We start from the raw sequence: 72,089 nt of genomic DNA on the forward strand, positions 1-72,089 counted from the left end.
ATAATTGCGTACTGGATTCCAGTGTGAAGAAGTATCTGTGCTCTGCTGCTGTGTCGGAGGTCTGGGAATTTGACGGGGTATAAAAGAAAAAAAAACGGTAGCCAGTAGGTAGTTATAGTTAGGATGCAGTTTCCATAGGAAGATCGTTTTTAGGTCGAGCCTAGACAGCGCATGAGCTGTCGCAAGACCTGAAGTAAACAGTATTCGGAGTGTAATCCTGCCTGCCGCTTGGCATTGGCTCACTCCTACGTTGCTCAGCTTTCCTGGGTCATTATTGGCTTGCGCTCCCAGACGTCACTTCTTTTTATGGCAGGCAGCACCGACCAAGTACAGTTTCATTTCGCTGCAGGGTCGTATGTTTTCATTTAGGGACTACTTCATTTTTTTAAGCAACATGGCGCCTGGTTCACCCATAGCGGTCCGCGCCTTTCTTTTGTTTACTTTTTTTAAACAGTGTATGGTTTTTTTTTCTGACAACGCTGCACAACGGTAATGGCGCCTGTGCATCTTTCTAAAATGTGTGGCTTGTGATGGCGCCTGTGTGTTTTTTTTTTAAGGTTAAGTTAACAACAAAAAAAATTATTTTTGCAGCGCGGGACGCTTTAAGAAAAGCATCCGCGCACCTTGCTTTTGTTCAGCTTTTAATACACGCACACTAGGATCCCGCTCTGTTTGCATCACGATCTTTTGTCGCTGTGTTTGCCTCTTGTAGCTCTATATTTGCAGGTTTGTTTATCTCAGCAACCTGTAACTTATGAATGGATTCCTTGTTGGCCTGAAGCTCAACAGGGCAACCTTCGCTGCCAAAGTGCTAGTGAGAGTGAACTATCTCCCTCACACTGAGGTTGCATAGTGACGTTTCTTGACTTAGGCAGCTCCATCTGTGACCCGGTTCCAGGCCAGGGTTTTTCTCTCTCTCCCCTGTCTCTCACCAGCAGTGTGCCATCTCTCCTCATGTGTAGGTGTTCAGGGAAGGAAGGGGTTTTCAGTGGGTCTACATCCTTTTTTTGAATTTATTTTTTATTTTTACCGATTATCATAAAACAAAAGCACATGTACGATTCAATACAGCTATCGTTGGTATGTACATCATAGATATCGCGTTATCCTGTATAGTTCACATTGTAATGGATACAGTTACATCGTAGTGTTAGCAATGGATATAATATACAATACAATATATGGCAAATGTTCGTCAACCGATTTGTCCCGTCTCTAAATGCCCCTCTCGTGTTTGTCAAAGCATCCTAAGTCTGGTCTGTCATCTGAAATCATTCAAAACCTCACGCAATAGAAAGTGCTGTTGTGATAAGAATAAGACGGAGCGAAAACCAGCCGTGTCATATAAATCCTCCTCTTGCTTATCAAGGTGTATTCCATATAATCTATCCTATACCCGTGGGTACTTTCCCCGAGCTAAATTGTGAGGCAGAGGAGTTGCGCAAATTATCAATATATGCCTTATATGGGCCCTAGATATCCTTGGGACGGGCAGTGCAGGGCAACAGGCTAGAGTAGATCTCGCTATGTATACTACAATGTGCTGAGATATTCAACCAGCCTTGCAAAGTGGGAGAAACTTTGCTGCCCCAGTGTAACGCTATCTCCCGTTTTGCTAAGAGAAGGCCAAGTGAAGCAAGCTTTCTGACTGTTTTGGGAAAATTAATCTTGTAACCCATCAGCGCCACTTCCGGTATAAGAGCAAGTGCGAGCCCAAGAAAGTCCCCTAGTGTTTTGTGCACCTGTACCCAATATGAGTTTATGTGTGGGCATGTCAAAGTTAAATGAGCAAAATCTGTGTGCTGGGTGCCACATATCCGGCATGTGTGTGGCCTATTGGGGTCAATTTTATGCAATTTGGTCGGTGTCATGTAGATTCCTCGGAGAAATTTAAAGTGTAATAATTTATGGCGACTATTTAGCGAGATGTCCTTCGTGACTTTGCAGCAGGCGGTCCACTGGTCGTCTAAAATCGTATGCCCTAAATCGGCATCCCACTCCGCTCAGAGTTTATCATCCACGATAGGGACCTGTGCTATGAATAGCTTATAAAGTTTGGAAATTATGTGTGTTCCACTCTTATTCTCAATCAGGAGTGACAGTGGTTTGAAGGAGACGGGCCCCAGCGGGAAGCCAATGATCGTGGCTCTTAATGCAGAATATAGTCTCTTGAGAACGAATTTGTCCATGAACATGGCCTCTTGGAATCGAGCATCTTCAGTAGCCGAGAAGACGTGTCCGCCCGGGTACAAATCCCCCACCGTGCTAATGTCAAATTTAGTTAGCGTGTGTTGCACCAGTTTCTCTCCTGTTATGGGAAGCCAACGGGCATTCGGCAGCGGAAGGGCAGAGGAATGTAAAACTGCAGTGCCAGTGTAGCGGATGAGCCTGTTCCAAGCCTAGCTGGTGGTCAAAACCGTTTGTATGTCTACTGGACTCCTGGGTTCGCCCCTGGGTAACACAGCAGCTAATATCTCAGGGAGGACGAAGTCGGCCTCTGGGCGCAGAAATGGGATCCTTGCATCTGGGTGGTACCAGGCAAAGGCATAACTGCACTTCGCCACTAGATAGTATAAATAAAAGTCCGGTACTCCAAATCCTCCTCTATCATAGGGTAAGGTGAGTATCTTCCATCGTACACGTGGGCTCCCGCCTCCTCATACCAGTCGGATAAGGTGAGATTGCAGTGTTCTGAAGAAACTGTGTGTGAGGGGTATGGGGATATTATTAAAAAGATATAAAAATTTGGGTAGGACCATCATTTTAATTATGGCGATTCTGCCTGCCATGGACATAGGGAGTCGTAACCATGTCTCCACCTGAGCCTCTAGTTGCGCAACCGCTGAACTGTAATTAAGGCGCATAATCTGGTCCGGATCCAAGTGCACATGAATACCCAGGTATTTGACAGAATCCGAGCACCATTCCAATGGGAACTCACATTCCCAAGGGATCGTACTACTAGTCAAGTGAAAAATAATCGATTTGTGACAATTAATACCCACCCCGGAGTGTTGCCCAAAGCAAAGGATTTCCCGGATAAGGGGGGCTAGGTTCAGTTGTGGTTCTCTGACATAAAGAATTGTATTGTCAGCGTATAATGAAGCCAAGAGATGGGCCGTCCGAAATTGTAGTCCTCAATGGAGATGACGTTCCTGAAAATGACGTATTAGTGGGTCCATGGCAAGAATGAACAGAAGAGGCGACAGAGGACATCCCTGACGCGTACCACGAGTGAGTGTGCAAGGGGCAGAAATAGTGCCGTTTATGCGAAGCCTCGCCGTAGGACGACTATAAAGTAAGCCTACAGTAGATATGAAACCCGCTGGCATAACCATATGACGCATTATGGATAAAAAGAAGGGCCATTCGATTGTGTCGAAGGCTTTTTCGGTGTCTAGCAGAATAGCCGCGCCCGGCGTTTCAGGATTTATCCTATGCAATACTGCGAACAAGGTCCTCAAATTTAATGCGGTCGAACGATGTGGGACGAAGCCTGATTGCGCTGGGGAGATAATGAACTCCATTAACTGCGACAGCCTGTTGGCTACAATTGTAGCTAATATTTTATAGTCTATGTTTAAGAGCGAGAGGGGCCTATATGATCAGCAAAGGGAGGGGTCTTTACCGGGCTTCGGTAAAAGAATAATAACTGCTTCACTTAACGTAGGAGGCAGGATTTGCTTTTTCAGGGCTTCAGCATACACCTCGATCAATTTCGGTGCAAGAAGGTCAGAAAAGGTCTTATAGAACTCTCCAGTAAATCCATCTAGTCCTGGGGCGGAGGAGCCACGCAGCACTTTAATCGCCCCACGCACCTCAGTCACTGTGATTGGCTCTGCCATGAATTCCTGCATGTTCTTTTCTAGGTAGACTAAGGCAATTTCCGAGAGATAATCCTCCTATGCGGACACGTCAGCGCTGTGTTTGGATGTGTATAGCGTAGTCTAGTATGATAAGAATTCATCTCTGATACCTGTGGGAGTCGTGCGTAGTGTCCCGTCATTGTTACGAATCTCTGTGATGTATGCTTTGCTGTAGGGAGGCCTAAGGGTCTGAGCCAGTGTACGGCCTGGGCGATCACCCTCACCGTATCTATGAGCTGTTTGATATTTACCTAAATACAGGATCTCACGATCCGCTGTGTCTCTGTATTCTGAAAGGAGGGTTAGTCTCCTACCACGCAAAGTATCCGGATCAGGAAGTCGTGCCTCGTTGTCCAGCGTTGTTAGGTCATTCTATAGTCGTGCAAGAGTTGAGCGTAGTGCCTTGAGTACCCCTGCATGCCTAGAGATATATACCCCGCGAATGTAAGCTTTGAACCCCTCCCACAGCATGATCCAGGAGTCCACCGACCCAGTGTTAATAGTGAAGTAATTCTCTATCGCTTCCCTGACCTCATGAAAAAACAAGTTGTCTAGGAGAGCGCGACCGGGAAAGCGCCACTGCCTCTCAAACCCCTCGGGCGTCGGACTCGAAGACACAGTTGGAATGGGGAGTGATCTGAATATGTTCTGGGACGCGTGTGCATCGCATGATACCCAGAGGAAACCCCCGGGGAAACCAGACAGAAATCGATCCTGGTCCATGTGTTATGTTGCCCTGAATAATGTGTGTAAGTAGTAGCGGTACGATAGCGCCTGCGCCAAATATCTGTCAATGAAAACTGGTCGCAAAGCTCTCTAACTGCGCGCCGCGCTTTAGGTTTTGTATCGGGAGAGGTGGATGTACTATGCAGGTCTGCGTTCAAAATGAGATTGAAATCCCCCCCAATTATAATCAGAGTCGGGTCTAATTTAGAAAGCTGGGTATGAATTGCATGAAAAAATTCCGGGAAGTCAGTATTTGGGGCGTAGACACACATCAAAGTAACCGCGTGACCCATCAGTGTCCCAACTACAATAGTATAACGACCTTCCCTATCGCAGATGACCTGTTGGCAACTAAAATGGACTCTCTTATGTATCAGTATGGCCGTACCTCTAGCATAATCACTAAAATTAGAGTAATACCGATGAGCCCCCCAACTAGAGGCGAAGCGTGCCGCATCTGAAACTGGTAAGTGTGTTTCTTGTAAGAAAGCAACGTCTATGTTATGTCTGTCTAAGTAACGAACTACCTGCCGCCGTTTACAAATCAGAGGGACCTGTATTTAAACCTGGCTGTACATTCTGTGAACATTAAAAAATCTGATGCGGATGAACGGCAGCTAGAAAACAATAAACCAATACCAAGGCCAATCCTTACGATAACCAATAAGAAAAACATTTGACCCTGCCCTAACCCCCCACCCACCACCCAGCCTTACCACAAAAATGGCAAGGCCTACCCCATCCTGTAAGCAAAAAACACAGTACCAATCAACTTTACAGTGTAAGAGCTCAACCTTGTATAGGTACATCAAAATCAACCAACTCAAACCCATGGTTTCCACCTAGGGGGATGGCAACGCCACATCAGCCGACCAACTGTGGAATATATTTGAAATCAAAGCATAATGCGTCCCCATGTAGTTCAGGAATCAAAACGGAGGCAAATACATAACAATTTCACCCAGTACCGGAGTCAGAAAACAGTTCCAAACTGGCAACGGAGCCGCTGTGTGGGGGAGACGGGACATCTCTATCATCCTGTGACTGGTTATTGTCAATTTTATATGTGCGAATTCTTGGACCTCAGTAGGATTGTCAAAAAACCGTACCTGGCCCCCTGCCTCAACCCTAAGCCGTGCAGGATATAACATGCCGTATTTGAGGCCAAGGTTCCGGAGGGTAGCCTTCACCCCGGTGAACTTGCGTCTGGCCTCACTGTGAAGTCTGGGTATAGTGCAATCTTTAAGCCCTGCCAGGTAGTGTCGCCACGTTCCCTGGCCAAGCGCAGAGCTGTGTCCCTATCACGGATGTTCATAATACGGGCAATCAGCGGACGCGGAGGGAGGCCCGGATTAGGTCGAGGCCCCAGGGTGCGGTGGGCCCTCTCTACCACAAAGCCTGGTGTGAAAGCATCCCTCCCAAACATATCCGTCAGCAAAGTCTCAACAAAGAGGTCCAGACGGCCCATAGCTGTAGACTCCGGGTCCCCAAGTATACGCACATTATTGCGGTGACTGCGCACTTCAAGGTCCTCATATTTTATGGCCACTTCCATCAAAATGCGTTCCACCCGGTCTAATCGTTTAGTAGCCTATGCAGTTCCATCTTCGATGTTAGAGATCCGTGCTTCCGCCACGTCGAGACGTCTATCGTGGGCTTGGATCTTGGCACCCATTGATTCGAGCGTTTTGTCAAAGGAGTCGAAACGATTGTCTAGGGATCTAAAACCAGCTCTCATCTCCTGTAGCCAAGCGGCCGGAGGGGCCGAGGTGGGTGCGTCAGGGACAGAACTCTCGGCCTGCTCAGCCATGTCTGGGCCTGTCTCCGTTGTCTTCATGGCTGCCCTCTCAAACTGCAGTGTCCTTTGCTTCCGGTCCTTGCAACCCATGCCCCTGTCATATGGTAAGGGACCTCCTGGCTGCCGCTATCCTCTCAGAGATGACGCTGATCTTGTAAGGGGTGGTGAGTCAAAGAGTTTTCCACTAGGCCGTCCAACAGATGCTTAGTTCCCAAAGCTCCACCCAGGATAAAGCGGTGCCAATTATGTCCGAAACCCCCCTGCTGCACAAACCAGGACCCTGATTTTGTTCAGAGAGATGTCCTCACTGGGCTTGCTGACTGGGGTGCACTATTTCCGTGTTAACTGACCAGGCCGGGCAACAAAGGAGAGGCGGCAAAGGCAATCAACCCTACTCATTGATTAGCATTTCGCCCAGAACTTGCCATCTAACAAGCCAGGGCATGCCAGCAGGCGGGGTGAATCTCATCGAGCCAGGATACACTCAGGCTTCTATTTGCGCCAAATCTGCCTCACTTACGATGCCGTCAGAGGCCGGGGTTACTCTTTCAACCAGTGCCACAGTGCCTGCATCAAATTAGACCCAAGAGTCCGGGGCCCGCACGGGAGACACTCCGGGCACTGGGGGCAACAGGCAGCCTCAAGCTTACCCCCTCCCAGCAACTCATGCGCTGCCTCCAGCATGGCCGCAACAAAGACCTGTACGCCGGCGGGGGCTACGGGGATCGGGAGACAGCGCGGCTGCAGATCCGCATCGGAGCCAGGCAGGCCCCGCCTCAGCCCTGGTGCCCGTTATTAAAGAAGAGTGCAGGAGGGAGGGGGGAAAGCTGAGGAATACCTATCCGGAACCCGGGCACTCACCGGCATTGAGTGTCCCCGCTCAGGATGTAAGGCCGCTCCAGCGATGACTGTGGCTGGGCTCTGTCGCGATCCACCTACAGGCTGCCATTTTCTTTTCCTCCGTACCACCAGTTAAACGCCGTCTAGGGGCCGATTCATGTGCTCCGCGCCGCTGTAAATCCTCACGATGTGTTCTGTGCAGGTTAAGAGGTACATCGGTGCATTTGCCTCCCACACAACCATACTGGATACGGGGGAAGACGCCGTCATCGTCAGTCGGCTAGCGGAGCTTCAATGACGCGCGGCCATTTCGGTCCGCGGCTTGGTCACGCCCCCGTGGGTCTACATCCTTGGAAGCTAACATAGGCCGATTCAGGAGGGGTGCATTGTTTTGCCAACTTCAGTGCTGTACATACTTGTAGTTTTATGGTTAAATGCAGATGGTTGCCTTGTTCAAAAGGCTATTTTCAGTGGCAGGAACCCAAAGCTAGTTATGGTCACTAGCCGATGGTTAATGATGTGGGCGAGGTTAGAGGTCAGGTCCAAGGGGTCTGAAAAGCCCTGACGTAGATCTGCTTTGAGAATGCATGCTAGGCCTTTCAGCAGTGACTGTATATTGACATGCCAACTGTCATTTTATGACTTGTGTGTAACTTTATGAGTAGCACTTAGAGGAATGTTTATTAAACTCATTTGTTAATCCAATCTGATAGCGTTAGCTGTCTGACAGGCTCTCATAATAAAAAACATTCACAAATCTACGTTATACATATCCATACATAGAGCGACTTTGGCTCAGCCCTTTCCAGCCATTGATCTATTTGGGTGTCAATAATATTCATTTTCCGCCCATGACAGCATGAGGCATGAGGCAATGGGTCAGCCCACTCCAGCCCCTGGCTCGACTGCCCTCTGAGTGTTTGGTCTGTTCATTTATACACATGCAGATGAAAGTGAGCATGCTTAAGTGCTAGGGCTTGCGCACCAGGCAATTTATTTTTGCATATTCTCTTTTCACAGGTTTCCATTTAATTTGAACCTTCTATCGTTTATTTTCGTAGTTTTTTTTGGGGGGGGGGGCGTGCCCTGCAGCTAACTAGATAATTCTACTGATCTGCCATTTATTGCTCATTTCATTCGTAGTACCAGGGCTTAAGTGGGCCCGGTCCTGCTGGTTCTCAGCACCGGCAGTTCTAACAAGCATTTGCAATGCAATAGGTCTCGCATTTACGCAAGTTTAAGCTATTGACATTGTAAATGACAGTGCGTTTTATTTATGCTTCAAAAACCAAAACATAAATAAAAGGCATTGTCATTTACAATGCCAATATCTCAAACTCGCTTAAATGCAAGACCTATTGCATTGCAAATGCTTGTTTGATTTGCCTGTAACTTTGGCGTCGTTTGGCGAATCTTCGTGAAATTTTCAAAACTATTGGTGCAGTCACATCAGTTGCTGCCTTGAAAATTTCTGGGTGATTCGTCAAGGGGGGGCCGAGAAAAAAGGGGGGTCCCAAAACGCTTTTTCTCCATGTTAATTTCCATAGGGAACTTCAGACACGGCTACAGCCCGATCTGCTGAACGGAATTACACCAAATTTGGCAGAAAGGTAGCCCTTGGTCCAGAAAGCAATTTTTTTGTTAAATGGTGTAAATCCATTCAGTAGTTGCTGAGAAATGTAAAGATTTCTCAGATATAATACTGAGGCCGCAGTGGATCTACGACCCCTTCCGATCTTGTGCCTGAGATCTGATTGGCTGCCAACACTTCAATCCAGGAAGTGTTGGCAGCCATCTTGTGACTCGGTTGAACCGAGTCACATGCAAAAACGTTATAAAAATGAAAAGGGGGCAGGGTAGAAACACCCTTACTCCCTAGGACTCTTGGGGGGGGAGGGCCCACAGGAATTCTCAAGGGCAAAAAAAGCTTTTTTTAAAACAAACTTTAGGTGGGAAATGCTATGGATCCGCAAATTCCACAGAATTCTTCTTTTTTTAAACGAAGCGTGGGTTCCCAAGCTTAATTTAATTATGCCCCTGGGTGGGTCAGGTGCCGGGGGAAATTAAAAATAATGATAGGGGGTCTGCACGACCCCCGCAGTCTGGAGGACCGCCACCTCCACAGGGCTAAACACAAAGGAACTGCAGGGGCAGCCCCAGGGACCGCCACCTCCCCGGGGCTTTAATAAATGACAGTGCATGGGGGGCTCCAGCCACTCCATGCAGCCTCAGGGACCACCACCTCCCTGGGGCTTAATTAATGTTGAAGGGGGCAGAGTGCCCCCCCCCCCTTTGTGGAGCCATAGATGGCCATGGGCACAGCCACCACCCAGGGCCAGCTCCAGCAATTTCCCGGGGTGCCTACCCCCAGGACATTGCAGTTTGCTATGGCTTCCCGCCAAGTCATAGACAACACTACTCTGCTTCATGGAGGCGAGAGAATTGAAAATACTTTTGCTTCCATGAAGCGTAGCAGAATTGCTTTTGAACAGAGGGATCTGCAGCTCCACAAAACACACAATAAAGAAAGGCAACAGATATAGGCAGTCAAATGACCAAAGAAATGTTCTTGAGTCTTCAAATGATGTAAAAGTTCTTTTTCATTGGCTTCAACCAAGTAAACGTAGAGCCAACGCAGGACTTCACCAGGGCACTGGTAACACCACCAGGCGGTTCTTGGGCTGTAGATTTAATCCAGAGTGGAATAACCACTTCAGAGACTGTAGTCTTAGGTCAATCAGTAATCAACCTTCAATAGGTCGGTTCAGGCTTGTGTAATAGCTAACCCTGGGTGGGTAACTCCGCTCCACCAGCGGAGTTTGCTGAGATTTGCCTACTCCGCGCTCTGTGGCGAACGCGGAGATAGGCAAAACTCTGCCTCTGTGGTGGAGCAGAGTTAGCCGCTCCCTCCCCCCTTCCAAATACATTAAAAATAATAAAAAGAAGGCACTTACCAGTGTTTCTGCCGCCTCCCCTGCCTGGCCGCTCTCCTTCCTGCTCCTCTTGCGTCCTTTCTCATTTAAAAAAAGACTACATTGTACGTCTTGCGTGTGCACATGCACTCGCGCAAGACATACAACGTAGTGTTTTCTTCAATGAAGAAGGACACGAGGCGGTGAGGAGCAGGAAGGAGAGCGGCTGGGCAGGGGAGGTGGCAGAAACACAGGCAAATGCCTTCTTTTTATTATTTTTAAAGCATTTGAGAGGGGGGAGCGGGGAGGGAGTGGAGCTATGCATAGCTCCACAGAGTTTTTTCAAACTCCGTGGAGCTGCGTGTAGAGGCACTATGCCAGCTCCGCCCACGTTTAGTAATAGCAGGGGTGAAGTGTCCAAGAGTGTGATCCATTGAGAACATCCCAAAAAAGCTTGTGTGGATGTCAAAAACTCCCTCGAGTATGGGAGATGTAAATTTTTACAAGTCTGAGCTGTGTTCAGCTCTCATAGCCTCGTACTGAAAACCTCAAAGAACGGACTGAAGCATCGTTAGTCAACTTTCCTCTGCCAAAAAGCATTACCAGCTCCCACAGGTGGCGGCGAGCTGGCAGTGACCATGGGGGCTTTAAGGCTCACCCGCGGTCCCCAACAAGGTGGCTATGGGCCAGGGGATGGGATCCCCAGGGCAATATCGGCCCAGGGAGGGGGGTGTGCAGGCCCCCCTCCCCATTTTCTTTTTTTTAAAAGAGGAAGGCCTGGCCACGGGTGATGGAGTGCCTGGGGCCGACATATGCCTGAGGTGGTGGCAGCGTAGCCCCCCATACCTTTAAAAATAAAAAATAAAATAAAGGCCAGGCCAAGGGGAATGGGGTCTCCAGGGCCAAAACTGGCCCAAGGAAGAGGGGGCGACCCTTTATTTCTCAAAAATAAAAACAAGGGTACAGGGGTATGGGGTCTCAGGGGCCGTAATCAGACTGGGGATGGAGGCCGTGCGGCCCCCCTTCCCCATTTCAGCCAAAAATAAAGACTGGCCCAGGAGGATGGATCCCTGGGGCTGAAAAGGGAGGAAAAGGGGGGTTACACAGCTCCCCTTCCCTAAAAAAAAACATTTAATTAAAAAACTCCAGCAAGTCGTTGGAAGCCACGCCACCTTCACCACCACTCTGCAAACGAGTCTCCTGGCACAATGGTGGTTGGGGAATGGAATCCCCTTGAATGCTGAGGGTCTTTGGGGCCCAACAAGATCTCTTGTTTCCTCCAGTAAGTCCCAGAGAGGGGGATTGCTGAGAGGACTTGAAGGCCACAACCCCTTTCTTCACCACTGTGCAAACACGTATCCTGGCACGCTTCTGGTTGGGGAATGAATTCCATTTTACTCCTGATGGCCTCAGGACTAAAGTGGACTACTTCCCCCAATCAGTAGTGCATCAGGAGTAGGCCTGGGCGGTAAATTCTGTTCCGCTCGTGGAATTTGCGGAATTTGGGTAATTTCGCGTTCCGCGAAGAACGCGGAATTGCCCAAAATTCTGCGTTCTGCGGTTTTTGCTTGTTCGCGTTCTCAAAATGCGTGTTTGCGAGATATTTCCCCCTGAGCATGCAAACAGCGTTCGCGAACATGAAAAAAGCATTGCGAACTAGCAAATCCTCGTGTTCGCGGAATTTCTGCATGCTCTACTGTGCGATTACTAGTTAAAAAGCCATAAAAATTAACTGAAAAAAACAAAGGTTACAGGGACATTATAGGGAATTAGCTTTTAAACAACCTTAGAAATTCACTGAAAATAACAAAGGTTACAGGGACGTTAAAGTTAGGATCATGTTTTACTCATACAAAACCAGAGAAATTCAGCAGTTATAGTTAGCTGAGCTAACTATAGCTCACACCCCTGCAATGCACTGATTATGACCTCACATATTACATCACATGGTCAGTGACATCACTGATGACATCTCAAATGACATCACTGATGATATCAGCCACAGAATCTATGACGCACCCACTCACACCCCAATATAACCTTTTATATACCCACTCCAACTTCTACACTAGAATTCTCAAAACCATTGACACACCCAAACCAGTACTTTCACACCCACTCACTGATTCATAGATCTACACACACATCCACTCTGTTACCTATACAGTCACTCATACACCAACTCACTCACTAATACAGCCACTGATACATCTACTTATGTACCCATACGGCCACCCACACACAGTCAGTCACTGATAGAGCTACTGACACACCTACTCACTCACCTATAGAGTCAATCACACAGCCATTTACTCACCTATGCAGTTATACACACAATCACTCAATTATTCATACAGATACTAACACATACTCACTCGCCTATACAGTCACTGACACGAGCACACACTCACCAATATGGCCACTCTTGCAATCACTCAGTCACACATACAGTCACTCATATACTCCAACACTCAACTATACTGCCTTTTACATATGCCGTTACTCACCCATATACCACTGACACATCCATTCACTCACCGACACAGTCATACACACACTCACTCACCCATAAGCCCCTTACACACACACTCACTAACCCATAGAGCCACTGACTCACCCATGCACTCATCCATACCGGCAGTTACACACCCCCTCACCCACCCACACAGACATTGCGGCACCCATAGACATACTCAGACAACCAATCACTCACCCATACAGAAACTCACATACCCACTCACACACCTACACAACCACTTAGACACCAACTGACAGACAGAAACAGACATTCACACAAGTCACTCACCCATACATTCACTGAGACACTTAATTATTCACTGAAACAGTTACTCACGCACCCACTGAATCATTCAATCAGGCACTATTACACCCAATGATTCATCAATACACCTTGGTATGTATATTTAAAAAATAAATGTTTTAAAAAACACTCACAGTCAGTGGATGATGTCTTCAGTGATGTCATTTGAGATGTCATCAGTGATGTCACCGATGATGTCATGAGTGATGTGAAATGTGAGGTCATAAGCAGTGCATTGCGGGGGCCCAAGTTATAGTTAGCTCAGCTAACTATAACCATTGAATTTCTCTGGTTTTGTACGAGTAAAACATGAGCCTAACATTTGTTTTTTTCAGTGAATTTCTAAGGTTTTTATAAGTTAATTCCTAACTATATCGTCCCTGTAACCTTAGTTGTTTTCAGTGAATATATATATATATATATATATATATGTATATATATATAAATGCTTCAGTTTCGTTTGCCAATAAAATACCCGTGAAATCATTACCTCATTGGTGTGGCTGTTTCCTCGGATCTACGGTGAAGGAGGAGAGCATGTGGAATATACATATATATATATCCACCACCAAGCTTACTGTATCCCGTAAGCACGAGCCACACCGATCTCAGTTGAAGAATATATATATATATGCTCCAAACTTGCTAGGGATTACCCACCACCTCCAAACCAGAGGGCCCGTTGGCGTTGCAGACCTCCATGGGTGGAATAAATAATCCACACTTCCAAAACAGGAAAGCCATATATATATATATATATTACCTGCTGGCGGTCGCCAGTAGGTAGTTATAGTTAGGACCACGTTTCCATAGGAAATCCGCAACATTCTATTTTGAATAACTTTGGCGCCGGTCGACGAATCCTCGCAAATTTTTCAAAATAGGTGGGGCGCTACGCTCCGCTCCTTCCCTGAAAGTCTCGGGGGGATTCGTCAAGCGGGGGCTGAGATAAAAGGGGGGTCCCAAAACGCGTTTTTCCCATGCATTTTTCCATAGGACCTTTAGACAGGACTACAGCCCGAACGGCTGAACAGAATTACTTGAAATTTGGCAGAGAGGTAGTCCTCAGGTCAAGGAAGTGCCTTTTGTAGGTTTGGTGTAAATCTGTTCAGTAGATTCTGAGAAAATAGCCTTTAAATCAATATATATATCTGAGCCAGCTTACGGTGCGCTTACGGTACGCTTACCGTACGCGTACGGTGGCGTGCGCGAGCGCGATTCTGATTGGCTCTTAGATCTTAGTAAACATTCGAATCGGTCGAAACCAGGAAGCGGCGGCCGCCATTTCGTGTGTTTCACTCAGAAAAAAAAGAGTGATAACAAGAAAAGGGGGCAAGGAGGAGAGTTACAGACCCCCTAACATTTGTAAGGGGGTCAAAGAAGGACAGAAAAGTACAAAGAAAACATTTATTGAGTTTAAAAAAAATCACGGGGTACGCGTATGGTAAGCGTACGGTAAAAAAAAAAAAAAAAAAAGAAATGAAAATCAGATTTAAGTGTTTAGATATTAGGGGGCTCTAAAAAGAGTCGTTGTGTTTATGAAGTGATTTTTTTGTGGTACCTACAAGTAAGTACCGATGCAGAGTCTAAGGTTCAAGAGGAAGACTCTGTTCCCTTCATCATTGAAGTGCACACCATCTCCTCTATAAATGTCTTGCATGTCATAACGCAAGTTGTTGTGGTAAATGGAACCCATACCATAGTCACGGAGGAAAGCAGAAACAGATTTGTTGACGTGCTTTCTTGCTTTGTCAATCTGCGGACAGAAATGATTGGACCAGTTCCATTTTTGCCTTTGGCATGTGTTAGAAACCACAAAGGCAGTTTTAGGGAAAAGTGAAAACAGTTGTGCAAAGGTCTCCTTCATAAGCATTTCCAGACCTACCCCAGTCAAAGTGCCTAGGTCATTGCCACCACAGTGCACTATTATGAGGTCAGGGTGTTGGATGTGCATGAAGGATTTCACCAATGGCATTAATTGGTGCCACTTTAACCCTCTCTGACCAATCCATTTAATGTCTACATTTGGCAAAGCAAGGTCTCTCACCATATCTGTTTTCTCTGCATACTTTTCACTCCAGAAGACATAGCTGTGCCCTACAATCCACACTGTGAACATCTTCAAAGGAGAACTGGATGCACTCAGGAGGTGTCTTTCAGTAGAATGGCAATATGAAAAGAAAGACAGTTTGGAAATGGAGGCATACATATTTTTTTCAAAAAAAAAAGAACTGATTGGCTGTTTCATACCATTCTAGAATAAAAACTAGGCTGTATGTGTAAATTAATAGAAGCATGTTTTGTATTGGTACAGAAAAATGTGTTACCAAAGAACAGTACTATGGATTTGCTGTTAGGTTTGAAAAGTCAAGCACTCTTGCTCTGTGGAATTGAAACATTGTTTGGCGAACTTCTGACCTGACTCCACACAGCAGTGTTCCATGAGCTGTTGCTATGGTAGCAGGCAGAAGTCAAGTTGGGGGAAGGGTACTAGGCAGAAGTCAAGTTGGGGGAAGGGTACTTTTGGAAAAGGGTTGGTTTTCAACCAATAGAAATGTGTGATTACATTTGAAAAAAAGGGGCAAGCACTGAGATTTGAAACTAACATGTATATGTGTGGAAAAAGAGAGGGAAAGTTTGCCATTATCTGGTTCTGCTGAGAGGAGAGAGGTGTAGAGAACAGAGATCCTGGCTCTGATAATCTGCTGTTTGGGTGCCACATTTCTTTCACAACTAACTAATCTTAAAGGTGAGTTTAGAGTCTGAGAGGGGATGTATATGGTAAATTAAGAAATGAATAATAGAAATGCAATTCTTTTTGTTGAAGTTGTGTTTATTATTTTCTGTTTTGGGAGAAATTTAAATGTGAGGAACATGTAAAATAATATGGACTATGTTTTCACAATAAATTAAGGTGTACTGGTATAATAAAAGAATAGTTTAAGGGTTTGAGGTTGGACTCAGTAATGCAAATACATTCAGCATCACTAAGGCTGGTTGCCCTTGCTGGAGTGTAGGCAGACACCCAGGTTACAAATGATGCTGGTCTGAAAAAGCAGTTTGGACATGTGCTTTGTAAAAAATCTGAAAAGTGGATTCATAATGTGTCAGTCTGTATAAGTGTTTATTACTTGCCAAAAAAAAGAGCAGTAAGTGTGCTTTCAAATTGGCAAAGAAATTTCGTTTTGTGACTAATGTGAAAACATGACTCTGTGTCCAAATAAGAATTACAGGCAGAGATTTATTGCGTATTGCTCTGGTGATTTCACAGTTGCATTAGATGGAAAGGGGGAGCCATTTTTTGGTGCAGAAGCAGACTCTTAGCACACAGCCAGCTAATTACCATGTGGAATCATGCACAGTATTCACAAGCGAGTGGGGTTTGAGGTTTCAGTCAGTAATGCAAATACATTCAGCATCACTAAGGCTGGTTGCCCTTGCTGGAGTGTAGGCAGACACCCAGGTTACAAATGATGCTGGTCTGAAAAAGTAGTTTGGACATGTGCTTTGTAAAAAATCTGAAAAGTGGATTCATAATGTGTCAGTCTGTAAAAGTGTTTATTACTTGCCAAAAAAAAGAGCAGTAAGTGTGCTTTCAAATTGGCAAAGAAATTTCGTTTTGTGACTAATGTGAAAACATGACTCTGTGTGCAAATAGGAATTACAGGCAGAGATTTATTGCGTATTGCTCTGGTGATTTCACAGTTGCATTAGATGGAAAGGGGGAGCCTTTTTTTGGTGCAGAAGCTGACTCTTAGCACACAGGTAGCTGCTTACCATGTGGAATCATGCACAGTATTCACAAGCGAGTGGGGTTTGAGGTTTCAGTCAGTAATGCAAATACATTCAGCATCACTAAGGCTGGTTGCCCTTGCTGGAGTGTAGGCAGACACCCAGGTTACAAATGATGCTGGTCTGAAAAAGCAGTTTGGACATGTGCTTTGTAAAAAATCCGAAAAGTGGATTCATAATGTGTCAGTCTGTAAAAGTGTTTATTACTTGCCAAAAAAAAGAGCAGTAAGTGTGCTTTCAAATTGGCAAAGAAATTTCGTTTTGTGACTAATGTGAAAACATGACTCTGTGTGCAAATAGGAATTACAGGCAGAGATTTATTGCGTATTGCTCTGGTGATTTCACAGTTGCATTAGAAGGAAAGGGGGAGCCTTTTTTTGGTGCAGAAGCTGACTCTTAGCACACAGGTAGCTGCTTACCATGTGGAATCATGCACAGTATTCACAAGCGAGTGGGGTTTGAGGTTTCAGTCAGTAATGCAAATACATTCAGCATCACTAAGGCTGGTTGCCCTTGCTGGAGTGTAGGCAGACACCCAGGTTACAAATGATGCTGGTCTGAAAAAGCAGTTTGGACATGTGCTTTGTAAAAAATCTGAAAAGTGGATTCATAATGTGTCAGTCTGTAAAAGTGTTTATTACTTGCCAAAAAAAAGAGCAGTAAGTGTGCTTTCAAATTGGCAAAGAAATTTCGTTTAGTGACTAATGTGAAAACATGACTCTGTGTCCAAATAGGAATTACAGGCAGAGATTTATTGCGTATTGCTCTGGTGATTTCACAGTTGCATTAGATGGAAAGGGGGAGCCATTTTTTGGTGCAGAAGCAGACTCTTAGCACACAGCCAGCTACTTACCATGTGGAATCATGCACAGTATTCACAAGCGAGCGGGGTTTGAGGTTTCAGTCAGTAATGCAAATACATTCAGCATCACTAAGGCTGGTTGCCCTTGCTGGAGTGTAGGCAGACACCCAGGTTACAAATGGTGCTGGTCTGAAAAAGCAGTTTGGACATGTGCTTTTTAAAAAATCTGAAAAGTGGATTCATAATGTGTCAGTCTGTAAAAGTGTTTATCACTTGCCAAAAAAAAGAGCAGTAAGTGTGCTTTCAAATTGGCAAAGAAATTTCGTTTTGTGACTAATGTGAAAACATGACTCTGTGTGCAAATAGGAATTACAGGCAGAGATTTATTGCGTATTGCTCTGGTGATTTCACAGTTGCATTAGATGGAAAGGGGGAGCCTTTTTTTGGTGCAGAAGCTGACTCTTAGCACACAGGTAGCTGCTTACCATGTGGAATCATGCACAGTATTCACAAGCGAGTGGGGTTTGAGGTTTCAGTCAGTAATGCAAATACATTCAGCATCACTAAGGCTGGTTGCCCTTGCTGGAGTGTAGGCAGACACCCAGGTTACAAATGATGCTGGTCTGAAAAAGCAGTTTGGACATGTGCTTTGTAAAAAATCTGAAAAGTGGATTCATAATGTGTCAGTCTGTAAAAGTGTTTATTACTTGCCAAAAAAAAGAGCAGTAAGTGTGCTTTCAAATTGGCAAAGAAATTTCGTTTTGTGACTAATGTGAAAACATGACTCTGTGTGCAAATAGGAATTACAGGCAGAGATTTATTGCGTATTGCTCTGGTGATTTCACAGTTGCATTAGATGGAAAGGGGGAGCCATTTTTTGGTGCAGAAGCAGACTCTTAGCACACAGGTAGCTGCTTACCATGTGGAATCATGCACAGTATTCACAAGCGAGTGGGGTTTGAGGTTTCAGTCAGTAATGCAAATACATACAGCATCACTAAGGCTGGTTGCCCTTGCTGGAGTGTAGGCAGTCACCCAGGTTACAAATGGTGATGGTCTGAAAAAGCAGTTTGGACATGTGCTTTGTAAAAAATCTGAAAAGTGGATTCATAATGTGTCAGTCTGTAAAAGTGTTTATCACTTGCCAAAAAAAAGAGCAGTAAGTGTGCTTTCAAATTGGCAAAGAAATTTCGTTTTGTGACTAATGTGAAAACAAATGTAGTAATATATTTAAATAAAATAAAGGAATTTTTTTTTAGTTTTTTTCAGGTATTGCTGAAGAGCAGTGAACAAAATTTAAGATGCCTACAAAATCCAGAGTAAAAAAAGAGCAGAAAAAAAACCTATATTTGAAGACAACTGGAGGACCTAAGTTAGTTGGAGATGCTCATGTTGGGAAAAAGAAAAAATCTTCTGGTAAGCAAACAAAAGATTTTCTAAGGAACATATTCAAAAAAAAGGAAAAATGTACAAAATGTCTGTACTGGAAAGAATGATTTCAATCGAAAAGGACAGGAAAAAATTGAGAATTTAGTTAATGCAAATATACCTTCTGCAACTAAAAAGATAAACTTAAACAGAAAAACAGCGTTTAAAGAGATACGTAGAAAAATGTTTCAGAGGAGAGTTATGTCCAATTTGATAAAGGATGTGAAGAAATATAAGCAAAAGGCAAAGTTTTATAAGAGAAAAAAAGAAATTGAAGCCATTGCAGCAAAGGCATTAGAATTAAAAAGGAAACTATTCATTTTAATTTTGAATAGGATGCGTACATTAGACAAAATGGTTAATGTACTGAAATCACATAGCAAAAGGAAAAGAGTAGTGAACAGAACAAACTTTTGTAAAGTGTTTTTAGGAAAATGGATGCATAGTTCAAGTAGTGAACCTTTTTTTAATGAAGAGAGTTATTTTCAAAGTAATAGTTTGCTGCATGCAGTTGACACCAGAGGTCGTGCTTATGAAGTGAAAAATGGTTGCATAATGGAGAAGGAGATAATGGTTCCAAGAGATGAGGTACAAGTGATGGCGGATGAGGCTATGGGGAGACGTCCTAAAGCCCCAGTGTACACTTGGAATTGTAGTAGTATTTGCACTGTGCGTCAGGAATCTATTGATAAATTTCGTGAGTTTCTAAGAGAATATAGCAAAAAAAGTGTGAAACAGAAGATTAAGGTGCTTCAAAGTCTAGATCCATGCAGAGTGAGAGAGAATACTGGTTTGCAGGGTCATTCTCTGGCTTGTCTATCTAGAAAAGTGTGTAATAGTGTTTTCCATCATTTTAGGATGCTGGCTGTTCATCATACTGAAATGAGAAAGTTTGTGAGACGGTTGTATTTTGCTAAAAGTCCAGCAATAAAGTTAGATGAATTGAATAGGGCTCTGTTCCGTGGAACGGTATCAGATGTAGAGAAGGTTGTTGATGAAATTCAGTTTTGTTACTTTGGTCCTGAACAAAACAGTGCAGAGAAGGACACAGTAAATGAGGAAGAAGTGGAAGAAAATGTAGAACCCTCTGTAAGTAAGACATTTAATGATCACATAACAAAATTTGCAATAATCTCTAATGAAAGACCAAATATTACTTGTATTTGTTGCCGCAGAACTCATTATAGAAAACAAACCAGGTATGTTGATCTCTACAGAAAGAGTGAAAATGAAGATAATTATAAGTGGAAGGATTTTGCCACCTATATATTTCTTGAAAATTGTTTTGAATTGGGTGAAGTTCAGCGTATTTGTAAATACTGTTACAACAAGTTAGAGGAAAATAGAATGCCGACCAGAGCTGTACATAATAATTTAGAATTGGATGCTATTCCTGCTGAACTTTCTGAATTAAATACATATGAGTCTATACTCATTCAATGTGTTCATCCGTTCCAGACCATAGTACGTATGGAGCCCAAAACTGGTAAATTACCTCCTTCAGATTTACTGAGAGGTTTAAAAGGTAGAGTGGTGTATTTGCCCTTGGATTTGAAAAAAAATATGGAAACTATTGATGCGGATACTTTGGAAACTGAACCATTAATTATTCTGGTTAATGGTGTACCTACAAAGAATAAGAAGATTTGGCAGGAGCTGGTAGATGTACGGAAAGTACAAAGAGCAAATTTGTATTTGAAAAGGAATAACAAATGGTATGAATCAATTTATATAGAAGAAGAAGAAGAAGAAGATTTACAAGAAGACACAGAAACACCAACTGGACAAATTGAAAAAGTGGACAAGTCAAAGGAAGAAGACATTTATGAACATTTTAGCATACATCCTCTTCATTCAAAAGAAGTTATGGGAGACAATATTGATCTATTTCAGATGAAGAAAGCAAAAGGAACTCCTGTGAGTGTATGGGAGGAGAGCTTGGAAGCTCGATGTTTTCCCCAGCTGTTTCCTAAAGGAAAAGGAGGACGATACGATGAACGTCCGGAACAGATTCCAGCTTCTGAGTATCGGACTACAAGACTATATGCTGAAGATCCCAGATTTCGACAAAGTATTCCTTATTTGTTCCATCTTTTATTTGAAAGCGACTTGTCTGCACTGTCTTATGCAGTAAATCACATTTTAAAAAGTGGAGTATATTTACAAAATGTGTCTGCTAAGGATTTTATGGAGAAAGTGCAGCACCGAGATGATCATTTGGAAACACAACTGATCAATCTGATGGCTTGTCAGCGTGGGACAAATGAATATTGGTACCGACGCCATGGTGAATTAAAATGAATGTTACGGAATTTAGGAACTCCAACATGGTTCCTTACCCTAAGCTGTGCCGAGTACGCTTGGGATGATTTACTGGATTTTCTACGAAAGGCAAATTCAAACATTAAAAACATCGAATACAAGACAGCAGGAGAACTGTGCTCATTGGATCCGGTTAATGTTTGCAGATATTTCAATCATAGATTTGAGGCTATGATGTCCTTCATCTGCAATAAAAAAAATCCACCTCTAGGAGAAGTAGTGGATTTCTTTTGGAGAAAAGAGTACCAGGCAAGAGGTGCTCCTCATATTCATATGCTGTTGTGGATCAAGGATGCCCCAAAGTTTGGAACAGATACTGATGAAGCAGTGTTATCTTACATTGAAGAATATGCAACATGTGCTATACCAAAAAGCACAGAAGAGAAAAAGTTAAAGGAGCAAGTTTTACGTTTCCAAAGTCATCGGTGTGGAAAATACTGTCGACGGAAATACAAGAGCAAAGATAAATACTACACTAAATGTCGATTTGGATTTCCTAGACCTGTTCTTTCAAATGGAAGAGTTAACAGTTTTATGTCATCTGTGAGACATACTATCACAAGAAAATCACCTAAGAATACCTACAACCTTAAAAGAAAAGAAGAATCAAAAAATATAAATGACTACAACCCAGTGATTTTATCCATGTGGAACGCTAACATGGATATACAGTATGTAGCTGACAATTCCATTGCTGTTGCTCGATATGTAACGTCTTACATTACGAAATCAGAAAAAACAGAATTGAAGGAAATGTGGGAAGAGATTTCTCACGAGAAAACTGTCAGTAAGAAGCTGTACAGTTTCAGTTTGAAGATGTTATCGCATCGAGAAATTGGATCCTACGAATGTTCAGATAGGTTATCTTCTGCAAGTCTCTACTCGAAATCAAGAAGAATAATTTGGGCAAGTTTAGGCCTTGCAGCAATGAGAAATCGGGTACTGAAATCTGTTGGAGAAATTGAATATTTGGCCGAGAATGACCCAGAAAGTACAGATATTTTGAAATCAAACATGTTGGATACATATTACCCAAAGAGAAGTCATCATCTGGAGAACATGTGTCTCTATGAAGTGCTGCAGAACTACATTTATTCACGGAAAGCCGCAGAAGACATCAACAATGGAAAATATAAAGTCATTGGTGAGGAAGGATGTTTGGTGAAGCAAACAAAAGAAAGTTTGATAAATCACCGGAAGCTGAGTTGCGACACTACTGACAAAAAGGAATTTTACTACTTGGCTCTTTTACAGCTGTTTAAACCATGGCGTACAGAGGATGAACTACTGGGAGAATTTCAAAGCTATGAAGATTCATTTAAAGCTTGCAAAGACAGCATACAATGCAGAACATTCACAACTTATCTGCAAATGTTAAATGAAGAAATTGAACAGGAAACTACAATTGCAGCAGAAATAGCTAGAGACAGTTCTCAGGACAGCCAAAGTTCAGGAACACTCAGTCAAGATCCCCTAGGACAACCAATCGTTGAAAATGAAGCATCAATAGCCATGAATGAAGTGGAAACAGCTATGAATCAAGCTCAAGAAGAATTTATAGACTTACAAAATTTGGAAAGACAACTGAATCAAGAGCAGCAACAAATTTATGAAGAGATCAGAAACAAAATTGATCACGGATTTCTACATGAAAAAAAAGAGTGCTCATGCACATCATTTCATCCAATCAGGATGTATGTAAGCGGACAAGCTGGAACTGGAAAAAGTTTCCTAATAAAAGTCATCAGAAGCTACCTACAGCAAAAAACGGATTCTACTTTGTCTTGTGTGGTTACTGCTCCAACTGGGTTAGCAGCATATAACATAAAAGGAATCACTTTACATCGTTTGCTAATGTTACCAGTGGAGCATGAGAACAAAATACAATACAACAAGCTAACTGGAGAAGCATGCTTGGAAGTTTCAAGAGTATTGAAGAAGATGCAAGTTCTCATTATTGATGAGGTGAGCATGGTATCGAACTTAATGCTAGCCTTTGTGCATTTAAGAATGCAGCAAATTCTGAAGTCAGACTATGACGTGTTATTTGGAGGAAAACACGTCATAGTTTTTGGAGATCTTTTGCAACTTACTCCAGTTAAAGGACAACCAGTGTTTAATACTGTGACACATGAAGACATGAAGAAGTCATTGGGAAGCATCGGTAATACAAATATTTGGTCCTTCTTTGAGTACAAGGAACTTACAACTAATATGAGGCAAGCAAACGATGAAGAATATGGAAGTATTCTGAAAGATATCAGGATTGGACTACTCACAGAAGCTGGCAAAAAAGCATTACAGACTCGGCTGCTACATAATTTATTTCCAAAGGAAGAAATAGTTGCAGAGAAGATATACAAGAACATTGCAGAAAACAAAAGTGTCATCTGCTTAATGCCAACTCTACGTGAATGCTCAATATTCAATGAGGAGCTTTTGAAATTGGAAAAGGAAGATATCAGGAAATTGGAAGCAGTGGACACAATTGAGGATGGAAGAATTACTGTCACATTAACAGGCACACTGAAAAATAAATTGGATTCACTAGAGAAGAAGATTTCCAAAACAGCTGGATTAGAAAAAAATCTATATGTTTGCATGAACTGTAGAGTATTTTTAAGGAGAAATTTGGATGTTGAAAAAGGTTTAGTTAATGGAGCTATGGGAAGAGTTGTGGGTTTTATTAATTATCAGAAAAAAGATGGAATTGAATGTTTAAAAATAAAATTTGATCAGATAGAAGAAGTTAAAGATATTTGTCGTTGTACAGTTCGTTTCATGCTTGTGAAAGACTTATATGTACGTAGGAAGCCGTTTCCGTTTTCTCTAGCATATGCTGTAACTATTCACAAGTCTCAAGGATTGACTGTAGATTGTGCATTTGTGAACATTGGTTCAACTGTGTTCAAAGAAGGTATGGCATATGTTACTTTGTCACGAGTGAAAACATTATCAGGTTTATTCATGATAGACTTTGATGATTCAAAAGTTAGTGCTGATACAAACTGTGTAAAGGAGTATAATAGATTAAGAAGAAGCTATGCTCCTCATTTAGGTCAGTATCCTGTGTTGGAGAAACGTGTAGTTTCTCGTAAAAGGAGAAATGAGAATATCTGTAATGAAGATGTAGAGAGGAGGAAAAAAAAGAGGAGTGATGTAATTGCAAGCAAAAAGAATAAGGAAAATGAAGAACAGGTTGTAGGATGTTATTTTGAAAATAGCTCTAGTGTCAACTGCTACGCTAATGTAGTGCTGAATATTGCATTTTATCTGGAAAGTTTGCAAGAGCAGATAATAGTAAATCAGGGAAAAAGATTCTGGACTGTGCTGAGTCTCCTTTTTGAAAAGCTGAGTAATGATAAAACTCAAATAGAAAGTGCTACTGAAATTAGAAAAGTTTTAGATGTATGTTCAGGACGAACACAGTTTTCTCAAAATGTACAGCAAGACGCACAGGAATTCTTGATTTATTTTCTTCAGGTACTGGAAGAAGAAGGGGTTAACATTGAAAATGTATTTGGTCTCTCTTATAAATGGGAACATAGTTGTGAAAACTGTTATAATATATGTGGCTCTAATGTTGATTCTGAAAGGTTTATTTATTTAACATTGCCAGAGAGTAAAACAGTCACTTTTGCTAAATTAGTTAAAGATGCTAATCATAGCATGCAATGCAGTGAGTGTAAATCTGACATGTTTTCAACATTAATTTTAAAGGAATACAGACAGTATGTAATTTTAATGATGCAACGATGTAGAGCTGATGGTTCAAAATTGGATACTTTAATAAAGAAGTTTACAGGACAGCAATTATCAATTTCAGGAAAAACTTTTGTAACAGTTGCAATAATTTTCCATGATGGACCCACTGTAACTTCTGGTCATTACACAGTTTATCTTAAATGTGAAAAAGGCTGGACACTGTGTAATGATTCCCAATTGATTTTTAAGCAACGTTTGCCTTTTGATTTAGCAAATTCCTATCTAATCTTCCTGAAACCTAAATTTTAGAGAGATTTGACAACATCTGGAGAAAACAATTTTACCATTTTATTGGATTACCATTTGGAATTTACAAATAAAAAGATTTAACAAATTATCATTTGGCCTAATGGAAAGGTAACCAATTGTAATGTGGAATTTTTCCATTTTTTAAGGAAACTTTGGAAAACCAAAAATTTAGAAAAAATCGGTAACATCTGCACAATTTAAATTTTGGAATGTTATTGGATTGCCATTGGAAATTTTTTCAAAAAAGATTTTTAAAATTACTATTTGGCCATGCGGAAAAGTAAACAATTCTATTGTGGTCTTATTTAATTATTAATTAATCTTTCGGAAACCAAAATGTTACAGAGAAACGGTGACATCTGTACAATTTAAACTTTTGTTTTTTATTGGATTACCATTGGAAATTAAACAAAAAAAGAATTTTAAAATTACTATTTGGCCAAAAGGAAATGGAACCAGATGTATTGTGGAGTTATTTGACATATATTATTGTGATTATACTTCTGAAACAAAAATATCAGACGGTATTTTAAAGAAATAAGTATAGATATTAGATGATATTTTTTTAGAATATTATGCATTTCTTTAAAGTTATGTTTATGAAAAAAGAGATTCTGGGCTTTTTTAAAAACAATCTTTGAGATTGTTAATTTTTTTTTGCCTGCTGTTAAATGATGAATGCAATTGCTTTCACAATTTATAGTGAAATGCAATATTTTCTGAAAACAGCAAAAAAAAGGCAAAAATATTTTTTGAAAAATATGTAAATATGTGTACTGTATTATTAAATGTTTTATCAAATATTAATACTTTTTTCTTTTTTTTCAGATTGAGATAGAAAATTTTCGAAAACTATAACCATTTTAAAAGCAATTAAAAATAAATTAAATGAATAAATCTTTTTTTGAGTGGGTATGGTAAGTCAATAATGTCATGGTCCCTTTTTTCCACTTCTCTACAATCACATTTGCAGTTTTTAATTGTAGTCTCTCAAGGACCTTGTAATGTGATAATTGATTTTTAGTGTTTTTAAAAAAAAAAAAAAAAAATTACGCGTACCGTACGCGTACGGTAACAAAAAAATAAAAAAAAGTTTTTAAAAAAATATATAAAAAATAGATGAAAGGTAAGGTTGGCTCTTAAAAGAGCCGTTGTGTTCATGCAGGGACAGAGGAAAGAAAGATTGGGAATATTAGATGGTACGACAAGTGTGCTGATCTATTTTACTGTTCACTAGGGAAACACTGGTCTCCCTATAAGTAATTAGATCGTGACAATGGGCGCACCGTACTTCAACCCTCGCAAACCGAGGGTTAATTTCCAGAGGACCAGAAAAAGGAGATGCTCCCCCCACAGATGAAGGGCTCACCTGACCTGCAGAAGAAGGACTCGGCTCTGCAGATGATGGTCCAGGCTGAGCTGCTGTGGATGTGCTTGGTTGATTTACTGAAGGGTTACCTTCAGTAAGTCGAGCATGTGTCCTTCTGTGTACATCCTTAAGGTGTCTCATCATGGTGTGATTCCCAAAGGAATACTTCCTGTCAGGATTACCTCTTGAAAGTACACGCTTACACAGCTTGCAAGTCACTAAGGGTGCATTTACCTTTTGCTGGCCTTCTGGAAAAGTAAAATACTCCCATACGTAAGAGGTCTTTTGTTTCCTCGCTCTCTGCCTCAAGGTAGTGCTGCTAGCCTCACTCTCAGAAGAGCTCTGCTGTTCTGCCATCGTATCACAAAGACAACCCAGCTCCTTCTCCTAAGGGATCACAAGCAGAAATGAGGGGAATGGGTGTGGTGTAGGAGAGTTCTCGAACTGAAAGTAGTTTCAACCAATCAAAAGTTGTGTTTCATGATCACATGACCTACCGTACGCTTACGGTACGCTTACGGCAAAAGTACGCATGCGCGTAAAAAAGACACGCGCTTGCGCGCATGCGCATAACAGTCACTCCCCGACACTTCCGCGTAACGTGCGCGTGTAGCGTACACGCGTACGCGCCCCACGTGGAGTACGCGCGGCTACGCAAATTGCGTAACTATACGCAAACAGCGTAGATAAATTACGGACATTGCGTAAACCGTACGCTTACCGTAAGCTTACGGTACGCGTACTAAAAAAAAAATTTAAAAAAAAGGAAAAAATGTATTGCTAATAAATTTTACCTGTTTATTTTATAAAATATATTAAAAAAAACATATTATAGAATTTTAAAAATTTAACCATAGTCTTTAAAAAAGGATAGAAAATTAAAATAAAAATATGTAAAAAAAAATAGAAGAAAAAAAAAAAAATTAGCATTTAAAAAACCTTGCAAATTCACTGAAAAAACCATGGGTTTCACACACGTTATAGTTAGGAATTAGCATTTAAAAAACCTTTGAAATTCACTGAAAAAACCATGGGTTTCACACACGTTATAGTTAGGAATTAGCATTTAAAAAACCTTAGAAATTCAATGAAAAAACCAAAGGTTTCACACATGTTATAGTTAGCTGGACATTTCACTCGTAAAAAACCAATGAAATTCCCCCGTTATAGTTAGTTCAGCTAACTATAACTCGCGCGCCCGCAATGCACTACTGATGACGTCACATATTACATCACTCATGACATGGTCAGTGACATCACTCATGACATCACTGATGACATCTCAAATGACATCACTGATGACATTATCCTTGTGACAGAGTGGTAGACCTCCTCTCACCCTAATATAACCTTTGATACAAACATTCAAAAATAGACACTAAAATTTTCAAAACAATGGACATACCAATAACAGTTACAACAACCTATTCAGTAATTCTAAGATCCACATACACATCCACTCATCCACCAACAATCCTATACAGTCACTCATACATGTACTCACACATCATATGTACTCATACACCTAAACATCCTGGAACACAATCCCACTCATCCATAGAGTTACTCACACACATAGTCACTCATGCTAATAAAGAATCAAACATCCATTTACTTGCATATACAGTTATACACACACCAGCACACTTACTTTTACAGAAACTTACACATACTTAGTCTTTTTAACAATCACTTATAGAAACACATACTTATTCATACAGGAACTCTTCCAATCTCTCACTCTCACATATACTCACTTATAAACAACAATAGTCACATATACTAGTTTAAAACATATGTAGTTACTTATGAAGACACTATTGAGACAGTCATTCACTCACTAACACACCCATGCACACACTCATCCACCCATACAGTCCTGCACACATGCTGTCTTCAACACATACAAACAGTGAGTCACTCATTCATGCATCTATGCACTACGTAATACCCCCCACCGCACCATGAAGACACTCAGACACTCATATTGATACTCAAAAAAACAACTATTAACCTATATAGACACTCATGTAGCTACTCACCAACCCATGCAGCCACTTATATACAAAGTGAGAGACTGATACAGGTATTTACACATTTAAACATTACTCACTAAGCCATGTATTCAAAAAGATACACTTAATCAATCAGTTATACAATCAATTTTTCAGAAACAAATCATCAATTTAGACACTTATATACTCATTTATTCTTCCATCGACCTTGAGATATACATATATAAAACATATTTAATTTTCAGAAAAACACACATTCACTGGATGATGTCATCAGTGATGTCATTTGAGTTGTCATCAGTGATGTCATGAGTGATGTCACTGACCATGTCATGAGTGATGTAATATGTGACGTCATCAGTAGTGCATTGCGGGCGCGCGAGTTATAGTTAGCTGAACTAACTATAACGGGGGAATTTCATTGGTTTTTTACGAGTGAAATGTCCAGCTAACTATAACATGTGTGAAACCTTTGGTTTTTCATTGAATATATATATATATATATATATATATATATATATATATATATATATATATATATATATATGTTACACATGGTGTTCACTCCTCACAGTTATATGTGGATCACGGAAACAAGTGTTTCTTTCTCAGGCATTGCCGCAAGATCTAACCTGAAAACTACCATATGTGCAAGTGCAAAGTGAAACAAGGTAAATGTTTTCGTGCATTTGCCAAAATACACTTTTAAAATGCAGAAAGATTACCTCTTTCACAAAAATCTAATTAAAACAATGCACAATTGTTTCCTCCAATTCACCATATCCAAATTCGCAAGTTTATGAAATCGTGTAACATGAGCACTTAATTAACAGCAAAGAAGAGGGAGGAATCTTTGCTTCTGTTTGGTGAAATATTCAATCAGCCGTGAGACTTTCTCCCTTGTTGGTGTAGACCATCATTTATAATTGCTGCTTTGAGCCGATCCTTGGAGACTACAATCACTGGACCCACTGTTGCATAGTTATTCTCAGCTGGCACCTTGAGCTAAGGGCTTGCTGCTCAGATAGACCACCTTACAACAGTACACACTGTAACAGAACACTGAACGTGCACCCAGCTCATCCCAAATATGAAACTACCTTGCTATTAAGTCATCCAACAACACTTTCTACCGTCAGCTGCTTATCAGGCGTATATATTTGCCAGGCAGTAATCACCCAAAACAACTGATCAAACATGCAAGCAAATCATTACTGCCGTTGTCCTCACACACAAATAAAGCTAAAAAATCACCAACATTGCCATACTTAACCATTGACCACAAACTTCCACAATAGCGAATCAGGCAGTGCTCTGTGTTGTATCCTGCCAACTACACATCCAGGGCCGGACTGGCCATAGCGGGCACCGGGCATTTACCCGGTGGACCGGAGGAGTGGGGGCCAGTTTTGTGCCAGTGGGGGCCAGTGTTACAGCAGTGCTGCAATATCTGCCCCCTATAACAAAAGCAGGAGCGGTACTTCTTGCTAGCCCCCCACCCCGCTCCCAGGGCCGGTCGAGCAGCAAACTGCCAGGGCTGGTTGCTGTTCCTAGTCCGGCCCTGTACACATCAAATAAACCATATGCAATGATCCTCTAATCATGCCTTCTGGTATACACATGTATATGTATGTGTATATAAGTATATATATGTATATATATATATATATATATATATACACCCATACAAATGTATGTGTACATATATATATAGAGAGAGAGAGTCTGTCTCAGCCTTCCATGCTGCCAAGTGAGGAAAACTGTGTGCCATTAAAATGTGTGATTGTAACATATGAATCCTCACGTAGGTTGGTTATTCTCCTGGTGAAATATGCAGAGAGTGATCGTGAAAGAATCCAGAAATAGATTGATCTGCTCAATATGGAGATTAACAAAATAGAGGTGACGGACATCATTACCAAGTATAGAGAGGATATGATTGGCAGACTTGCACGAGAGGAAGAGATAATAAAGAAAAGGAAAACTTATAAATTTCAGAGGGATAAGCTTGGTTACGAACATGGTCAGGTATTCACGTTCGCTAAGAGGTACGACAACGTGAAAGCAAGAAACAAAAGGGTAGCACTACCAGTATCAGCCCCTAGTGGTGCAACAAATGACCCGGCTCCCTCAACCTCAATCTCTGACTTAAGTTCGGCTGTTGACAGCGAGTCCGATAATGAACTCACGAGGGCTCAGAGGTCGGGGTTTCAGAAATTCTCTTTGGGGCAGGAGTTGGACTGTCTACGCCAAGACAGAAGACAAACCCTACGCCCTCGTGCTCAAAATGCCAAAGACATTCCGGACGAAACTTCAAAAGAGGGGAAAGACGAAAGAAGTGCAAGCAACGCAGGGAAAAAGCACTACAACAGGAAAGCAAAGAAACAATGGGTGCGCAAGTAATTATTGACAAGGAGGACCAAACTATCGTCAATCTCTCCAACGTATCTCTAACTAACAACGAGCTATCTATATTGTCCTTGGTGTTGTCTTTTAGTCCTAGGAGTGACTTCAACTATGCAGAATGCCGTATTGACATGTTTAAATTCGTACGCAAATTGAAACTGCGTAAGTTTCATTTATTACAACCTGCAAAAAACAGACCAGTTGGGGCTTCTGACAACAACACACAGGCCTTAACAGTGGGTGATAGTGATCTGATGCGGGACTTATACGATCTGCAACAAGAGTCTGGCGATTGTATATCATCATTCAGCCAAGAAACAATGCGACGGGATGTTGGGGCTCTAACAACATTCAAACCCAAATCAACATTTTGCCCCATCATGATCAAGGACAATATCGACCTATTCCATGATAAGGTCACACAGGAACTGAAATGTCTGTATAAAAAGCAGGGGTCCATCAAAAAGAAGTACACTGCACAAGACAACCAATACCATTGTCTAATAAAAAAACTTAAGGACAACAAGGACATAATCATCCGACAATCAGACAAGGGTGGTAACATCGTTCTTTGGCCACGCAGTATGTACATGGCAGAGGCACTTAACCAACTCAACGTAACTGATTGTTACAGAAGGAGTGATATGATCACGGTCAAAGCCTTTTGGAAAGTATTCTATTCAAATCTACTGGCATGGAAAAGCAAGGGACTACTAACATTGGATGAATTCCGGTTTCTTAAAAATGACAACCCTGTCATGCCAGTCTTGTACTTTATACCAAAGGTTCACAAAAACGCCCTTATACCACCCGGGAGGCCAATCATATCAGCCCGCAATAGTATCTTAGAGAATGCAAGTAAATATGTGGATTTTTTTCTACAAGATTTTATGAGACAGTTACCCTCATTTATCTTAGATACGGGTGATCTCCTGTGCAAGTTGGAGGATGTTGTATGGCATGATGATTATCTGCTCATCTCTTTGGATGTCTCTTCGCTATATACTAGCATCAACCATAGAGACGGACTTAAAGCTGTAGAGTTTTACTTGAACAAACGCCCCATTTGTTTTACTGAACACAACAAAATGCTGATGTCAATTATTTCCATGTGCCTAGAAAACAACTACTTTTTATTTCAAAAAATTGTCTACCAGCAGATTAGAGGCGTTGCGATGGGGGCCTGTTTCTCCCCGAGCTATGCTTGTTTGCATATGGTACTTTGGGAGGAGCGGGTCCTCATGGCATCGTTCCAAGAGGTTGTTCGCAACCACATAATCCGTTGGTACAGGTACATTGACGATCTCTTGATCATTTGGAAGGGCCCGGAGATTGGGGCTCTCCAATTTATTGATGACATCAACAGCAATGATTTGAATCTTGAATTTTCAGGTCAAATAAGTTGCAATAGTATTTGTTTCCTTGATGTTGAGCTATTTGTCCTTGATAACCACCTACACTCTAGACTCCATAGGAAAATGACTGCTGGAAACTCCCTCCTACATGCAACTAGTCATCACCCTGCACACCTGATTCACAGTATCCCCTTTGGGGAGATGCTGCGTATCAGAAGAATATGTACCACTGATTTGGATTGTTTCAAGGCACAATCAGAATGCCGAGAACGGTTCTTGAATCGGGGATATACCACGAAAATGATAGATACAGCTATATCTAAAGCCAATAATCAGGGCAGGACTAAGGCACTAACCAAAAAACCATCCAGGGATCAGATTATTGACCCTAATACCTCAGAATCTCCTAGATTAATTCTGACATATAGTCAACAACAGCATACTATAAGAAGAATTTTAACTAGAAATTGGGCGTTGGTCAAAAGTGATCCAATTTTGGGGGACACCTTGTGTCGATCACCCAATTTGACCTTTAGAAAGGCACGCTCTATGAGGGACCAATTGGTCAGTAGCAGCCCTGAATTGGTAGACAACACATCGTGGTTATCCACTAGTAAAGGTTTCATTAAGTGTGCTAGTTGCAAGGCATGTAAACACGGGATTAACAAAACTGAGTACACCACACCATGGAGTGACAGGATGACTAGAATTGATAAAAAACTCACTTGCAAAACAGAATTTGTTATTTATGTACTGGAATGCCCATGTGGCTTACGCTACGTGGGCAGTACAAAACTGCAAGCACATAAAAGAATTCTGCAGCATATTCGAGCCATCAACCATGGTGACTCTAGTTATCCAGTAGCACGTCATTTTGATGAAACACATTCTAGGAGATCTAGTGAACTCAAATATTTTTTGATTGACTCAGTCCCTCCTTTAAGGAGAGGTGGTAATCGTGACTCTTTGTTAAGAAAACTTGAAACACGATACATAATCCAATTAGACAGTAAGATTCCAAATGGATTGAATTTTAGTGAGGATTTTTTTACTCACCTATGATATACTGATTTTTATTAACATTCAATCCTGCTGTCTATTGACCACTGAATCACTAGCGCTCCCTCTTTTCTCTGTTCCTTTTAACCTATGATAATTTAAGATTTCCTTTTTCTTTACACATACAATTTTATGATTCATGTTATTTATAGCACAATTTTGCACTTTTAGGTTACCCTACACCATTTAAAGATGACACCAGGTAGATTCTAGTTTTAATGTGCTACTAGTGTTTCGCTATGTGCAATTATCCATTGTGGAAACCAATAATACAACAAAGTAGCTTGTCTTCAATCATGTGTCAATAAGGTTATATATAGATGGTTTCTTTAAAACCACTACTATATGTATTAGGATTTTTTTTATATATAAAAAATATGAGTGTTTATTTAAACCCTGTTTTTTAATCCTGTCTTTTAACCATATGTGAATTTTTTATGAATATATTTATATATTTATTTATTTATTCATATCTCATTTGACCATGTATTGCGTTTTGGTATTCAGACCATAACACTTGCACTTTTTTGCACTTAGCAGTATTTTGCACATGTAGTACTATGTTTTTTCAAAATAACAAACTTGTATTTATACAGTTATTAAGGGAATTAAGATGCATCAGTCAAAGATGTTTTCTATGTCTATTACTATGACGCGGCAGAATACGCCGTCCCTTTTAGTGTATTGTCTCTTTAAAAGGTGTAATGACAATCATGTGGTGTATCATGTGATCAAGGCTCTTGTGGAGCTGAAACGCGTAATGGCGGCGGTGCTGGGCACGAAATAAATCTTCATTCACATGTGGTAAATAAAATACCGGACTGAATTTCATACGGAATCTTAAAATAAAGTAAATAGCTCAAAATAACAAGAGGCAGAATCCGTGGTATAAGAGGTTTTCTAATGGGCTTTATTCCATTCAAAATGGCCGACTCGAGTCGCGGCCTTCAGGTTCCGTCACCACGAGGGTTCAGGAAGTGAAGTACAATAATTTATTAACAGACATGTATTTTTATAATAAGTACATTACAATGAAACGAATGTAGAAGGCGTAACATTTGATAAGAAAAGTGACAAAACAGTGACATAATCGAAACTAGGCGTAATAAGGAATAAAAGAAACATGATTGGTTAGAATTATCAGACATAGGTGGATCTATAAGATAATACTTGGCATAGATGCGCGCGCAGCAGTATGACGTGTAATTGACGTGCATACTAGGGGGTGAAGGGGACTTGACATTAACTCTACATATGGAGACGAAAAGTCTGAGGGGTCAAGTCAACCTAATCCCAAATCATATCTAACATCCTATGTTTAAAGAACTATGTTATCCACAAGGAAGGACTCTCGGACAGAATCTATTCTATACTAACTGTGTGTGCGTGTACAAGCGTCTAAGTGTCTATATGAGATGCGAGGGGCAGAAAACTTTCCATGGCAGCAGGGCTATGAATCACTTGCAGGAGGACGGAAAGGCTGAGTCCTCTGCTTGTGAGCTAAAGGAAATGTTTACCTAAATCACTGGACAGGAATGCATCGGCTGGAGAGCAAAATAGATAATTCGAAGGTGAAATACAGCTTCTTGGCAGACAGGCGAAAACTGGCCGAGGCAGGCACCGTTAGCTGCACAGGGAGTAGGACAAAGTTCATGGATACAGATGCGAGCTCAAGCTGAAGCTGTCAGAGACAGAGAGCAGGGAAAGGCTTTGAGGACAGAATCGGGCCTACTCGCCTGAACTGTAAAAATGGAGTAACTTAGCCATATAAAGTCGGTGGCCTGTCATACCTAGGAATCGAATATCCAGCCCATAGATGGCGGATCTGACAGAGAACATGTTGACGGTAGACACACATATGTTTGCGTCTTAGAAACTGGAACTGGAGGGAACATACATGTACTTGTAACATGCATATAGAACCGTTGGGGTCCAAGATAGGGGACATAACTGATCAGGAAAATCCACATTTCCACATTCCCTCCTTGTCCCCTTCTTGCCCTTCACGAGACATCAATCTTCATCATTCCATTGATTTGCTCATGGAGCATCATTTCTTCTTCCTTCCGGCATTTTGAACGGGACCTGTGATGTGGAATGCATGATGTGGCACACAGACCACAAATCGCTGGTCCACCTTGCAGGCATAAACAACAACTGAAGAGCATAAGAAGGCCAATACCTAGGAAGGATAGAACTCTCCATCCCCAGGCTGATATCACACTCCAAAACCACCCGGACCACGTCCAAGTGCCTGGATTTTCGTGTATCTGGCTTACAATCTTATGAAGGCGTGTTATAGCTTTATATACAGATGGCGAATTTTCTGGTATGAATATGCAGCAGCTGGATCCGATGACCCTGCAAGCTCCGCCCCTATCGGCCAGGATGACGTCAAGGACAAGACGATTCTGGAGAACAACAATTCTCATCACTGATTGTTCCTCTGTCAGATTGCCTAGGGCGGCTATAGTCTCGTTTACTACAGCTTCAAGAGTCTTGGTGAGTCTGCGTATCAGCTTACTATTTGATATTGTACCTATATAGGGAAAGATACCTTTATTGAAATCTACATACTTGTCCCATGCTGTCTCAGTATAATCGACAACTGGAAGATCTCTCCGCTCTCTTTTGGGTACTAAATAAACATGTCGATAATAATCAGGAGGAGCTAGGAAAACAGGTGGCAAAAGGAATGCTATGTAACAGGTACCATCCCAATCTAGAGGCAGACGCATATATGCCGTCTGACCACATATGAAGTAAGAATGGCGAGAAGCTCTAAATGAAGATTTCCCTTGATCACTATATTCTACTGTAGTAACGCATTGGCTATGGCCCATATGTATGGAACCAACTTTTCTTACACATAATTCACCCTTAACTGGAAATACTGACATAGTGGGCAGAATTAGTTCAACTTCGGATTTGACATTCAGAATCATAAGATTAGGCGTAAAATTACCTAATTTATACACTTCATTTTCTAAATCAGTTCCTGTTCTACTGGGGTGACCCTCCTTATTAGGGTGACAGACTTTGAATAAAACTAGATTCAGATTTCCCCATATCCAATGTTGTTGATAAACTGCTGTGTCTGGGTCTATGGAATTTAATAAACTAAACCATGCTCCACAGGAGCCATTGTGTGTGAATGGATGTGGAAAGAAAGACAGAACTCCTTTGTTATTCTGATAGGGAGGAAGTCGGCCACACACCCAACAATTGGTCGCATTACTAGTCTGATGGGAATGATGTAACATACTAATGAAGGTGTTATTGCGCAGCGCAAGTCTATAGGATAATTCATGTGGCGGTAGGTCACTAAAAGAATGTTCTGCAGCAACATTATAAACATGTCTAGAGATAGGATGATATATGTGCAAAATCACACTCGTAATAATTACTAAAATACTCAATAAAAACAAAATTAATAATGTCCTCATACAGTAGCTACGCAGTGATTTACAATACGCCTGTCGTTTCAACATTTCTCGGGTATTTTCTCTACTCAGGTCCAAGGGATACATGTCGGAGACAATTCAACCGCTTCACCTTGGAGAGGACTTAAACAATCAAATTGCTCGACTGTTTGGGCCTAAGCTTTAATTTATAGCACTGAGAGTCATTCTGTTCAACAAAAGGAAGTTTTGAATCAGTCTGTGAGGGAGTGCAGGGCACAGTGTCTATATCTGAAGGTAGTCCATGAAATTTTTTGACGTGACTTGAATGAATCCACCCTTTGCGTCCCTCGATCTTCACGGCTGTTCTTGTGGTCAACAGGACCAACTTGGGTGCTTTCCACCTGGGCTCCAGTTGACTTTTCCTGTCGAAATTTCTCACAAAGACAAGATTACCCGGAACAACGTCATGGGGTTTCGCCTCAGTGTTGTCGGGAAAGGCTGCAGCTACCTGTGAACGAGAAGATTGTAGTGCAGACATCAAGGAAGCCAGGTAATCTGTCAGCATATTACAGTCAACGTCAGTTATTTTGCGTGGTATAGGCGTCCCCCACATATTCGGTGGTCTACCAAAGATCACCTCATACGGGGATAGCCCTGTTCTAGAGTGTGCTACCATTCTCATGTAAAAGAGTGCAACTGGTAATGCTACTATCCAGTCGACACCTTTCTCTCTACATATTTTGGACAGTCTGATTTTCAGTGTCTGGTTATGTCTTTCTACGAGACCTGCTGCCTCGGGGTGTCGGACACAATGGAATTTCCACTGATATCCCAACAAGAGTGAGACATGTTTCATTAATTCGGATGAGAAAGGCTGGCCGTTATCTGAATATACAACACGTGGTAAACCGTACCGTGGGAAGAATTCTCGAACTAGCTGCTTGGCAGTAGTCGGGGCAGTGTAATCTGATACGGGATACGCCTCTGTCCAACGGGAAAGAGCGCAGACAACTACGAGAACATATTTGAATCCTCGACAACGTTCCATCTGAATATAATCCATCTGGAGGACTTCAAAAGGATGGTCAGGAGGCTGAAATCCACCCTGCTCTACGGGAACACTCTTTCCTGGATTAAACTGACAACATATCATACAGGTACGAACTTTTTGTTTAGCTGCTGCTCGTAAATGTTTGTTGAACCAAATGTGCTGAATGCTGTCTAGCATAGCCTTCTCTCCCAAATGTGCTGGACTGTGAACTGTAGCTATAATGGCTTGAACCATGGAATCAGGGAGAAACCATACAGATTTCTCCTTCGTCATCCATCCTTGATCTGTCTGGATCCCTCCTAGTTCAGTCCACTTCTTTATTTCTTCTGCTGTGGCATGTGTCTGTATGTCAATTACGTCAAGTGCGGGATCCTTAATTGTCATACACTGTGTTGGGGTCTGAACTATTGGCTTTGTCATGTCTAATGTGCGATTCTGAGCAGTCTGTTTAGCTGTTCGGTCAGCTAAATCATTTCCTTGAGAAATGGTATCAGTAACCTTCGTGTGTGCTTTACATTTCATAATCGATATAGCAGTGGGTAGATGTATTGCGTCTAACAAGGCATGAATGAGGGGTCCGTGCTGAATGTGGGCACCATGGGACGTTAAATAACCTCTCTCTCGCCATAGCACGCCGAAGTCGTGTACAACTCCGAATGCATAACGTGAGTCAGTGTATACATTAACTTTCTTATTTGTGGCTTGAATACAGGCTTGCGTTAGAGCAATAAGTTCTGCTGCTTGGGCTGACAGAATATCTATACAATGTGTCTCAATAATTTCAGTGTCTGTTGTGACTGCATACGCGGCCACTAAATCTCCTGTACTTGTTCTCATGCATGATCCGTCTACATACAACGTCAGGTCTGGATCTAACAATGGAACGTCTGTCAAGTCTTGTCTAGGTTTCGTCTTTATTTCAATGATTTCAACACAATCATGAGCTAGTGGGTCTGTTCCAATTACAGGTAATAGTGTAGCAGGATTCAATGTATTACACCGTCGGATCTCTATGTGTGGTTGAAACAATGTCAGTTCATAACCGGTAAGTCTTGCTATGGTCAAGTGTTGTGTTTGTGTTCGGTTCACAAGAACCTCTACTGCATGTGGTACTTGTACTGTCAATGGGTGTCCTAATACTATGGCATCGCTTTGTCTGATTGCTAAAGCTGTCGCTGCCACTGATTTCAGGCATGCAGGCAAAGCCTGAGCTACGGGATCTAATGTACTGGAAAAATAAGCACATGGCTTGCGTGATCCTGCTTGATCCTGAGTGAGTACTGACAAGGCAGTACCTTCGCGTTCTGTAACAAAGAGTGTAAAATGTTTGTTATAACATGGTGTTGCTAAAACAGGTGCTTGACATAAAGCTTCCTTTAGGCTTTCAAAAGCTTGTGTATGTTCCTGAGTCCAAGGGAGAACAGTCGATGTGGCTGCCTCCTGTGTGGTTAACTGAATGAGTGGTTTTGCTAGAAATGCGTACTGAGGGATCCACTGCCTACAATATGAAGTGAGGCCTATGAAAGCCCGCACCTCCTTTTGTGTCTGGGGTATTGACATGTTAGCAATTAACTGGATGCGATCTGGTGTAAGCTGCCTTCCCTCCTTGGACAGCGAGTGACCAAGATAAATAACTCGCTGAACACAGAATTGCAGCTTAGAAGGGGACACCTTGTGCCCCTTGTCGGCTAGGAAATGTAAAACTGTCAGAGAAGCTTTTTCACATTCTGGCTCGCTTCTCGCGGTGACCAGCAGATCATCGACATATTGAAGCAGTGCAGTATTGACTGGCATGTGGATACTGTCAAGTTCTCGTTTCAGTGCTTGGCTGTAGATGCTGGGGCTTTCTGTAAATCCTTGGGGAGCGCGTGAGAATTTAAAGCTGCGCCCATTTAAACTGAATCCGAACAAGTATTGGCTTTCCGGATCTATTGGGACGCTGAAAAAGGCATTCTTGAGATCAATTACAGTAAAAAATGTTGCTTCGGAATCAATTGCTGTCAACAATGATGATATATCAGGGACCACAGGGAATTGTGGTACAATACACTTGTTTAGTTCACGCAAATCAATAACCAATCGGTACACTGGTGGGGTAGTAGGATCAGTTCGTTTAAGAATCGGAATTATCGGTGAATTACATACATTGGAGTCTGTTTCTACAACTACTCCCTGGGCAATTAGCTCATCAATGATTTTCAGCAAAGCCACTACAGCATCATGCGGTAACTTGTATTGTCGCATTCGTGGTAGTACCACTCCTGCTTTCAATGTAACTCGATAGGGTGTAATGTTCATGCAGCCAACATCCGTAGGGCCTTGTGCCCATAGATGTACTGGTAAAGTCTGTAGTCGGGGATCCATGTCTCTAGACACATAGTGACCTTTAAAATCACGCAAAAACAACCTTACTCCTTCCGGAGAACAACATATTATGGCTCCTAGTGCTTTCAGAGTTTTAATTCCTAACAGATTTTCTGGGCATGATTTAGTAAGCAATAAATCTGTAGTTCGTGTCAAAGGTCCTATCGTAAGTGGTAGAGGCTGTGATACTTCATTAACAATAGGTTTTCCTGAAAAACCAAGGGAAACATTTTGAGAGCCTGAGAGGGGTGCCCCTGGAACTTCACTACGTTTTATGGTTGTTCGACTTGCCCCTGTATCGAGTAAGAATTTTCTATCTTGACCTAATAATTCACTATGTATATAAGGTCCTTCTTGATCTACAGGAATCTCGATAAGCGGTAAGTCAACTTCCCTCTCTAGGCTGGTTCATGCGTAACGCTGATACTCAGGGTATTCATACTGTGCAGTCTGATACATTTGTCGTGTTGTGGTTTGTGTGGCAGTAGCAGGCAACGGTGGTGCAGCTGGCACAAACTGTATGGGTTGCTGTGAGGCTGGCATAGACTGTTGCTGAACTGGCACGGACTGTCCATGCTGCATAGCTCCTTGTTCATTCTGATCTTGTCTAACTAATCGTGGTCTCTCTTTTGCAATACCTGTAGCTATATTTCGTTTCAGGACTTGACAATCATGTACATAATGGCCTAGTTGTTTACAGTAATTGCAGGTTCCTTTTACAGGAACTGCAGAATCACCAGAATGTGTCACACCCTTTTTGTGACCATCTGCTGGTACTGTCTGAGAAACTAGCATTTTCATTTTTGTATCCTTCATGCGTCTATGCTCGTGTTCTTGTTCATCCCTAATTCTATTGTGATGATACTGTAACATTTGTAGCATTTGCGACGGAGTGTTACTTTGCCAGGTACTCTCGAATTTCAATATTCTATTCTTCACTGGGGGCAATGCATTTTCCACTAATTTTGTCACAAATAGATGTGGATATGAGTCACTACTTGCTTTTATACCACTATTTATACCAAAACATTTTTCAAATCGAGCATAATAATCGCTTGTGTCTTCATCTTGCTTTTGTTTACAGGCTGTGATTGCACCCCAATCTTCCTTTTTTGTAGTTAATAAACGTGGCAGTACCTGTACTAGTAAACCTGGTAATAGTTTAACTTTATCCCCGAGCCCCGAACCTGCAGTTCGGCTCCTTTCTTCCTCTGCTAATGCTGTCCAGTCTATCTTTTGGTCTCCCACTTCCCACTCTTTTTCTTTCAGTTTTTCATAAATGCCAGCAGGCAAAAGCACCTTTAATATCGTCATAATATCAGGAAAGGTGTACTCTCCCATCAGTAACATGTCTTTAATTTCTCGGTGGAAACCCGCTGGGTCTTTGTCATGACTAGGTACTACTTTTTTCATTTCTAATAATTCCATTTTTGAAATGGGTGTGTAAACAAATACACGGTGAAACTCATTGTCTTCGCCTTTTATCGGGTGCACTTCCCGTAAAGGATTTTGTCTATCCATGTAGTACGGTGCTCTTTCTCTGGGGGGCAAGGAGAGAGAATCTGGATTTACAAAAAGGACGTACTGCTTACGTGACACTAATATCTCTTTAATTAGCTTGTTACTAGAACCTCTCCATCTGTACGTAAGTAGTTCCGTTAATATATCAGGTAAAGTACCAGGGTCAGCATGTTGGCTCTTATATAATATGAGGAGTTGCTGAATCATATAGATTCCAGCTAAACGTTGTTCATCTGTACTGAGGTTGAGAAACGTGTGTGCTACGGTCTCATCACCGTATTTTTCAGGACTAACAATCCAGTGAACGGCTGATCTGGCTAATTCTTGCTCATCTATGGAATCGAGGAGGTGATAACCCCTTCGTTCTCGTAGTATTTTATCTGCGGCTTGAAACAAATGTTCAGGAGACTTCAGATTCATTACAGGCGTCGGATACGTTCTGCTATTATTTGGACATACAGAGTGTATTGGATCAGAAAAACATCTAGTATTTTCACAAGATCTTCCTCTGCCTACATAGGCTATGGTCTCTGACTGTCTTGCAGAGTTCCCTGATTCGGACACTTCATCTTGCTCAAACTCGTCTGTTCCCAATCTTTCTTCATGAATACGCTCTATTTCTTTACGGATTTTTCGGCACATGGCTATTATACAATTTTGCTTATCGTGTCTCCCTTCCGATATATTCTGACTCCATCTTGTAAGAATAAGCATTGCATTCGGGTCTACCCCCGGACGATCTTGATTTCTGATTACACAGTTTATGAGGAAACGTAACAGTTCCCCCTGTATTTCTACTTTCTGGAATTCCATAGCTCTGTTAATACATCCTGGATCTCGTCCTGTTTGAACAAAATGATATATGTTATCCAGATGCGTAGTCATTCCTGGTAACTTTGCTAAATACTCTGCGGCTCGCCTGATACGTAATGATGCCAGGACCATTTCGTCCTCTTTACCGACCACGGGGTCATATCTACAATTTACAAGGGGTTCCTTAAGCGTACGTTCATTTACGAATTTTGGTGTACGTGAATGTGTTGACTCTTGAAAGACAAGTTTATTTATTCTAGGTGGTGTAAAAGTACTGCTAGCACCTCCCGTGGCCCCATCTGGGGCGTCGGGTGTGAAAGGGTTCGTCGAACGTGACACAGCAACTATGGGTGTTGACACCTCTGTAGAGTCGACTGCGGAGACAGATGCGGAAACAGATGTGCTTGCCGACGCTTGTGTCGGAACTTGCTGTTGCACGGGGACAGATACCTGATCCTGACGTTGAACCCCTCCGCCAGACGGTCTATGTGGTGTGGCGTTAGCATACTCGGGAGCTGCGTCATCTAGATATGAGGAAAGAAAAACATCTTCTGCGGTTCTGGGAAGCCCCTTTGGATGTACCTTGATTGGAAATAACGGGGGTGGCAAGTCTTTTGGTATCTCTGGAGCAGCCTTAGGTAATCCTTCGGCTAGTAGGGGATACATACCATTCATAAGAGCATTTCTTTGTCTATTCACTTGTTCTGATTTCGCTCGGATACCTTCCTCAATTAATAGATTTTCTTGAACTTTATTTGAACTTTCTTTACTCCTCTCTTCTTGTCTACGTGCTTTTTCTGTTCGTCTATGAGATTCTTTACGCCATAACTCAACAGCGTCTTTCTGTGACTGTCTGACCTTTCTTTTCCATAACTCTTCCTCCACTTTCATGATGCACTCTGCATCCCAGGTTCCCGCTATGGGCCACCTTTGACTTTCCGGTAATCCTTTGGTATAATCTACCCATAGATCAAGAAACAATATGGCATCTAAGCCATGCTTATGGTACATGAAATGTCCTGGAGTGTCTCTAGGAGGAATAGGAACTGCTTCTTCAAGCACCCCTTTTCTGGTAGTAATCTGTCTTAACTTCGAGAAGAACGGCATATTGACAACTGATCTGATACTTACTCTTGAACTTGCTTAATACGAGAAACACAATAATGAACAGTGAACAATGAACAGTCATTCATACCACAATATGCAAGACATTTTCTGAATACTTTAAACGTTAAACATTAAACATTATAACAATGATCGACAATGATGACAGTCTTCCTAACTAATCACCACGCTGAATTCTTGACAATAACTGAATACTTCGGAATACTTGATATACTGCTAAACAGTACATATACACTGCTAAACAGTGCAGACCGGATTTGTGTACCCAAATCCGTCTTGACCGGCACAACCTATGTGCGCGTCAACACGCCTCCCCGGCGATGGTACTCACCGAGTAGCTCCTTGAAACGGAAGGCCTCAGAGAATGGACAGGACTCGATAACTGCGGACATCGGACCCTCTGGACGTCGGGATTTCGGAAAACCTGGTGGGCCTCTGTATACCTCGGATCTTGCTCTCTCAGCTAGGCTCTGGTCGGGATACTTCGCACTTCTCACCGCCTCGTCTGGGTTGATCGCAGCCTCAGTCGCCCCCGCTTGACCGGAGGGAGCTTACAGGAAATCCTGCTGGTACGCGTTTATGGTCCGTCCAGCTGTGGCAGGAGACCGGGCCTGCAACGCACCGCCGGCGCGTGAGATGAGAAAGTGTCCCTGTTCGGGCGCCATTATGTGGTAAATAAAATACCGGACTGAATTTCATACGGAATCTTAAAATAAAGTAAATAGCTCAAAATAACAAGAGGCAGAATCCGTGGTATAAGAGGTTTTCTAATGGGCTTTATTCCATTCAAAATGGCCGACTCGAGTCGCGGCCTTCAGGTTCCGTCACCACGAGGGTTCAGGAAGTGAAGTACAATAATTTATTAACAGACATGTATTTTTATAATAAGTACATTACAATGAAACGAATGTAGAAGGCGTAACATTTGATAAGAAAAGTGACAAAACAGTGACATAATCGAAACTAGGCGTAATAAGGAATAAAAGAAACATGATTGGTTAGAATTATCAGACATAGGTGGATCTATAAGATAATACTTGGCATAGATGCGCGCGCAGCAGTATGACGTGTAATTGACGTGCATACTAGGGGGTGAAGGGGACTTGACATTAACTCTACATATGGAGACGAAAAGTCTGAGGGGTCAAGTCAACCTAATCCCAAATCATATCTAACATCCTATGTTTAAAGAACTATGTTATCCACAAGGAAGGACTCTCGGACAGAATCTATTCTATACTAACTGTGTGTGCGTGTACAAGCGTCTAAGTGTCTATATGAGATGCGAGGGGCAGAAAACTTTCCATGGCAGCAGGGCTATGAATCACTTGCAGGAGGACGGAAAGGCTGAGTCCTCTGCTTGTGAGCTAAAGGAAATGTTTACCTAAATCACTGGACAGGAATGCATCGGCTGGAGAGCAAAATAGATAATTCGAAGGTGAAATACAGCTTCTTGGCAGACAGGCGAAAACTGGCCGAGGCAGGCACCGTTAGCTGCACAGGGAGTAGGACAAAGTTCATGGATACAGATGCGAGCTCAAGCTGAAGCTGTCAGAGACAGAGAGCAGGGAAAGGCTTTGAGGACAGAATCGGGCCTACTCGCCTGAACTGTAAAAATGGAGTAACTTAGCCATATAAAGTCGGTGGCCTGTCATACCTAGGAATCGAATATCCAGCCCATAGATGGCGGATCTGACAGAGAACATGTTGACGGTAGACACACATATGTTTGCGTCTTAGAAACTGGAACTGGAGGGAACATACATGTACTTGTAACATGCATATAGAACCGTTGGGGTCCAAGATAGGGGACATAACTGATCAGGAAAATCCACATTTCCACACACAGAATTTGGGTTCGCCTCGTCTTTCCAGTATACGGATTGTGGGCGAGTTGTGGTGATATATATATATATATATATACACCCACACAAATGTATGTGTACATATATATATATAGAGAGAGAGTCTGTCTCAGCCTTCCATGCTGCCAAGTGAGGAAAACTGTGTGCCATTAAAATGTGTGATTGTAACATATGATATCTAGAGTTATTAGAATGCTCAGTAAGAAACATATTGTATATTACATATATAATTTAGGGTTGAATGAGTTCCATATATGCAATTCACGTTTATGCACACCATTTATTCCGATTTTCCTTTGTGAAACAGTAACATTTCCTTCATGCTTAGAGTATCGATCTTTTAAAGTGAATAAGTATTTTTGGGAGTAAATTCTCCTGGCATCTAATAATATGTGGAAGGCGTCAGATGAGAGTGCTGGCGCTCACGTGGCCTCTGAGCACACGGCTCGCAGACATCTTGAGTCGAAGTCTGGAACATATTTCACGCAGCCCTTCGCCTCCTTTACGAGACGTCTTACTTTGTTATGTGGTCTCCGCAAAGACCGTTCTCCCACAGGTCAATAACTCGTTCAGAGAGGAGCGAATCCACGCAGAGGCTTTAAGGTATCTGACAAACGGAGATGGAAACGGACACTAAAACTCCTCACGCGTTGGACGCCGTCCAGCAGCCTCCTCGGCTGTTTCTGTGACCATCATAAGCTCTGTCAGAGCGATTCCTCTCAGGGTACCACAGACGAGCACGAGGCGGATGTGCTTTTCATCACGCGCGTCACTCAAAACACATTTCCCGCCAGTGCTGGCTTGTAACATTATGAAGTTTAATTTATTAGCCTATAAATATGGCTGATGAGGATACAGCCTTAGGTAAAGGCTGTTCTTTCAAGGGTCAACTGCCCTTTAGGTCCTAACTAAAAGTCGGCCAGGTTTCACCAGTTAATTGTGAGATTAAAAGCTCATCCGCATGTGATTTTATGACAGATGCAATTTCGCCTGTTTTTTTACTGTAGGGTAAATCCTGGTGAAATACCACATGCGGTAAAATCGCAGACAGTAACCCTGCCCTTGCTGCTTTAGGATTCGGGGAAGCAGAAGAACAGAAGGAAATACCACCTAACCCCCCTCTCCACCCAAAGAATGGTAGAACCCACACAACCATTAGTGTAAAGTTCTCACACACACCCGATATCGCAAAAATAGAAAATAATGACGTATCAATGCAAAGTCATATATTTAAAACTTGTCCCACAGGTACAAACTGATGTGTGTACCCAACTACATAGCACAAACAAGCACTGACTGCCTCTTTGAGCTATAGTGCAGTTATATTATGTAACATCACAATTATGGCCATACACCACTGTAAATCTGGAGTAAACAACAATCAGTCACTGCTTTTGGCACAGCTGGACTTGGTATGGTGCAATGCCCCAAATGTATGGCAGCTCATGGTACACATCCACACCTGTCACACAAAAGAACCATCCACCAGGAGCAAAGACGTCCAGACATCAAACCACATGGAGCGAAAAACGTCTGACACAAGCATGTCATTCAAACAGGCTAAGAGACAGTGAGTTCGATAAATCACCTCCAATGTATGTCGACCGCACTTGCAACACATATGAATATGGACACGAACCCATACAGCAATTCCTGCATATAAGAAAACAACAGTTGAAATGGTGTAACAAGATACAGTTTTGTAGATAAGCCTAGCCTAAAGACAGGAAAAGCCTGGCTGCCAGAGAGGCACACGCTCCTGCCTAGCTCTCCTCTCCTGTGTGCCAGTGTTGATGGCATCGACTCCCATCAAAACTTTTTATGTCAAAATATTGCAAAAAGGCATTAAAATTAAGTTCCAGAAGTGTTTGTGTCTAAAATATCACACACAGCCTCCATTACCTAATTAAATCTCCACCAGCTACCAACTAACAACCAAGCAACCACTCTCAATAAACTTAGCCCCAGTTGCCCTATGTTACCTGCCACTGAACTCCAAATATCCCTGATCCCTGGAAGTTACATCATATCCCCATCTCCTCCACAACTAAGCCCTTGTTAGACCTGGTGCTTTTGACAGGTTTATCCCCAAACATTTTGCCTTTTGCCACCTATTTTTCTGACCCTGTTTGTGTTGGCTATAGGATTCTGGGCACTTTACCACTGCTGATCAGTGCTAAAGTGCATAGGCTCTCTATATAAATTGTGATTATGATTGGTTATCCATGATTGGCATATTTGATTTACTGGTAAGTCCCTAGTAAAGTGCACGGTATGTGCCAGGGCCTGTAAATCAAAGGCTACTAGTGGGCTTGCAGCACTGGTTATGCCACCCACATGAGTAGCCCTGTAAATGTATCTCAGACCTACCACTGTAGTGTCTGCACGCGCAGTTGTGAGATGCCATGTTGTCCTGGCAAGTGCTTCCACTTGCCAGACCCAAACCTTCCCTTTTCTTACATGTAAGGCACCCTTAAGGACAGAAACATGGCTGCATAAAGACGCCAAACCTGATGTGGTACAAGCAATACCCCCAAGTTATCACATTCTAAGGAAAGATAGGGTGTTACGGAAAGGCGGAGGGATTGCCGTTATTTTCAAGGATCATGTGAAGGGGCGCATTGTGGCCGATATCATCCAAGACTGAGAAAGCATGACATTCTTACTTACCTTCTTCCCCACCTGTTCATTATCAGGAATTCTGATCTATCGCCCCTCGGACCCGTGTGGGATGTTTGTAGAATCCCTTACAGATACTGCGGCAAAACTTGCAAGTACCGCACCTAACTTCACTATTCTAGGCGAACTTAATTTGCACTTAGAGGACCCTAGTAAATCTGAGGCTCTGAGTCTTGCCCAAAATTTAAAGGCCATACAACTAATACAAAAAGTCAAGAGCTTAACGCACGATAAGGGCCACATTCTAGATCCAGTATTCTCGAATGATGATAAGCTCTCAGAAGATAGTCCCTCTCCAGTGCCATGGTCGGACCACTTTGTAATCCCGATGCACTGGAAGTCGTCAACTCTAACTACTAACAGGCAACCTTCAAAGAGCTGGGACCGAGCGTGGGTGAAACTTTCGCCTGAGGGTTGGTCCACAACTTTACTGAATTCCATACCTCTAGGAGACCCCGACCCCAGTATAGCCACTGATAATTTTAACCTATGGATTGAATCTTCCCTGGACTCCAATATACCACACAAATGGAGTCAAAAAAGGCCTAAGGACAAGCGATCACAGTGGCACACCCCTAAAGTACGAGAACTTAAACAAAAATTAAAAAAACTAGAGAGAGCCTGGAGGAAAGAATACAGCTTAGAGAAAAAACAGAAATACGGAGAGGCGATCAAAATTTACCAGACAGAAACAAAGAGAGCAAAGGCACAATATTATGAGGAGAAAATCACAGAGGCAGCCAACGCTCCAAGGGAAACCTTCCGAATAGCGAAAACACTGACAACATGCCCCTCACTTGAATTACCTAAAGAATCTGCACAGCAACGCTGCAAGGAACTATCAGGCTTTTTTAATAATAAAATTTGGGATATTTACAACACATTTCCTCACGCTGCTGGCCCCGAGAATCTGGACATAGAAGTAGAAACTTCGGGGGGCGGCTCCGCACATCTAGAAGACTTTCCCACTATAGATGCAGCCACTCTATCCCAACTTTTCACTAAAATCAAATCAGGTCCCCCCCTTGATGCAGCACCTGTGCATATGTTGCACAAGGTGGAGGATCTCATACTACCTGTGCTATTGGAAGTACTAAACTCTTCCATAATAACCAGCCAAGTGCCCGGGTCATGGAAACATGCCACGGTAAGAGCACTACTGAAAAAAACACCCTTAACCCTGAACTGTGGAGCAACTATCGGATGGTCTCGCTCCTCCCTATGGCCAGTAAGATCTTAGAGAAACACATAAACAGAATCCTCTCTGAGTGCCTTGAATTCCACTCGATTTTACATACTTCCCAGACAGACTTCCGACCTAACCACGGCACGGAAACTGCCTTGTTAGCAGTAGTGGAGGAATCACGGAAAATCCTTGATCAGGGAGGCACAGTGGCGATCATCTTGCTTGACCTGAGCTCCGCATTCAATACGGTCAACTACAACATCCTTTTTGACATACTCAAAATGGTGGAAGTGTCAGGCAAAGCCCTCACCTGGATCAAATCTTTTTTAAAAGATAGATCATATCAGGTTTTTGAAGGCAACCACACCTCAAGAAGGGTACCACTCAATTGTGGAGTCCCACAGGGCTCCTCATTGAGCCCCACCCTTTTTAATGTCTATTTAAAGCCCCTTGTTGAGATAGTCGTGCCATATGGAATTCAGATTGTGACCTATGCAGAGGACACACAGCTAGTGGTAGCCTTAAGCCACCCACAGAAAGCGCCAGCCAATTTGGTATCTTGCTTCGGAACGGTGGCCGCTTGGATGGACCAGTCGTGTCTCAAGCTCAATGGAGACAAGACAGAGTTAATGATCCTTGGTAATTATTCCATCAATACTCCTGCACTGAGTTGGCCTAAATGTCTCGCCCCGTCTCCAAAACCCACAGAAAGGATTAAAAGCCTGGGAGAATGACTGGATAGGGCACTGAAATTTGACCACCAAGCAGTACAATTAGCAGCCTCTTGTTACGGTATCATCAGACAAATGTGGAATATTCTCCAGCTGCTTCCTGTAACTGAACGTAGGATCATGGTACAGGCATTTGTGTTGTCCCGGCTAGACTATGGAAACTCTCTCTACCTGGGCACCCCGAATACCACCACAAGAAAACTGCAGGTTGGGCAGAAATGCGCAGCCAGGCTGCTGCACAACATTCCCAGCTCACAATCTGCAAAGCCGGCGCTGAAATCATTACACTAGCTACCAAAAATAAACGCATAATGTTCAAATTGTTATGCATAGCGCACAAAACCCTATGGGGGATTGGCCCTAAAATCAATCTCGCCCTTATGGCCTTTCACCGTCCCTCAAGATGCCTGCGTCCAGCTAATCTGTTCCTGGCAACAGTACCTAAAATCAAAAGAGCACGAGCCGGAGACCAGATGTTCGCCTACAATACGACAAGACTATGGAACAAGCTCCCAACCTATCTCCGCTCATTGACCCATCATCTCTCATTTTGGAAGCAACTAAAAACATGGCTCTTTCAGAACCTGCCTTGAGATTGTTCTCCGTCACTTGCTGCCGCTAGCGCTGGGATGCCTCAGGGTAGCCATGCGCTTTACCAAATGTGAATTATTAATAATAATAATAATAATAATAATAATAATAATAATAATAATAATAATAATAATAATAATAATAATCATCATCATAAGGTAGGCCCAAGGTACCCCCATGGGCAGGGTGCAGTATATATGAAAGGTAGGACATGTACTAGTGTGTGTGACGTGTCCTGATAGTGAAATACTGTGTATTTCATTTTTCACTGTTGAAAGGCTATATGTCCCATAGGCTTATCATTGGGGTTGCACTGTAACATTTTTACATGTGTAACTTGCAATAGGGATACGATAGGAAAATTAAGTTTAGAGTCTCTGAACTCATAATTTATTAACACACCTTTTGGTGAAGGTGGTTTTTAAATCCTGTGTTTGAAAATGGCACTTTTAGAAAGTATCAGAGGTGGTAAGATGCACACCAACGTCATTCCAGTTTTTTTGAAAAACGTTAACAACTTCAGAACTATATAGGCGTGCATGCTTGTTCCTCGCTTTGCCCCATTGCTCTACAATGTAACAGAAACATGAAGGAACCTCATTCGGTTTCAATGCAAGCCGCACAGCCACGTAACTGAATGAATCCAATGAATTACATTCATATTCCTTAATCTTCCGTTTATCCATATTTTACTCCATTACTTTTTCACCTTCTTTTGTAATTTACTTCAATTAATTTTATTTATTCAAATATTTTGCAGAAATGTTCACACAAGCACAGGAGCAGTAGTTGGTTCCACATGTCACAACTTTATTAAAAGTAAACCAATGCATTTCGGGATGAAACCCTTCGTCAGGGGTATCTAAAATACAAAAAATTCCATACACATCACTAAATATGGATAAACAGAAGATTAAGGAATGTGAATGTAATTCATTGGATTCATTCAGTTACATGGCTGTGTGGCTTGAATTGGAACCGAATGAGGTTCCATAGTGTTTTTGCTACTGTTAGAAAGTAGGCATTTTCTTACTTCATGATTCTGTGTGCCTCTGGCTGTTTGTGTATTCAGCGTCTGGTATGTGAGTGACAGGAGCTGAGATGTGCATTCACTCTAGACAGTCACTGGGGGGGATGAGGTGTGCCCTGCCTCGCCTGGGTGACTCCTCACAGGGCTGAATAGACTTGGTCGGCATTTAGAGTGGTGGGAGGAGTTTTGCTTACACCTCTATAGGCTGTGTCTCCTTTAGCGCAATGCTGTCTCAGCCCCCTGTGGTCATGTTGCAGCAGGGAGGATTGGACTGGTTGGACTGGGTTCAGAGACCCTTGCCACACAGAGAACACATACATTTTGGGGTATGGGTATTACACCTAAAACCCCTTGACATTAGATTACTCCAAGGAACAAGAGGACCCTACCAAGAAGAAGAGCTGAAGAGCTGTAAGGAGGAGTACTGCCCCTTTGCTGTGTGGGGTTGGCCTGCAGTTGCTGCTTCTGTCTGTGGTGGAGGAAAAGGACGGACTCTTTTTGCCCTGCTGTGGTAGGTATCCTGCTTGTGAAGAATCGCCAAGGGCTAGTGTGTTCTGGCCTCCTGTTAGAAGTCTCGGGTATATCAAAGACTTCATGGAAAGGTCCTTGCTGGATCTTGAGAGAGAACCTGCCTGGAAGGAAAACTGCGAACTGTGTAAGGAACGCTGCCCTGATGTGAGGCGTGAATTGGCCTGCAGTTGCTGCTCCTGTCTAGAGCACTAGAGGGACTGGACTGTCCTCCTTCCTTTAAGTTTAAGAGAAACTGTGTGGAATGCTTGACGGTGCTTCCCTCACCATTTCTCCAGCCTGGGAATAAAAGTGCATGAGAAGCGTTTCTTGACCTGCTCAGCGTGTGTGGAGAGCTTTTGTTTTCACTACCGTGCCGCCCTTACCTGTGGCTTCAGGGATAGATGGGGAGAACTGAGGCAGGAGAAGTGCTACCAGTCTCCCTGGTGGCCTGTCTCTGTTTTTGGCATTGTGCACAGCTGGGGCTCTGCTGCGTGGCCCTGAGCTGCAGAGGATCACTGCGCAACGCAGCAGGGAACCCTGGGCAGGAGTTCCCTGGTGCTGCTGGGCAACGTCGAAGTCGATGGATGCGCCATCACCAGTGTGAGCAGGAATCCCCGGCCGTTGCCTGGCAATCGCTCCAGAGCTAAAGGAGAAAGGTGGGGCCACCCAGGAGAAGGTCGTGTGTTAGCAGCACGGCTGCTGTGAGAGACAGCAGGTGCCTCCAGCGAAAAAGCACCCCCAGATGAAGCCCCTTCCCTTATCTCTGTGTCATAGCCACGAGCTGCTGCACCGCCCGAGCGCGGGTAGCTGTACCTTTACTTACTGTGGGGGCATTGTTTTTTTTGGAACATTTACGTGGAGCTAGTCCCAGAGGCCATTGATCACAGGATAGTACAGAACAAGAAAAACTCACCACATACACAGTGGTAGGTGCACCGGTGGCCCTGTAGCATATGTGGGAAAACTACATTACCTGAGAAGGTGGATTCCCAGCATAGAAGCACTGTGCCCCATGCATTCAGGCAATGGATGATATTTCCCTACATTTATCGACACAAAGGTTATAAAATATAGGGAGGAGATGATGGGCACAGTGATGGTGATTCTTACAACATTCTTATTGTATGAGCAGCACAATGAGAATGTTGTTTCTTGTGATGTTATGCATAATGTTGCCTTAATGTTTTCAGGACTTGCTCAGCTTCTAAGTATATGATTTACTGCACTAATGGTGGCAAAGTGATCATGATGCATATGATGTTATGATAAACTGCTCTATGGCAGAGGGATGATGATTTGTGGTTTATGCATCCTTATGACAAGTGCCTAGTGGCACAATGATTAGTGTAATTGTGGTGTTATGTGGCTTATGTGCATCATTATGACAAGCACCTAGTGGCTCTGTGATTTATGTGATGTGGTCTAATGTGCTTTACATGCTACAAAGTGATTTATGGTCTAATGTGTTTTTTAGTACAACACAAAGGATATTTTTGATATAACCTTGTGTGGGGTCTCTTTTTGTGGTGTGCCTAGTATGTCACTAGTATGTGTGTTGCGCAAACACTTTACACATTGCCTCTGGGATAAGCCTGACTGCTCTGCCAAGCTACCAAAGGGGGTGTGAGCAGGGGTTATCTTAGGTGTGTAACTCCCTTACGCCGTCTAGAGTGATGGCTTCTGTCTGGCTTAGGTGTATACCCTAGCCAACCAGAAACCCCCATTTCTAACACCCCTAAACAATAACTATCACTAACCTATGCCACAGTTGTCATATAATACCTCTCACCCAATACAAACAACACACATATCTTCTCTATGACTTATGCTGTACACTAGTTTAAATTCTCCAATCCCAACTATGTACAAATAACAAAATATTTTGAGGTCACAGACCACTTTGTTTTGTGAAGAGTGGGTTGGTGGAAGGGTGTGTGGAATGGCAGCTGGTACTGTTCAAGCTCCTGTGTTGTTGGCATCTGAGCCAAGTGGCTGTTCTGTAAAACATATGTATGAGGCTCAGTGGAACATAACATACCTTCATGTCCCTCAAGAATGTGGCAGATAAAGTGATGAATGACATGTGTCAAAGCATCTAAAGGCCTTTCTTTTGGCATAACCTTCAGCCAAATGCAGAATGCGATACTTCTTTTCACAACACATGTCCAACACATATTGATGCATTGTCTAAGGAATGAATGGGCTGCTGCATGCTGTATCCATACCAGCCCTGCAGTGCTTTCAGTGATAGAGCTCAAGCACTCCTCACGTACAATGATTGCATCTGTGTAGATTGAAGTGACTGATGCTGCAGTGGGACATGCCTCAGTGGCGACAGTTGTCTCGCCCATTTGCAGAAGGAACTGTTCCTCGCAGGTTTTGGTGGTGCCTATTGGTTTACTTTTTGCTGGTACCTGCAACTCCTTACAATCATTTGAGGCCCTGGCCTCGAAGCCTGCTCCAGACACGTCCAAGGGAATATGGTGTTGTTGTGCTTCAAATTACTGCTCTTCCTGGATGCTGCTTCTTCCCTCAGCCATGGTGGTGTGGCCGGATGTTATTAGGACAGACACAGCAACTGTGACATTGGGTTGATGGTGGCTGTTTGCATCCCCAAGGCAGCAGTGGCATTTGTGGTAGTGGTATGATCAGGTGGTAGCATGATGAGAGAGGGTGCAGTGGGGAATGTCCCGGTGACAGCATGGCTTGCTGTAGCTTTTCTTCTACTGCAGTGACTAGTGATGCCACTGGGCCACAGAGATATAAATTGTGATGATGGTGACCCAGTCAGTTACAATGATAGTAGTTGCAGTGGCAGCTGGTATCTACTGGTGGGGGGTGCATGCACGGAATATATTATCCAAAAAAATAAATAAAACTTACCTGACGAGACATCCTCGCACCGGACCTCTTCTTTACTGGAACCGGATGCTGGAACTCCCTTGCCCAATCCTGGTGCTGCTCATATACAGCATGTGAGCAGCACCAGGATTGGTGGGAGCGGCCTCACTCGGCATCCACAGTGCTCTGGAAGCCTGCACTTACTCTCAACCCAGGTGTCATAAGCCAGCTGTGTTAATTAGTTTGAAGAGCATGTGTGTGGCTGGCCATCGCAAGACGGCCGGCCAACAAGACGTGAACTTTAAACAGTGCCCACCCTCCTCCCTGCTGCTGTCACTCAGCAGTGGTCCTGCCCCTGTCCTGACACTTGGCTTGGGACAGGGGATGAAAAATAAAATGGCAATAAATTATCATTTTACTTTTCATCCCAGGGGCTTTACAGGGGGGAATTTTAAGTGGGGTGACGCTCCACTGCTCCAGCGGAGGAGTAGCCCCTGGGTAGCTGAAATGACAGAAGAGGTGGTAGTAGAAGAGTAAAGCAGCACAAGCACAGTGGTAACAACATACTGTGTAGTGATCAGTAGTAGTGAACATGTCCTTTTTACCCTATGTCACTGGAATTAGGCCTACAGGCTCACTCACCTTTTAAAAAGTTCTGCTGCTGTGTGCTCAAGTCACCCTTGGCCTACATCAGGTAGATGTGTAAGTACCGCACAGCCAAGTTGTGACTCTGTGTTGATTGTATGTGTGCCTGTGAATAGTACAGGAATGGAGCAGTACTGAGCAGTATATGTATGGTTAGAGCATGTACTGAATGTAAGTGTATCTATTGGGATATAGAACATAAAAGATGTAGTGCTGTGCAGTGCATGCACAATAATAGTACATGCTGAGTGCTTGAGTGTTTGCATTAAGTTCATTACATGAAGGATGAAGTGTTGAGCGGCTCACATAGTGAGTGTGTGTGCTGGCAGTGTCTGTGTTTGAAAATGTCACACACTGGTACAATGCAGAAAGGCTACTGCGCTGAACAGTGCACGTAGAGTGAATGTGTGTGCTGAATGTACTTGTGGCTGTAATGGTACAAGGCATGGAAGTAACAGTGTTGTTCAGTAAGTGTCCTGTGAATTCACACTTATGAAGCCTCTTGCGGCACTATTGCTCCGCAGGCACATAACTTTTTGATGTTCCGGTGAAACAATGTGCCGCAGCATATCTACAAGGCCACGTAAAGCCACTTTACGTGGCGTTTCATGGCGTTGTAAATATGTGCCCTGTTGGACTTGGCCCTTTTGGCAGGTTCATCCCTAAACTTTTTGCCTTTTCTCTGACCTGGTGTTGGTGGTTTTAGGTCTCTGGGCACTTTAGCAATGTGGTCCCGTGTAAAGTGCGTGCGTTCTCTGTGTTACATTGGTGAGATTGGCCTGCCCTCCCATAGGAATGCATTGGGGATTCCATGATCAGTGTGTCAGTGGTATTTCCTGATATGGAAGGAGCAGCGTGGTCAAGTTTAGTATATTTGGAATCATAATAATAAATGCTTCACAATGGTGTGGGCAGATTTATTGTGGTTATATTAGAAATGCCACCTTTAGAAGTTGGCATTTCTGTGTGCTATGTGTCTGCCTGCCTGATGTGAATTGCATGTCTGGCTTGTGAGTGACAGGGGCTGGGAGGTGTGTGTGGCTCCAGGAGGGGCAGGGTGAGTCAGTACTAGGCCGAATGGGACATCTGTGCTGGGAGTAGGGGGAGGAGTAATCCCCTGAATAGGACTGTGCCCAGCCTGGACAATGCTGGCTCCGCCCCCTGTGGTGTGTCTGATCACCTAGCCCCTACCTGACAAAGGGGAGGAGGAGCTTGGAAAACAAAGTGCTCCAATTCCCCCCTGAACCAGTTGCATCTGGTCCCCCCAAACCCTACACTGCAGACAAAGGAGGGAAGTGGTATAAATGTAGGGGCTGTGACCCCATGAATTTGTTCTCTTCTGTGCTTGTTCTGTTCTGTGCTGGGAGCTTGCTGCTGCTGGGGCCCAGGAGGAACCGCCACGGGGGCTTACCTCCCTGCTGGAGGGCCCTGTGTGCTGGCCTCCTTGGGCCCAGCTATGCCCCATGGACCTACAGACTGTTGGCTGCATATAGCGCCTCGTCAGCACTTTCTTTTTGTTGCCCTAGGAAGGGGGACAGCGTGGGCTGCGCAGCGCTGAGCTGCAGCCCCTCTGAGAGAGAATCACCATCGTAGGGATTCCCCTGTGATGCCTGAACGGCGGGTGCCTACCCCGCGCTGTTCTTTGTCTTCGCGGGTGCCCACCCCACTTACTTGATGTTTGAATATGTAGGTGCCCACCCCACTTGTGATTTTATGTGGAGCGGGTGGAGGGTGCCCACCCCGCATTTGTGCTCTGTGTAGAGCGGGAGCCCACCCCACGTTTCACCACGTGGCCCGATCAGTCCCGGAAGTGAGCCAAGGCTGCCCGGCGTTGGGCAGAGCGGGGAGAGGAAGTACCACCCCGCCACCAGGGAAAGCGGTCTGGAGCCTCGCCGACTCCCCAGTTATGTCCCGTGTCCCTGGAGAGGGACTGGGTGAAGCTAGAGTGCCTCAGGGAGCCTTGTGGGCTCCTCAGACTGCCCGGGTGAAGTGAGGAGAGGCGGCCAGGCCGCCGATGGCAGTGCGGGGCTTCCGTGAGCGAGGGAAGCCCTGCGTCCTGGAGAAGTCCGGAGTGCGGACAAGCAAAGAAGCAGCCTTCCGCCCCATCCGCAGCATGGAGAAGAGCGGCACCAGTGGGTCCCAGTAAGTAGGGGCTCAAGATGTGCAGTGTTGGTGCCTGAGCGGTCCCATCGTTGCGGGCCGCTCCAACATGGGGGCAAATTTAATTGATAAAGCCCCAGAGGAGGACTCCCGAGCCCGTGCTCCTTCCAGTTGGTCATTCCTACAGCTGCGCTGCACCAGCGCGGGCAGCTGCAACGATGGGGGCAGTTCTTGGCTCACAGAGCCCATGGGAGTCCAGAGGGCACAGTGGTGCCTGTACCTGCTCTTTATTTGTTTCCAGCTGCCCCGCCTGATAGAGGGCAGCTGCAACGTTTGGGGCATATGTGTTAAAGAGCCCCAGAGCAGGGCCTCTTTGTGTAATCCTCAGTTGTGCTGCCGTAGCAGGCAACTGCAACGTGGGCCACATTTTCTTTTTAGAGAGTCCCAGTGGGGAGCCACCCAGAGGGCACAGTGAGTGCCCAGGCCCACATTTGGCTTCAGAGCTGCACGGCAATTAGTGGCAGCTGCAACGTTTAGGCCAACATTTCTTTGGGGGCATTTTTGAATGAGGTAGGAGTGAGAGACTCCATTGCCCCAGCGCAATTGCACACTATGAGTTCTGCTGCATTGGCAGCCGCCCTGATATTTGGGACATAGGGCATTTGAGCTGTCTGAGAAGGCCAGTTGGCCAGGGGGACTGTGTGAGGTTTGTAGGGCGTCAAGCCCTAATGGGATTTATGTGGTGCGCAGGAAATGTGATTCATGTACTGAAATTTATGCATCCTGATTTATGCCTCTAATGTGGTTTATGTCTATGAGGTTATTTGCATACTGTGTTATGCTTGTGAGGTTATTCTCCACAGTGATTTATACCTAATGTGAGTTATGCTTAGGAGGTTATGGTCTAATGTGTTTAGGTGTATGATGTTGGCGCATAATGTATTTTACGCCTGAGGTGATACTGTGCATAATATGGTTTGTGTTACAGAATGATGCTGAGTACAGTGTTTGGCAGTAATTACTGGTTGTGTTCCACGTTTATTATATGTTCTATATTTACTAAGTTCACTTTGTGATGGTTCTGACAGTGGTCCAAGTGGCCCTGTCATGTGTATATAATCCCCTGTAAATATTGCTTAGTGCCAGTTGGCACAGTGTATATTGTGTGGTTACTATTCTAATCTGTTTATAATAATACAAAGGCTATTATTGATATAACCTTGTGTGGAGTTCCTTTTGTGGTGTGCATGTTGTTGATGTGTGTGTGTTGCGCAAACACTTTACACATTGCCTCCGGGATAAGCCTGACTGCTCGTGCCAATCTACCAAGGGGGTGAGCAGGGGTTATCTTTGGCGTGTAACTCCCTTGCCCTGACTAGAGTGGTGGTTTCTGCCTGGCTTTGGCGCAAGCCTTAGCCAACCACAAATCCCATTTCTAACATGCCCCTTTCACGCAGAACACTTTGTGAAAGGGGCGTTCCATGGGGTTTGCTGTGGGCGTTCCCATGCAGCACCCATGAAATCTGAAGCATTCCCAGATTTACGAGAAATCGTAAATCTGGGAAAGCATCAAAATCTAACGCCACCCCAGGGGTGATGTTAGGGAGGCTCAACGAGGAGAAATGTGACTGCAGCACAAAAAAAAAAAAAAAAAAAAGAAATGTTTTCATTTCTCCACGTTTTTACCTTTATTTATGTGGGGTGTATTCTGCAGCACACATAAAAAGAGGAAATCACCTGAATTGATTGGTTTTGTGCCGGAATGTAGGGTACCTGCACACAAAGAATCAGCCCCGCAACGCAGGCACCCTTGCACCATGGTGAAAGGGTGCCTGTATTGGCGCATGGCAGCCCATTGTGCACCAGCACAAGGGAAAAGGGCAGGAATGCACCGTATCTTATAGATAGAAGATTCCTTGCGGCGCTGCCCTGCGCTGAAACCTCGTAAATGAGGCCCGAGTGCTAATGTATCTGCAATGATACATTACACGGAGGACCCTGGGTTCCATTTTCGGAGGCCAAGACATGCCCGGTGAAGACATGAGGAGTAGACGAATGCCCCTAGACAGATATGGTAATGCTGCTTTCCAGTGAAGAGATTCTTTCTTTGCACATCAAAAGGTTGCTCTTTCATTCAGTAATAGAGCATAAAAAAGGGGCCTGGGCACCTCTCGGGATGGGAGATGGGATTGATAAGGAAATCATAAAGAGTAGAACTGAGAGGCTGGAATTAACCTTTTGATGCTCAGATCACCATGGCTGACATCCAGGTGTGAACTCTGGTCACTCCCATGAATTGTGTTATGGCCAATCCACTTCAGAGTCATGCCTTCTGTGACAGACGTCCTTTCAGAGGAAAGAAGGAAAGGCATGATGTCCCATCCAAAATAAGCAGAATCTCAACAAAAAAACTCAAAGACTCAGACCCTAAGTCACATTTGGAATCTGTAAAAGAACTACAAGAAGCGGAGGTTGACACTCCAAACTTTGACATCTGCCAAGCAGCCAGACGGGCTGTATGAGGAGGGGAAGCTCTGCAAGACTTTTGCCTGTGACAAGGCTGGTGGACAAAGGCCTGCTAGTCTCCCTGCTGGGTGTGTGGAGATACCACGAAATTACCTACCCTGGAGCACCATCACCTGTGTGGTTGTGAAAACCAGTGTGCCCTGTGAGGGAAAGGAGAGCACTGGAAGGAGTAATGTCCAGAGGTGAGCCTTGCACAAGGATTCCCTGAACAAGGTGTGAGGCTGTCCACTGATCGGATCATTGCCCGTTTGCAGTATTGGCTCTGCGACCCCCGTATGCAAGGAGGGGGCTGAATTGTCCAAAGCCGTGCCGGAAAGGCTGTGCTGGAGTACCTGGCTGCACCGCATTGCTGTGAAGATCTCAGAAGGGGTCACCGGTGAACTTTACTTGGTCCAGGAGTCCGGGGTTTTTGACTGCCAAAATCAGCGATCCCATATGCCAGAAGGAGCAACCATAGTGAGGGCGATCGCATAAGTAGAGTCAGCACCTTATCGTGAATACCACAGGAACCCCGTATGCCAGGAGTGGCTGCCAGCACCACTTTGGCCAAGGGGTTAGGTTTGTTGCACAGTCCAAAGGAATACTACTGTGACCAGTGGCTTGAGCCCACATGCTGTGATCTGCCCCAGACGGATTCCCTGAGGAGCACAAGGACACTACATAGGACATCATATTCTTGTTGGAGCTCCAGTCGGGAGCCGGAGGATCACACCAGCATTCCCCCAACCTCGCTAGGGGGAAAAGCAACTTACCTCTGTGTTTGCCAAGTGGGAGCAGCTCCGATCCCTGGAGCAAACCAGTTGTGCTGCTCGACAGGGTGAGACTGCGCTACTGGGTGCTGGCATGTACATCGCAAGCAGCCTGACTTTGCATACAGGATCCGGACAATTAGGCCTAATAGTTTCCATACCCTAGATGTGGCTACCAGTGACTGAGGAATAACCCAGAACACGTTACACAAATGAGGGTGGTACGGTGATTTGCCTGACAACTACTAGAGCCCGACCTCAAGAAGTATTGTGTTACTGCTTCTGAATGTTGTATACCTTTACATATGTAGAGTAGAAATAAAAACGTATTTTTTCAATAAAAAGTGAGTAGTGGACTTGACATTGATTTATTATTCGTACTGTTTGCACTTTGAGTTATGAGTTGTGTCCCCTGACCTGAATCTGCATCCCCCAAGGGAGCCTTGACTGCTCGGCCACAGCCACCACTGGGAGTCAAGTGCTGAAGGGGTACTTGACCCAATTACTCAGGAGCCATAGTAGGTTGGGCCAGGGGACATCAGGAGTAAAAGGCCTCAACCACCATGGTTGGGCCCAGTAGCCCCTCCGTGCTCGTGGCCCTCTGAAAGGGGTTCTGATACTAGTGTCTTGGTGTCATCTATAACAAATTCAGTTGTACATGGAATCCACAACTGAAGTCTTGAAAACCTAGGCAAAACACAAGAGTGAGTCATTATTTAAAGGGTGACTATCAGACCACTAAACACGTTGGCCTCTGTTACTACCTTGTGGCACTGAACCCTAAATTTTTTGCATGTCTTTTTACATTTAGTACAGTTGGATGACCTGCATTTTCTGTTTATATTATCCCCATGACTAATGATATTTCTGATTTCAGTGACTTTGTAATAATTCATAGTTTGGACTACCAATCAAAGGGTGTAACTGTGAATATAGGAAGAGTGGTGCACCCTTGCCTTTCTTTAGGAGAAACCTGTGCATATGGCATTGCCAAATTATATTATCGTCAGAAATCACAGGAAGTGACATCACTGGTTTCAGCCAAAATTGCCTTCAAAAGAAGAAGTTAAGCAAGAGGAGTCATTTCCATCAGCCATCTGCACAGGAAGTGATATCACTCCTCTCCCTTCCAGGATCATCTTAATGGCTGTCACAGTGTGAATGAACAGTGGATGCATGCAGCGGGTGCACCGCTAGTGCACCAAATGTGCTCCAAAGGCAAGCCCATCTGTGCCCGTACACACCTGTAGCGCACCCGGTGACAGGAACCCTGGTCGTACCCCCTCCGCTGATACCATGTGCCTACCCTCCACCCCGGCCATTACTTCAAATGCTGCTGTCTCACCACACAACACCAAGGGAGTATTCTCCTGTGCTTCCTGCAAGCTTTCATGCATTCACTGCAAACAGCACCCAATTCCCCACTCTCTGACACTCACATAGTCCTGCTCCTCAACACCTGCCTACTCACCAAACACGCCACAGAGATTTGGGGCCTGCTGCATGACTGCCCCTGACCTACTTTTTCTCATGGAAACCTGGCTGAATTCTGCATCACCCCTCCGGATACAAGATTGCCAGGCAAGACAGAATTAACGAGCCCTGAGGCAAAATCACCACCATCCACAAGAACACCATTAGCTGCATCCATGGACACATCATGGTCCAACATAGGACACCAGTCATTCAAACTCCACATCACAGTCAATTTCACCCTTAGTAGCACTCTCATCTACAGACCACAGTAATCTTGCATCAACTTCACCAGCACCATCACAGACTTCGTCCTACCACTCGCCTGCTATGCTAGCAATTGCATCCTAACCGGAGACCTGAACTTCCACCTGGAAGACCACGTCTACCTCAACTCAAGAGTATTCTTGAATTACGTACGAAGCTGAAGTACTGGCTTTTCAAGTTGTCCCATTAGGGCCTAGTTGTACCAAGGCTCGCACCTGTTTAGTGCCAGGATACCCTCCTGGGTGATAGTGTGCTCAACAAATCTGCATAACATCTCAGAACATAACAAATCACATTCATCATGTCAAATGTATATTTGGGTATTCGGTAAGCCTGGGTGGACTTCGCGGGGCTCCACTACACGGAACTCTGCGAAGTGTAAAAAAAAAAAGAGCGGCAGAGTATGTTAAATAAATGATGTTCGCAGTGATTTTCAGTGCCAGGTGCTTGTTCGCACTGTGCAATCATCGCGAACGGCACCATGCACAGCACAAGCGGGCATTGCTTCCTTTCTGCCGCTTGAGTATATTTTTTACTTGAGCTGCAGCTTTGTCAACGTGAACGGATGGTCTCTCAACGCGAGTGGTCGTGAGAAGGCGACCAATCGCAATGCGAAATCTGACCTCCAGCTTTGAGAAATCTCACCAGGAGGTTGATTTTCCATGCTTGCGCTCGCCAACTTGATGTTGACGATCACGAACAAGGAAAAATCTCGCCAGGAGGTGGAATTTCCTCGTGCGCGCTCGCCAACTTGACGTTAACGAACCCGAGTGAGGAAAAAACACCGCCTAGACTTTAGTATTCAGACAAAATATAAAGTACAGAAATATTCAGCTGCAGAAATAACGAGTTTTTTAATATCGTAATCCACAAATATTGTGGTGCAGGAATATCATTGACAAGAATATCGATTTTCTAAAGTAAGTAATATCGTTGTTTAAAATATTCATGTTGCGAATATCGTTTACAAAAATTTCGTTAATAGTATTGTTCTTTTAATTATTTTTATGTATTTTAGTATGTGTTTTAATTACAGATGTTATACATTGTTTGTATAATTATTGTTAACTTTTTTAAATATACTTTGTACATTTTTAGTTGTTCTTAAATATAATGTAAATATTTATTGTAATTTTTAGTGTTGTAGCGGTTTGTGTGGTTTGGGTATAGGGTGGGAGGTAAATTGATTATAATTAATTAATTTTTTATTAATTATTAATTATTTAATTGATACATAATTATGAAATTGTGTGATTCATGTAATTTTTATTTTATATTTTGGATGCAGGTTGTGGGGTTTGTAGGAGTAAAGGGTGGGGAGGTAATATATTTTAATTAATAATTAATAATAACTATTACATTGATAATTAATAATGCACATTGAGTAATTAAGATATGTTTCTCTTATATATCAGTTGCGGGTTGTTGGGTTTGTAGGGGTAAAGGGTGGGAAGTTAAATATAATTCGTTAATTATTAGTTCATTATTATTAACTGTTTAATTCATAAATAATTATGTAAATTGTGTAGTAAAGATATTTTTACATTATATATCAGTTGCAGGTTGTTGGGTTTGTAGGGTTAAAGGATGGAAAGGTAATTAAATATAATTAATTATTAGTTAATCATTATTAATTGTTTAATTGATTACTAAATATGTAACCTGTGTAATTATTTTAATTTTCTTAGATATATTGTAGGTGTGGGTTTCTGGACTTGTAAGGGTAGAGTGGGACTTTAATTAAAAAATGCTGTATTGATAATTACTTATTAATTTGTTGTTAATTATTTTATTGATAATTATGTAGATTATCAAACTACCAAATTTGTCAAGTTATATATATATTTTTGATACATCGGTTTTATTGTGTATTTCTGTTTGACACATCAACTCAGTGGTAAAACAATGGAATAGAGCACACACACCATATCATAACATTAAACTTGCACAATTCAGAGTCCACATGGGGTTGCACAGTTAACACATGGTAGACATTGCCCGGGCACCGTGCATCAGCTGCTGAGTCGATACAGCAGAATGGTGAAACTGCCCAAGCCATTTCCCCCAGACTTTTACATGCTTCCGTGGGCACCCGCGTGCCTTATATACCACCGGCTCCTGTTGTTTGCACCAGTCTACCCCCCTCTTCAATTTGGGCAGTGTGGGGGGTTTGCATGCCATCCAATGTGAAGGGTCCCATAAAGCATGCTCTGGATCAGGGCAAAGTCTGGCTGCGCAAGTTCCACTTTGTATGTGAACTCCAACCACATAGATGACAAGCAGCTGGGCAGATAGGTGATAGAGGTAGATATTTGATATTCCCAGGCTCCCATCAAAGTATCCCTGCTGGCAATGCACAAGAGTTATACAAGATCTGGAGTTCTTCCACAAAAAAGAGGTTGGGACCTTATCTGAGGCCGAGAACCGTGCTCTGAGAAACTGAAGAGGTCCGAAAGACATACAAGAATCGAGGAAGGATCATCATCTTGTATAGAGCAATATGGCCTAAAATAATGAGGGGGAGGGAATTCCACTTACTGAGGTCAGATTTGATTTTCTGTATCAACGGTTGAAGGTTAAGGGTCCAGGAGAGTTCCGGGAGCTAGGCAACCCATATCCCTAGGTACCTAAAGCTGAGTCTGCACAGGGGTATCATCTCCTGTCAGTTGAAGCAGTCCCTGGATGGCACCAGAGGGACTAGTACTGACTTAGCGGGATTCAGGGGCAGGCTGGAGGCGTCCTCAAACCACCCGAGCAACTGGAGGCAGCATGGTCCACTCACAGCTGGACGGGCCAGATAAAGCAACACGTCGTCCGCATGTAGTGCGATGCAGTCTTCATGTCCCATCTCCCACCTCCAATCAGCGAGGTGAGGGTCAGTACGGATAAGTACCACAAGAGGTTCTATTGCCAGAGCAAAGAGGAGGGGGGGGCAGAGGGCATCCCTGCCGGGTCCCCCATTTGATGAGAAAAGCTTTGGAGACCCGAACTCGGGCTGATGGATTCGCGTTAGAGACCCTCACGATGTTCTGGGCCCGATGCCCACACAGGCGAGCTCCAAACGCATATAACAATGCTTCATGCTCTGGAGTGGTATGAAGCCACACTGGTCTGGGTGCACCAGAGTAGTGATGACATGTCTGAGCCGATTTGTCAGAATCACAGCGGAAATTTTAAAGTCTCCCTTAAAGAGCGAAATTCGGCTATAGTCTGAACACGAAGTGGAGGGGGGTTGCGTCTTGGGTATCACCACTATAGTTGCAGAGTCAGTTTCCTCCGGGAAGGACCCCACCTTCAAAGCCTCCTGATAGAACCGCATGAGGTGAGGGGTGAGTGTCTCACGGAAAATGGTGTAGTATTCCATCGGAAACCCAATGGGCCCGGTGTTTTGGCAGGTGCTGCCCTGGACAGTGCCTCGCTAATCTCCTCCCCCATAAGAGGTTAATCTAGGGCATGTTTGTCAGTGGGGGCAGTTTGGGGAGTGGGAGCGACTCAAGAAGGAACCGGGTTGCTGCTTCGTCTCTTGCCCCAGACCTTGCATAGAGATTCCTGTAGTAAGATGCGAGCATTTGCTCTATCTCCGGTGGGGAGTGTCGGGGAAGGCCCTGCTCATCCAGGACCTCTGGGACTATCCTGTTGGCCCGGGAGTGTGATGCCAGCCAGTAAAGCAGTTTCCCATTGTTATCTTCCCAACCATAGACTCTAGCCGTAGTTGCCTTTAAAGGTGTTTGGCCGCTTCCAGTGAGTGCAGCCGGATGTCCTCCCGGACAAGACGTAGTTGGCGAGAGATTTCCTCTTGCAGATCTGCTACCTGGTGCTGCTCCAAACGGAGAGGCTGTGCCTCTAATCAAGTGAACAGAGCGGAAAGCTCCTGCTCTTTGCCCCTGATGTACTGTTTGGCAAAGCCACGCAGAGTTGCTTTACTGGTGGACCACAACATGCCTGCCTTTGTCACAGAGCCCAGGTTAGTCACAAAGAATGATTGGATAAACTCCTTATCTTGGAGGTGCAAGGCATTCATGCGCCACAGAGGCCGTAAGCCGTCCACAGGATGCCCCAGACGCATCAGCAAGGGGGAGTGGTCTGAAATACCTCGTGCCAGAAACTGGACCTGAGCCAGCTTCAGATAGTCGGGAGCAGGCAGAAAAAGCAGGTCTATCCGGGAGTGGCTGTGGTGAGCTGCCGACGTGTGCATAAACTGCTGGCTACGGTGGTTCCAGGGCCCCCAGTCATCACAAAGACTGTATGCCACAGCCCATTCTACGAGTCGACGCGCACTCAGTTTGCAGGATTTAGTGGGGGGCCAGTGCAGTCCACAGCTGAAGTCAGAGCTGCATTGAAATCACCCCCTTTCACAAGCAAGGAAAGGTCATGCAGCCCGGTGGTCAAGGAGGCAGGTAGCATATAGACGCAAACCAGTATCACCATTTGTCCCTCTAAATGTCCCTCCAGGGCGATATATCACCCTTGTGAGTCTTGTGTAACCTGAGCTACCCTCAATGGAAAGATACGGTGTGGTAGTATGGCCACTCCCCTGTCCTGTCATAACCCTTTCAGGCCAAGAAGGAGCAGAGCTCCCCTAGGTGTCTCCTGCAGCAGGAGGGCCTCCAGTTGGTGTCGGTGTGCGAAGGTTAAAACAGCTGTGTGCTTGATACAGTCATAACCTAGAAGCTCCTTTTTTTGCCGAATTCGAGGTTGCCAGCTATCATACTGCGCCTCGCCAAGAAAGAACGTCTCAGATACTTTTCTGCGATTTTTGAAGCCTTATAAATGCCACTACTTTGAAGCGGTAGTCTATTGACGATAATACTTCCATACGCTAATATTCTTTAAGAATTCGTAGATATTGGTGTTTCTTGACCAACCATTCTAGATTTTACTTTCTGCTTTGATGACATTATTTGTCTTTGGGTCTTATTGACTTTTTCTTACATCCATTGGAAGCCCTGACGAAGTTCCCAAGGCTTGGGGGAACGAAACGCGTTGGCTGTGTGCCTATTTTCTTATTGAAGATTACGAATAAAGGAAGAAACGTATCTCCAAATATTGGTGTTGTTTAAATAAGGACTTATGACTGAGTGCACCTTCCCTTCTTTTTGCTATAACCTAGAAGCTCATATGTGCGGGTGGTAGTGATCCATGAGACAAGCGAACAATACTGTGTCCCAGCAGGGGTCCTCCCTGGAGGCCACGGGACCAGTCCTGGACATGTGTGCTCATAAAAAAAAGAATGTACCCCAGGGTTGTGCGGTGTGGTACAGTGTGTGCGTGCATTTCAACCTAAACTGTAGGAAAAAAAGGTCAAGCATAATATTATGCAACAGTGCATAAGCAAACCCCGTCAAGTTATATTTAAGGTGTGTGTTGTTTCCTATGTAGAGATATAGAATGGTAAGTTATTTAAGTAATAATAAATGTGAAAATATTATTCCTTTATTCCAATTTTTTTTATTTATTACATTATATGTTAATTGTTTTATGCGTTTTAATTTCAATTATATTTTATTTATTGGTTCTTAGGATTGTGAGAATATAGGGGTCTATTATGATGGCACCCCGGGAAATGGGACCGCCCGCCAAGGGTGCGGCGGTCCCGCATGGGCAATTAGGATGCTCCTGCCACACTGGCAGGCTCATCCCGCATTTTTTGTATTGCGGTGGGCAGTGCTATCAGCAGCACCCGCCGCAATACAAAAAAGGCATGTGCGCATTTGCATGTACAACGTAGCAGGCACCGCGCAGTGCCTGCCATGTCGTCCATGCAAATGCAGGTGGCGATCCGCCCGACATTCTCATAGACCCCATGGTGTGGTATTTTAATTACATTAATATTATTTGTTTTAATTGATAACATATTTTAACAATTCTAATAAATAATTATTATTTGTTTGAAGTGATCTACTGTCTCTACTGTGGCACAACTGGAGTGGGAATAGTACATTTTACCCTTCTTGAGTCCAACGCTTTCCCTACTATTGCACAGACTGGAGTGGGAATATTACATTTTACCCCTCCTGAGTCCAACGCTTTCCCTACTGTTGCACAGACTGGAGTGGGAATAGTAAATTTCACCCCTCCTGAGTCCAATACTTTCCCTACTGTTGCACTGATTGGGTGCGAGTAGTAAATTGCACCCCACTTAAGTCCAACACTTTCTCTAATGTTGCACACACTGGAATGGGAATAGGAAATGTAACCTCTCCTGACTCCAACGCTTTCCCTACTGTTGCAGAGACTTGAGTGGGAATAGTACATTGTACCCTTCCTGCATCCAATTAAATTGGAAATATATTAACATTTTTTGCAGTTTATTTGTTGTACTTTTTATGTCTGTGTGTGTATAAATATATATGTATATTATAGTAATGCTGGGGCACTGGCCAGGATTGACTGGTTGCCGGAGTCATGAAAATTAAATAAAGCACATCTTCAACATTTTTCCGTCCCCTGCAAAATTTAATGGTCCAGCACCCAAGAAGCAACAGATATTAGACATTTGTACATGACATAAATAAATGTCGATAGTTAATCTTTCAAGAAATGGACTTTCAGCAGAGACGATTCTTGTCTTTTTTTGATCCTTTATTCAGAAATTTTCTTTCAACATATTAAAACAGACCATAGCCAACGCGTTTCATCCTCACGGACTTCCCTATGGAATTTTTAAACATATGAAAATACTTTAGCAATATTACCTACATAATTGTTCCTCTTTGTAATTTGGAATTCAGCAGAGTGATTAGGATCCGATAGGAGATGTATTGTGAATGGGCAAAAGAAAATAACTTTTTATGGGTACTTTTGCTTTATTCTTTCATGCTAAATGAACTGTCATAGTTATAAATGTTTTAATCATGAGCAATGATTGTCTAAACTGTACATAGTGTAATATAAAATGAGAAATTGTGTGTAAATAATGTATATTAATTTTATGTATATATATGTATTGTTTATAGCCCTGAAGAAGTCCGTGAGGATGAAACGCGTTGGCTATGGTCTGTTTTAATATGTTGAAAGAAAATTTCTGAATAAAGGATCAAAAAAAGACAAGAATCGTCTCTGCTGAAAGTCCATTTCTTGAAAGATTAACTATCGACATTTATTTATGTCATGTACAAATGTCTAATATCTGTTGCTTCTTGGGTGCTGGACCATTACATTTTGCTTTGGTTGTTTGAAGTGTGTAGCTTCAGGAGATTTAGAGGCTTTGGATCTCCGGTCATTAGCACCATTTATTTAAATAAATCTCACTAGGGATAGGTGCGGTTGTGCTTTGCCCCAAATCCTCTCCTCTTTTAAACAATTTTTCCGTCCCCTGAGTGGTCCGTACCTGTTTGTGCGCCGTGGAGGAGTGGTGACATTCGGGATTTGTTTATATACATATATATATATATATAATATATATATATATATATATATATATATATATATATATATATATATATATATATATATATTCACTTAAAAAACCATAGGTTTCACACATGTTATAGTTAGCTGGGCATTTTCCTCATGAAAAACCAATGAAATTCCCCCGTTATAGTTAGTGCAGGCAACTATAACTCACGCGACCGTAATCCGCTGCTGATGACGTCAGATGTTACATCACTGTATTTACACATTTATATACCCATGTCTTCTTCCTTTTTTTTTAGCTATACATATATATATTTTTTTTTTCAGAAAGACACATATGTCATCAGTGATGTAATATCTGACGTCATCAGCAGCGGATTACGGTCGCGTGAGTTATAGTTGCCTGCACTAACTATAACGGGGGAATTTCATTGGTTTTTCATGAGGAAAATGCCCAGCTAACTATAACATGTGTGAAACCTATGGTTTTTTAAGTGAATTTGCAAGGTTTTTTAAATGCTAATTCCTAACTATAACGTGTGTGAAACCTATGGTTTTTTCAGTGAATTTGTACGTTTTTTTAAATGCTAAGTTACTTTACGCCGTTTGTCCCGTACGCGCACGGTGCGCTTCGCGCACGGTGCGCGCACGGTGGGCACGCGGTGCGCTTTGCGCACCGCGCGCCCACTCCACGCAGTTTGTTCCGTGCGCGCACGGTGAGCACGCGGTGCGCTTAGCGCACCTCGCACCCACTTTACGCAGTTAGTGCCGTGCACGCACAGTGCACTTTGCGCACCATCCACGCACGGTGGGCACGCAGTGCGCTACGCGCACCGCGCGCCCACGTTACGCTTAATGGGCCATGTACGCACGGTGCGCTTCGCGCACCGTCCGCACAAGGAGGACACATGATACGCTTTGTTGTTAAGGGTTTTGGCAAACACTGTTATGTTTGGATAAGCAATGCACGCACACGGGGGGAGTAAAATGGCGATTTTGTTTTAAAGCGTTTATACCGTGCGCGCACGCTGCGCGAACCTCGCGGAATTTTTTTTTCATTTATATAGTGCGCGCACGCTTCGCGCACTCGGCGATTTACCCAAAAAAATTCAATTTTTTTAATTGCTCTTGGGGGACCTCCGGGGACCCCTTGACCCCCGCTAGGGGGTCAGGAACTGTCCAGCGTGCCCCCTTTACATGTTTTTCTCCTTTTTGTTTCATCCCCCTCTCAGTGCGAGAGACAAAATGGCGGCCGACACTTCCTGGTTTCGACCGATTCGAATGTTTACTAAGATGTAACAACCAATCAGAAGTGCGCTCGCGGACGGCCGAGTGCGCGCACCCTGCGCGCACGCTGCGCGCGTATAGATATATATATTGATATAAATGCTATTTTCTCAGAAAATACTGAACAGATTTACACCAAACCTGCAAAAGGCACCAAACGGACCTTATGGCTACCTCTCTGCCAAATTTCACGCAATTCTGTTCAGCCGTTCGGGCTGTAGCTGCGACTAAAGTCCCTATGGAAAAATCCATGGGGAAAACGTGTTTTGGGACCCCCCCTTTTTCTCGGCCCCCGCTTGACGAATCACCCCGAGACTTTCAGGGTAGGAGCGGAGCAGAGCGCCTCATTAGTTTTGAAAATTTCGCGAAGATTCGTCAATCGGCGCCAAAGTTATTCAAAATAGAATTTTGAGATTTCCTATGGAAACTCGGTCCTAACTATAACTATCT

Source organism: Triturus cristatus, chromosome 8, assembly GCF_964204655.1.
Source record: "Triturus cristatus chromosome 8, aTriCri1.1, whole genome shotgun sequence".
Lineage (NCBI taxonomy): Eukaryota > Metazoa > Chordata > Amphibia > Caudata > Salamandridae > Triturus > Triturus cristatus.